The 72,089-nt window shown below is 37.5% G+C and overlaps 1 protein-coding gene across 1 annotated transcript; it reads left to right on the top strand.

The window, feature by feature from the left end:
• Positions 1-20,046: 20,046 nt before the first annotated feature.
• Positions 20,047-69,092, top strand: LOC107543077 (uncharacterized). The gene is given in 7 exon segments (XM_087823154.1): positions 20,047-20,110; positions 31,103-31,205; positions 33,850-33,964; positions 34,190-34,312; positions 67,807-68,054; positions 68,598-68,875; positions 68,878-69,092. Coding segments are annotated over 7 exon segments (1,146 nt in total).
• The last annotated feature ends 2,997 nt before the right edge of the window (positions 69,093-72,089 follow it).

Here is a 72,089-nt window from a genome sequence, read left to right as displayed (position 1 = left end):
TAAAACACACAAAACAAGGACAAGTCATTGACCCACATAAAGTAAAACTCCCTGCCACCAAGTAAATATTTCTAGGCATTATTTGGTCAGTCAAGAGCTGTTCCATCGCTTCTACATTCAAGAAATACTTATTTACCCTCTCAGTACCCACAACATTAAAACGGGACCAACTTCATGCAGGCCATTTCTTCTTCTGGAAGCAACACATCTCTCATTCAGAAATTATTCTTAAACCCATTTATTCTGATATTCTTAAATTTGCCCAGTTAGAATGTTACCACTAAAGTCTCTAGAACCTATCCAAATTACAATACAACAGAGACTCCCATTCATGCCCCTCATGAACTCGTTCCTTGTAGAGGCCGTCATTTCTGTACAAACTATGGGCATTTGATGCAAAAGCTGTTCTTGTTGGCCCTGTACTGGACATCATTACAGCATTAAGTGCTAGCTGCACACTGGGTGCTTCTGGAGACAGAGTCTACCACATGCCCTTAGCTTTTGACTTTCTGCATATTGCTGCCCATTAGGCCATAGACGGGGGTAGGTCAATACCACCTATGGGGCAACCACAAAGCAGAAATCCTAACGGGAATAGATAGGTAGATGCCACTGAGCTGGTTATTATAGAGCTGCCCCCAAATACTTCATTACAACTGCTACATTGTATATAGAAATCTACATATTGTTGTAAGACCATGGGGCTGTTAATAAGACATATTTATTTTCTATGTTTCATTGAAATCAGTTTCTCAAAGACATAGGTTGTGTTATAAGCACAAAATTAATAATCGCTTATATGAATATTTATTTAATGCCTGTAGTGCTAAGTAATGCAAAAGATAAAAGAATTAAATCATTCAATGGCATGTACTTGTCATAATTTATAAATCCAAAGGGGAAAAATGTAATAGATTTAAACATATTATTATTTTTTCAATGTGTAATTCCAAATCAAAATATTCAAATCCTGAAAATACATTATTACTAGAGAATTTGAAAATCCTAATTTAGTGTTTTTAGATTGACATTTTTATTTTCAAAATAGCTAATGAATGTCCTTTGTGAACATTATTCATGTCCTGGCTGGTGTGGTTCAGTTGGTTGAGCTTTGTCCCATGAACCAAGAGGTCCAGGTCAGGGCACATGACCATTTTGGGGCTCGATCCCCAGTAGGGGGCATGCAGGAGGCGGCTGAAACAATGTTTCTCTCTCTCTCCCTCTCCCTTCCTTTCTCTCTCTAAAATCAATAAAAACATTTTTTTTTTTTAAAAAGGAAGCTATTTTGGTATGATAAATTTTGTATAAGTTAGACAATATTAAGAAACTATATAAGTACATAAAATATAAATGGGAAAGCTGAGGAATAGAATTACAGATTTTGAAGGCTCTTATTGTTTGTTCATTTGTTGCTTTCAGTTTTTCAGGGGTGGGCAAAAGTAGATTTACAGTTGTAATACAAATAACTAATATAATAATTAATAAATAATAATACAAGAATAAACTCTGTGTTTTGTGTACTCACAACTGTAAGTCTACTTTTGCCAATCCCTGTATATCTCACATAGAAGTAAAATATGTGGTTCTTTTTCTGTCTGACTTATTTCACTTAGCAGGATATTCTCAAGTTCCAACCATGTTGTTGCAGATGTCGGTATTTCATCTTTTCTTATGGCTGAGTAGTGTTCCATTGTGTATGTCCCACATCTTTATCCAATATTCTATTGAAAGATACTTTGGTTATTTCCATGTCTTGGCCACCATGCATAATGCTGCAATGAACATAGGGGGTGCATATATCTTTGTGAATAAATGATAGACACAGACAAGAGTATGGATGTTACCAGAGGGAAGGGGTTTGGGGAATAAAGGTTAAATGGGGTCAAATATGTGGTGACAGAGATTTTATTTTGGGTGGTGGGCACACAATGCAATATACAAATAATATATTATAGAATTGTACACTTGAAACCTATATAATCTTATTAACTAATGTCACCCTAATACATTTAACAAAAAGGGGGTGGATTTTATGACACATGAAATATATTTCAAAATATATGTAAAAACATTAAACTTAATATTAAAAGCTAAAAATAAAAGAGTGCAGGCTCTGGAGTTTGACTCTGGATTTAAAAAAAAAAAAGAAATGAAATAGAAAAGGCTCTGCATTGCATCTGGTAAATGCATGAAATATGCTTTCTTTCTTTTTAATTTATCTTTATTGATTTCAGAGAGAGGAAGGGAGAGGGAGAGAGAGAGAGAAACATCAATGATGAGAGAGTCATTGATCGGCTGCCTCCTGCACACTCCCTACTGGGGATCGAGCCGGCAAACCCCAGCACGTGCCCTGACCGGGAATTGAACCGCGATCTCCTAGATCCTAGGTCAATGCTCAACCACTGAGCCACGCCTGGCCAGGCAAAATATGCTTTCGTTGAATATATTAGGGAAACAAAAAAGCTGGATATAGATTGCTAAGCACCTGGAGGGAACCCAAATACAGAATGAATACATTATAGGACATGGACATCTCCAGATTGAAAAGATCAGTAAAGATAATTCAATAAATAAATGCATATTCTATAGGTTGGAGATTGATAACCTAGAAGCAGAGATTTCTATTATTAAGAGTATTTGCAGAATTTCAGGCAAGAGAACCTGAAGGGAGGAAGGAACAATGAGTGTGAAAAGGAAAGAGTATGTAGGGGAAACTTTACAAATAAGTAAACTTTGTTTATTTGGTGTTATTGGTGCTATTGGTATATCCATAAATGATCCCATTTAATTATTAAATCATCATTATGAGTGCAAACTTATAATTAATAATATAAACAAGAACAGTGGAGAGTGTATGCTTTCAATTGCCATGTCGAGCAATTTAAAGATCTATATTAATCATCATATAAATTTTGTCAACAGAGACTTTATATTGCCCTTTCTAAACTAAAAAAGGGTAAATTCCAAAACCTGTGTTTTGCAGGTGCTGTGAGATTAGGGGGTCAAAGGTTTAATAAAGAATACAACACAATATTCAGCAGAATAAAGTCCAGAAAGAAAAATCAGTACATGTGTACCTTGAGACTATAAAAAGCAAATATGAAAGCATAAATCATATTGTTCTCTACTGCCAAAACCCAGGTAGAAAGAAGTACAGTCTGATAGATATATAGACAGAAAGATTTTTAAATTTATTTGGTCTTTTGATATTTAAATGCTTTATATTTTTTTAATTGGAAGGTCACATAAAATAGTATAATATTTAAGCTGCAATATGTTATGCATTGAATCCTATACATCCTTATATTAATCATTTTATAAGGCCCATATTCATGTGTGCATACAAACACATTTTATTCTGTGTTTCAAATTATTTGATGTTCAATATTACACATTCAAACCCATGCTATTATCAAATAAAAATGCATGTAAATGCTTATCAGAGTGCCAAGCACATAATAAGCACTAAATGAAAAGTAACTTTGTATCATTCCTCTGTACCAATAGACTATTAACTCTATGGGAGCAAGACCCTACACCTCCTTTACACTCACCATGGCACCCCTGGTACTTGGCAGGAGACCTAAATCATAACGGACGCACTATGTTTGCTAAATGAACACCAAAACATAAATAGCCGAATTAATTACAGACATACATATTTAGTAGTTTCTCATAGTGTAATTATTAAAAAGTATATTAAAATATTAAAATTTAGCATTTCTTTTTACTGTCTCTTTTCAGTTAGGCATATCCCTTCACATTTCATTTCAAATCCATTTCCCCCAATACCTGGTGCTCTCAAATTTAGAATTATGTAGTTAATAATGTCCAAGGAAATTGGGAACATCATTTTAACAAATGTGTCTAGTCCTTTCAGGAAATGAAAATATCTTGTCTAGAGAGATATTGGGATAATTCTGTGAAGAATAAAATATACTGGGATGAAATCAGACATCTTTGCTGCAAATCAGTTTTTCTCACATGGTAGTTGAATGCAAACAATTCGCTTGGCTTCCATTTCTATATTTGAAAAACAATGTGATTCAGTAGCCTGTCTCTAAATGACACACTTTGTATTCCAGTTTAACACCATGTTATCGAATACAAGTCAATCTATACCATTTTGATTAAACCCATACCACAAATCAAGTACTGCCAGCTGACGATAGGAAGGGTAAATAAGACATGATGCCAACGAACATGGTCCTACTTTTCATTCATTAATGCGTGGTCTAAGAATGCTTTTGTGCTACAGTAGAGTTGAGTAATTACAACAGAGACCATGTGTCCCGCACAGACTAAAATATTTCCTATCAGCCTTTCATAGAAAAAGTTTTCTGATCCTTACTGTAGACCATAACAACAGGCCCCACATCTCAATCCAGCCTCATTAGATGTCCACCATATACCAGGAGATTTAGATTAGCACGCCTGGGGCTGGGGCAAATGGATTTTAAAGGATAGGCACGAAGCTGATTGTGGTATTTATTTTCCCTCTTTCCCTTTCCCTGCGCTGCTCCATGATTCCAGCCGAGGGCCTCTGAGCTAACAGCACAGTGGCTACATGCCAACATGCCATGCCAAATGAAGACGCAGTGCTGGAATTTCACTGTAGAGACTATTTTGACATGGCCATGTATCTCTAAGGGCTCACATGTGCCTAGACCACAACTGATGAAGAAAAACACAAAAAGCTTCTAATGATTATAGCACAATTCTCAGCATTTAAGAAAATAAAGCAAACAAAGACAAACTTTTAAAAACATTTGCTGTGTCTCATAGATAAGGGCAATAGTACAGTCTTTACCAGAGGGAAGGGAAGTGGGGGGATAGTATCAGGTAAAGGGGGTGACGTACATGGTGATGGAAGAAGATTTGACTTTGGGCGGTGGCACACGACGCAATACACAGATGATGCGTCATTAGAAATCTACACTGGAAACCTATATACGCTTATTAACCAATGTCACCCCAATAAATGTAATAAATAAATAGAAAATAAAAATAGCTATGACTTTAAATATTCATCAACAAATGTCAACTTATCTAAAAATTGTTACAAAAACAGTGTCTGAAAATACAAAATTAGCCCCTCACATGAATAAAATTCATTTGTAATACCTTAGAAGCACAAGATTTAGAGAATTCCAGAATATATGTATTGCACATAAATACCCCTAAAAGCCAGGCTTTACCACATATTGCAAATTATAAATATAAGAGTAGATTATATTATTTTACTATTCATCTTCTGATCTTTGGAAAAATTTTAGGAACACTTAAATATAATGCAGTGGGTATTGAAATTGAGAGCCATACTTTTAATTATAAATACTCATCCAATATTCTAATTTTTAAATTTTTATTACTATTTGCCGCTCATCTGCCTGTGAAAGGAATGTACATATCTATAATGGAATACTACTCAGCCATAAGATGAAAAAAACTCCTTCCTACCTTGTATTAATAATGCATTGATAGTATAACATTTTTACTGCTCAAATTCCATATCATGCAAATTACTGTAATATACTCCTATCTGAAAATTAAAGTATCACATCCAAACTGATGCGTGTGTGTGTGTGTGTTGTGTGCCTGCGTCTGTGCGTTGGTGATGGTGTTTGCTTCATTATTGGGCTCTATTACATTTTCAATAATCCCTTTTTCTCATTAAATTGAAAATTTTAATAGGATCATTAAAAAGGAGGAAACGGCATGCTGAGTAAGAAATAATATTTCTAGGAAAGCTGACACTTTCCCGAAGGCAGGAAATAAGCAGAATAGATGTTATTTTGTTAACGTTTCTCAGGATAGTGTGAACCTTTCATGGAGACGGCAAAAGTCAGAGCAGTTTTCTTCCTCACAAGGGAGCTAGCTCAGAATTCCTCACAACAGAGAGCCCAGAGCCACGCTATTATCAAACACTTAAGACGCGTTTCCTTTCCTCCAAGGATTAGGTGGGGGTGGGGGAAGGCAATGATTAAAATCTCTTTCCCATTCTTTTTTTCCTGACCTCAGGCTTTAATCTCACTTAGTCTTCTTTATCTTGATTTTCTTTACTATCTGCTATTAACAAGCCCTTGAACCCAAAGGTAGGTTTATTAAAAATGGGCACACGGACATAAGGAGAAAACAGGAGAACTGCTTTGAAAAGTAGAAGATGAATGACATGCTTTAAACTAGATATATACAGTTATAGACCTGCGTGCGTTCACATCTCTAGATGCATGCTTTTATTTATGTTTACTTCTATGGTCCTTATTATAATATGAACTTCAGGAAGATTAAAGTAAAACTCTGATGAGACAAGACCAAGAAATAATTTACCCATAACGAAGAAAGTAGGACAAAAGTAGTAACAGTAAAGGAGGAGAGGAAAACTTTAGTTTTTGGCACAGGCTGAAATTTTTGAGGAGCACACGCTGAGGGTGAAATGTAATAATTCCGTCGCTCCCAAGTTTCGGTGGGAAAACAACACCAAAGCCTTTGGTCACCAGAAGGTAGCAGCTGTTTTTCTCTTTCCTGACACGCGTCTCTCCAGTCTCCCTGCTCTCTCTATAAAAGCCCCGAGGGCAACAGTGTTCGCTGTCACAAGGCCCCTTCCAGGGCTCCAAGATGCTGCTTCCAGGGCTGGCGCTCGGGCAGGGCCGAGAGGCAGAGCTCACCCCAGCTCTCCGCTAAGCTCCGAGGGAGGGCGGCAAGTATGGTCCAGGTTTTAACATTCAGGTGATTTGCCGTAACACTGGAATAAAGTTTTAAGTTTCTTCTTTATGTGTTGAATCATGGTTCTAAGTGTTCAGACGTGCAGAGTATTTTGGCTGCTTCAGATTAGACAGTTTTAGGGTAAAATGGATCTAATTATGTAACCCAACCCATGTGTGGGCTCAGATGCCATACACCCCCAGGAATCTTGCTTGAAACCTCTCCCCAATGTGTAGGGTTTGAACCCCTCCTTCCAGCACAGCACACGGTGCCACAGTGTATGTTTAAAGAGTTTTGAACAGGCCTGTAGCATAATGGCTGCAAAAAAATGTTATCCAAATCTCATTCCCACACTGTTTAATAAAGATATTGAAATTTGAATTTTTAAATATATTAATTTGAATGCTGAAAATACATGACTTCTATGAAAATAGAATTCAGATGTTCTAAATGATCAGAAGTAAACAAAACCTTTAAGGTTTCTCAGGTTTTCCTTAAAAAATATATTGAAGATTTTTTTAGTTGAGAAATAATTGACAAGTAACATTATATTAGTTTCAGGTGTCCCCCAATGATTCAGCGTTTGTATACATTGCAAAACGTTGACTACTGTAATTCATCACCAAAAACATTATTAAAGCTGCCTGTCTCCCTGGTGTTCACAAGCAAGAATGTGTCATTTTCAACTACGAATTATACCAGGTTACCCAGGCAAAATGTACCCATATTTGTAGTCTAAGCTCTTTCAAAGTTGGCATTAGTCATTGTCTCTCCACCTACGTCTCATACGTAATATTCCCTTAAGTAATATTTTATGACATTTGGTCAGTTTTCCTATACTGTCATTTTAACTACTTAAAAACAAAACAGGAAAACTAGGACTATTTCTAGGAAATTAAAATGAAGAGAAAATATGTAATCAATCAAGTACCTTTTATCCTATTACTGTTCATATTAACCCTCCTCGGTTACAACAGAATCAAGCCTCGTTGGAAAACAGAGGTAATTTAGTGAGACTATTAATATTCTTACAAAAAACTTTAAAAATACAGCAACCATACTCAGGCCTTATTGTTTCTTGTTCTTATAGATACTTGCAAAATTTGCCTATGTAGGTTTTTTTAAAATGTATTTTTATTTATTTTTTGAGAGAGGGAAGGAAAGAGGTGGGGGGGAGAGGGAGGGAAGGAGAGAAGGCAGGGGGAACATCAACCAGTTGCCTTCCACACGCACCCTGACCTGGGATTAAACGTGCAACCTGGGTATGTGCCCTGACTGGGAATCGAACATGCCAGTTTTGTGTACAGGATGACACTCCAACCAACTGAGCAACACCTGCCAGGGCACGCCTATGTAGGTTTAATCAACAGTTAGCCATAGATAGTGGAAAACAGATAATTATAATTTTGTTACATTTTAGGTGAGCATCTTTTTTTTAAATTGATGTATATTTGGCATACAATATCCTATTAGCTTCCAGTGTACCTCATAGTGATTCAATAGTTTTACACATTACAAAATGATCCTCACAGTAAGTCTATTTACTATGTCATCATACAAAGCTATTACAATATTATAGACTATCTTCTCTAGGGTGTACATTACATCCCCATGAGTCATTTATTTTAAAATTGGAAGTTTATACCTCTTAATCCCCTTTTATCTATTTTGCATGCCTCCCAACCCCTCTCCCCACTGGTAATCCCACACTGTTTCCCATATCTATGAGCCTGTCAAAATGAAAAGGCAACCCACTGAATGGAAGAAGATATTTGCATATCATATATCTGGTAAGGGGCTAAAATCCAAAATATATAAAGAACTTACACAACCTAATATCAAAAAAACAAGCAACTCAATTAAAGAATAGGGAGAGAACTTGAATAGACAGTTTTCCAAAGAAGACATTCAGATGGCCAACAAGAACAGGAAAAGATACACAACATCGCTAATCATCTGGGCAGCAGAAACCAGAACCACAATGAGATACCACCTCACACCGGTTAGAATGGCCTTTACCAAAAAGACAAAAAGTAACAAGTGTTGGAGAGGATGCGGAGAAAAGTAACACTCGCACACTGTTAGCAGGGATGTCGAATGGTACGGACACTATAGAAAACAGTATGGATATTCCTCAAAAAAATTAAATATAGAACTATCACACAACTCAGCAATTCCATTTCTGGGTATTTATCTAAAGAAAATGAAGATACTAATTTCAAGACATATATGCACCCCTATGTTCGTTGTAGATTTATTTCCAATAGTCAAAATATGGAAGCAACTTAAGTATCCATCAATGGGTGGAGAAGGAAGGTGCTGTGCATACATACAATGGAATATTAACCACATCAAGAATGAAATCTTACCATTTATGATAACAAGGATGGACCTAGAGGGTATTATGCCAAGTGAAATAAGTCACAAAAAGAAATAACATATGATTTCACTTATATGTGGAATTTCAAAAACAAAACAAACAAAACAAAACAGGTAAGCATTTTCTTCTGACCTCTGTAATGGCGCAAAGGTAATGTTTCCCCACCCACCAACCCCTCATTACAGACATGGACTCCACTTCAAAGATAATAGGGCCTGATTAATAACAGATGTCCCTGCTTTAAATACAAATGTAACTAAAGTTTTATTTCCTAGAAATAGAGCAGAGCCACCAAGGGTTCATTCACTTTGTGGCTACATCATTCTCAAGAGCCTTGTTGTTTTCTATACCCAGCCATCCAAGAAGGAAAAAATACTAAAGCCCAAGCACAGGAAACTTCAATGTGACAAGCCTGGGGCATATCTCTCTTCCACTCTCATTTCATTACTCAAAATTCAGGCAGATGGCCATACCCAAGAGCAAAGGAGGCTGAGAAATACTGTCTAGCTCAGTGCCCCATAAAAATGAAGTATGGTTTTTGTGGACAGCTAGCAGCATCCTCCAAAGGTCCTGAATTAAATCCTACAGTAAGTATAAAAAATAAAGAATCCTTATTGCCTCTTATTTTAACTTCACTTAATGTTACAAAGCACTTTTTTTGCATCTTCTTAATCATAACTTAGCCAATCCCTGCATAATACAGGTAAGGCAGGTAGCATCATGTCTATTGTTAAACTAGAAATAGAATACAAATTTTGTCACTCTAGGTCAGCGATGGTCAATCTTTTCCATCTCACAGCACACATAAACTAATTACTAAAGGATAGGTTTAAGTTTGGTTCATTCACCCTGGATGACTGTTGTTGTGTTGGCTGCGGTCATTTTCTATCCGACAAACTAAGGGGAAAGGCGTCAGTGGCCCTGACTAAATTGTCAGGTGTTGCATGTTTTAAAAATTCCTGTGGCCCATTGGTTGAAAATCGCTGCTCTAGACATACAAGTGCCATTTCGGGGTTGCATAGTTCACTGTTCCCTAGAAAATGTAGAATAGTTGGGCTTGTCTTAGCTCTGCAGAAACACTAAGGGCACTCACAGTGGGTCTAGAGATGTGATGATTCAGTGTTCAAGGGAAAAAGAAATAGGGTCAGGAAATACTGCAAGACCAATAGGTATTTCTTTTAAAAGGAGTTTAAGATACAAAATTCAAATTCTTTGGGAGAATAGTGAATGCTTTCAGTAAAACATTACTGAGGTTTTTATAAAACAACAACAGAAACCAATTGATGTTTTGTTCTCACACTGTTTCTCTCCCTCTCTATTTATCTTTCTCTAAAAGTCAGTTTTAAAAAATATTTTTTAAAATTTGCATTGATCTACCTTACAGTCCATTTCCAGTTTTATTATGTCTTAAATAACCTTATAAAATGTATCTCTGTGTTACTTCTTTTGTTAAAAATATACATTTTTAAAAGTCCATGTCAATAAAATCCCAATATTTTCTCTTCAATAATTCTATCATTTCATTTTAAATGTACTAACATCACAACCATTTCTTATATAACATCACAACCATTTCTTATAAGACATATTCAAATTCTTGACATTATATCACTATTTCTTGTCACAGTGTAGGGTCAAGAAATTATAAATTAGGATAGCTTTTCTGAATCTTTGATGGACAGTGAAAGACCAGAAGAGAATGAATCATTCAACAAAGCATAATCAACAGTTATTTTTTGTCTGTGAATGCAAATGGTGAAATAGAAGGATTTTAAAATATTCTTGACTCCTAGGTATGCACTAATGAAAAAATGTTAATGACTAAAGAAATCCTGTATATAAAGAACAATTTTATTTTTACAGTCTAGGTTGAAGTTCCACAGATAAACTACCAGACACTGGTTAAATCTGAATTTCAGATAAACAACAAACATTTTTTTTACTATAAATATGCTCCAAATATTGCATGGGACATACTTATGCTAAAAAAATCTGTTATTTATTTGAAATGAAAATTTAATTGTAAGCTCTGTATTTTCATTTGATAAATGTGAAAATACTAGGGTTATAGATACTTCTGATTTTTCTAATTTTCTACAGGGATACACCACCATTATATTCAACAATGTACAAATAAGCAAAAAAATCTAGAGACATATAGTCCTTTTCACCATTTGGAATATTTTGTATTTTGGAAAGAAATATAGTCCATATATTATATAACATCCCACAGTGGTCTCAGGAGAAGCAACACAAAATCCATCACTTAAGTATTTCTGTAGCAAAACATATGAGCATGGACACTAAATGGATTAATTACATGTACAAATAAAGTAAGGTTCATTCAGATTTGCCACCAAATGAGATTTAGGTATTAAAGTTATAAAAAACTTAACATTTTGAGGATTTTCGGAGATTGTGAGTTGCAGATAAATGATTGAAATCATGAAGGCAATTATATATAATATTTAAATTTTGGGGGTGACATTGGTTAATAAGATTACATAGGTTTCAAGTGTACATTTCTGATACATGATCTGTATACGGCATTGCGTGCCCACCAATTTTAATGATGATGCCGTTTCCATCTTTCCATTTTTCAAGCATCGCTTCTCAGAAATACGTTAGTTTCTTAGTGTCTCTGTTTCTTATGTTCTTCCTTGGCTGAAGAGGCTGTTTTCTTCCCCATGGACGGGATGTACAGTTGCTGCTTTGATCATACAACAGGGCATGTTTTCCTCTCACCTACGTGACTCTCACGGTTCTCTTGCCACCCCAAGGAAAATCTCTGATCTGACCCAACCCTCTCCTGTTCAGCTGGTGGGCAGGGAGGAGGGAGAGCCTGACTAGGCAGTTATTTATGAGAAAAATTCAATTTGCTGTTTGGATTGCAGGTAAGGTCAGTTACTAAGCAACCGGCTACAGCTGACTGTGACTGTGAATACTAAAATTTGTCCTGCTTACTGTCTTGTCCTATGACCTCTGAAAATTACTTAACTCTTATTAATCGGCCATTCTAGAACTCAGGTAAATAGTGTGTAGTAGCTGCTAACAGGCCAGCAGAGTCTCCTGTACTCAGCCAGTAGGAGACCTACACCTTCTTTGTCACTTGGGAAAGTCGTGCATAATTACCATCCCCCAATAGACACATTATTAGATGTAAAATTTCTACAAGTTGGAAAGAATTAACTTCTATCTGCAATAAGGTAGATGAAAGTATAAGCTTTTATTAATGTTAAGAAATACATTCTTCCTTTAATGTCCAGGAAACTATCACCATGTTCCTCCTGCTTTCTCTATCCATCCGTATCCTCTATCCTTAATTACTATTTCTAAACAACTTTTTAATTTTGATGCACTCCGGGGTTCTACTCTCGATTCATTTATCTTTTGCTCCAGACTTTTGTATATGACCCAACCTACCCTGAGAAACAGGCCAGCATTTTCACCTGTATTCCGATAGCATTATTGTAAATATCCCCATTGTGCCTCAGAACAGTTCATTTTCTGTGGAGTCTCTTCTGACTTTTATCTTCCTGATTTCCTTACCACCAGACATCCAAGAAAAGACACATAAAGAGTCGTCCTACACCATATATCAGGACCCCTCCACCCCCTTCCCGCTGGCAACCACCACACTGCTGTGTCCACGAGTTTCAGTTTTATATCCCACATATGAGTAAAATCATATATGGTTGTTAGCTTTTTCTGACTGACTTATTTCACTTAGCATAATATTCTCAGGTCTATCCATGTCGCAAATGGCAATATTTTGTCTTTTCTTATGGCTTAGTATTCCACTGTGTAATGTCCCCCATCTTCTTTACCCAGTCCTCTATCACAGGACACTTGGGTTGTTTCCATGTCTTGGCCACTGTGAATGACACTGCAAAGAACATAGGGCTGCATATATCTTTTTGAATATGTTTAAAAATTTTTTAGGTAGATACCCAGGAAAGGGGTTGCTGGGTTGTATGGTAACTCTATTCTTAATTTTTTGAGGACCCTCCAGACTGTTTTCCATAGTGGCTGTACCAGCCTACATCCCCACCAGCAGTGAAGGAGGGTTCCCTTGTCTCCACAGCCTCTCCAACACTTGTTATCACCTGTCTTGTTGATAACAGCCACTCTAACAGGTGTGAGGTGGTATCTCATTGCAGTCTTGATTTGCATTTCCCTAAAAGATAGTGCAGTTGAGCATCTTTTCATATACCTGTTGATCATTTCTATGTTTTCTTGGGAGAAGTGTCTGTTCAAGTTCCCTGCCCATTTTATTTTTTTTTAATCTTTAATGATTTCAGAGAGAGAGGAAGGGAGAGAGACAGAGAGAGAGATAGAAACATCAATGATGAGAGAGTCATTGATTGGCTGTTTCCTACACATCCCTGACTGGGGATCAAACCCACAACCCAGGCATGTACCCTGACTAGGAAACTGCGATCTCCTGGATCCTAGGTTGATGCTCAACTGCTGAGCCACGCCTGGCCAGGTTCCTTGCCCATTTTTAAATTGGATTATTTCTTTGTTTGGTGTTGAGTTGTAGGGGTTCTTTATATATTTAGGATATTAACCCTTTGTTAGAGCTGTTTGCATATATCATCTCCCAGTCCATTAACTGGAACATGGTTTGACTTTGCGTGGTGGACACGCAGTGCAATGCACAGGTCTTGTATCATAGAAATGTACACTTGAAACCTGTATGATCCTATTAACCAATGTCACCCCCAGTAAATTTAATTTTAAAATAAAGAAAAAAAACCTCAAAATTTTACCAGAATGTTAATGGTGAATATTTTGGGGTGGTGGGACTACAGATTATAGTTCAAATAAAATGTTTAACATAAAAAAAAGGCATCCTATGTAATGAATTCAATTGAGTTGCTAATTTCAGAAAGAACAAATTAAAAGAAGAGAACTATGAGGTAAGCACTTTACTAAAATATTAAACTGAACTTTTTCTCTTCTGATTATGTATTTGTTGTTTGTTTGGTTTTATTGTTTTTAATAAAAGTTATAATAGAGTCTGCTGAAGAGAGAGATGTGGCCCACTAAATAAATGGAAGCAATGGGTATCCAATAACCTATCAAAAGCAAATAATGAGGGAAATAATGCTGTTGATAACTATCAAAACTAGTCCCGAAGTCCCAAATTGCAATACTTATATTCACTCTAGGGACATGGCCAAAAGTAGAACTTATCTCTGTTTGGTAAACACTTTCAAATAATTTCAGCATCTCTCACATCAAAGCATCTAGAGGAGTGATTTTCAATCTTTTTCATCGATGCACATAAACTAATGACTAAAATTCTTCACCATGCTAAAAAATACTTTATATTTTTTGCCAAATAGGTATGATTTTGATTCATTCACACAGGATGGCTACTGTCGTGTTGACTGCTGTCATATTTTTATTTGACAATCTAAAGGAAAAGAGGCCAGTGCCCCTGATTAAATAGTTAGGTTTTGTATGTTTTAAAAATTCTTAGGGCTCACCGTTTGCCATAGCACACCGTGGGTTGAAAACTGATGATCTAGATGTGTGCAAAATATGCGTCTCCTTCAAAAAATTTAGTCATTAAATATATCTCCAAGAGATTCTGCTTATGGAAAGTTACAAGAGAATGTTCCTTCCAATCTAACAGTAAGATCAAAGTAACTAACCTACAAAATTATATTTTTGAGCCTATTAGAGAGCTAAGTTTACACAGCAACTCAGTGAACTAAAATCCAAAGGATAGCATTGCTCTCCTTAGAGAATATAGGCTGTTAAAGTATAAAGAATAATAATGAAAAATGTCTATAGCATTTCTAGGAAAAAATATATAATAATAAAACAAAGTGCAGAAGGGCACTCCATATATTGAAGTCCATAAATTGGAACTTCATTATTATAAAGTCTTCAGAATTTTTGTGACTTAAAATAGTAGATTTGGATGTATGATAATTTAAAATTTTATTTTGTAATGCCCAGAGAAAGCAATAAAAATAAGACTAGGAAGAGTAGTTCAAAATTCATTAGAAAAGATGGAAGGAATTCTATAACATAAATGATTCACCAAAAAGCAAAACAGGAAATTAGGAATAGAGGAAACAAGAGAGTATGAAAAGTATATAAATTAAACATCAAGACTTAAAATTCAAGCATATCAATAACAAAATGAATCAAAGGCCCAAATTCAAATACAGAGCATCACAATACATAAAAACAAAATGAAATGTGTGTTTATAAGATGCAAACATAAACATTAACATATCAGTAATTTGAATGGGAAAGGAAGGGTAAAACTACCATACGAACATTAAGCAGCAGGAAGGCAGCGTAACTTACTAATATCAGACAACATGAGGCTCGAGATAAAGAAATAAAATGGTCATTTTCCAATGAAGGGTCGGTTAGTTACTCAAGAAAACATAATCCTAACTGCTTATGCATCCTTAAGCAAGGCTCCCGCATACAGGGGAAAAGTTTAACAAGACTGAAGGGAAGTAGACACAGATCTCCCAATTATAATTGAGGATCTCAGGATACCTTTTAGTAATAAGTAGAACAAGTAGGAAAATATCCATAAAGATGTGAAAGATTTAAACTCCACTTTATCAGTACAAACTCAACTTCATGAGTCATCACAGAAAGATAAATTTAGCCACGAGAGAACACTAGATATCTAGGAAAATGGCAAAATTAAAACAATTGACATTACCATATTTAGGAGATATGGAGGCTTGGAACTCTCATAAAAGGTGGCTTGGAACATGAAATGTTACACATATATTGGAGCTAATTTCTAGTTTCTTAAAAAGCTAAACAATTTCATTCCTATATATGTATCCAGGAGATTGAAAACCTTTGTCTACCAAAAGCCTTCTGTATAATAATGCTCATTATAGGTTTATTCATAAGAGGCAAAACTAAAACAATTCATATTTCTACAACAAGTAAATAAACATCATATGGTGTTATTAGTATAGGAATACTACTCAGAACTAGAAGGGATGGACTTCTGACAACATATAACAATATCAATAATCTCACAATATTATAATTAGTCAATGAAGCAGGGAGTAAAAGACAGTACATACTGTGTGATTCCATTTATATGAAATTATAGAAGAGGCAAAACTAAACTATAGTGATAGGAATTAGAGCCAGGGTTTCTTTTTGGTACAGCCCTTGTCTGACTTGCCTGGAAAGGGGCACATGGGAATCTGTAGGGTGATAAAGATGTTCTGTCTTAGTTTTGGTCATCAAGGTTGATTAAATGGTATAATTAAGATTTGAGCCCGGCCAGGCGTGGCTCAGTGGTTGAGCATCGACCTAGGATACAGGCGATCAGGGTTCGATTCCCAGTCAGGGCACATGCCCGGTTGTGGGCTAGGCAGCCGATCAATGACTCTCTCATCATTGATGTTTCTATCTCTCCCTCTCCCTCTCCTTTCCTCTCTCTGAAATCAATAAAGATATATTAAAAAAAAAAAAAAAAAGATTTGAGCATTTCACAGTATATTAACTATGTTATAATAAAAATATTACTTTTGAAAGCCATGTGAAATGTGTTGCTTTTTAAAAAATATTAATTAAATCGTGTAAGTAAAGCTGGGAGGAATGTGGAAGCCTGACTTTACATATAGCCTTCAAACAGTGCAAATAAGAACATCTTCTAGTGTTAAATACACAACTGTGAGTAAGACACAGCCTTCTGGGCAAGGTGGCAGTGCAGGTAAGCATGGTACCCACCTTCTCCCAGACCACATCAAAATTACAACTAAACTACCACCATCACTCAGAAACACCCGAACTCTGGCTGAATGGAAGTTCTATAAACTAGGGAATTAAAGAAGCAGCTATACTGAGGCTGGTAAGAGGGGCAGAGACACAGAACTGGCTGGTCCCACACCCACGTGTGGCAATAAAACCCCTAAGGGCTATGGCCTGCAGACGTCTTCCCTGGAAAGGGAGGGCCCCCAGCCCAGGAAGAGAAGTTCCCACACTTCTGGCTGTGAAACCCAGCAGAGATTGTAGCTGAGTGAGGTGGGGGCTGTTGGAGTCCCGAGCGTTCCTCTTAAAGGGCCCACACATGGACTTCACTTGGACTCACTCCCTCTGAGCTCGGTGCTGGGGCAGCTGCTTGAAAGGAAGCAGGGACATTCGGGGAGGAACGGCCTCGCCTGGCAACAGGGCGAGAGCTGGAGGTGGGGGTGGCAGCTTACTCCCAGAGAGAAGCGCTCGCTGAGATTGTTGACCTTTGAGGAGCCAGCAGGTGGGCGCCATACCTGAGACTCTAGCACCCTGGCTCACACTGTTTGCCCTGTGCAGGTGAGGCCCTGCTGCACCCAAATTCCAGGCCCACGCAAGCTGTTTCCAGTGGCTTTTCCATAATAATGGCCCATCTTGGTTCACGCTTCAGATTTTCCTAAAATCTCTCAAACAAGCAGCATGTGACCTGAGCATGCCCGTACCTCTCCCTAAGTAGCCCCATCCCTGGCACTAGCAGCAGCCAGCCTTGATTCACAGCTTGACCTCACCTGGGTACCTCCAAGCCCAGACAAGTGGCAGCTATCTGCAGATTGCTTTGTAGCTCATGCCGGGTGGCTCCTGGAGAACGCACACCATGGCTGACCTTGGCCTGCACCTCCTGGGAGGCCCCAGAGTCAGCACATCCAGTAGACAGCTTTAGACCACATCAAATTATCACCACCACAAGTGACACACTCATGGAGTGGACTCAGCGGGAACAGGAGCCTTGCTGAAGTAGCTCCTGCTCTGGGGATGGGCCCCTGGTCCTCCACTATGGTCAGAGGTTGGTGATCAGTGATCACAGTCAGTCCTTGAAGCTGATCACCTATGAGTGAATTCTTCCCATTGATGTGCCAACAGCAACCAAGGCTCAACTACAAGAAGAGGGTATACACAGCCCATAAAAGGGGCACGCCTCAAGTGCCCAGCTTGGGTGATCAGGGAGACAGTGACACTGGACCCTACAGAACAACCATTACACTAGGCCACTCTACCAGACCTGAGAGAGGTAGCAGCTCTACCTAATACACAGAAACGAACACCAGGGCGCTGCCAAAATGAGGAGACAAACAAACATCCCAAATGAAAGAACAGAACAAAACTCCAGCAAAAGAACCAAACAAAATGGAGATAAGCAATCTACCAGAGGCAGAGTTCAAAACACTGGCCATAAGGATGCTCAATGAACCTGGTGAGAGCTGCAACAGCATAAAAATTTTTTATCTCCTTTTAAAATAGAGGATTGATGATGCAATATGTAAATACTTAAAATACCACAGGTAATCACTTAATAAATTCAAGATAAAAATTAGATTCAGACCTGGTTTTGCCTTATCACAAAACAATGCGTTTAACCATAGCTACATATAACCTTCAAACAGTAGTCACTGTAGGCTTGAAGAGTGAAATTAACAATCACATTTTCTGCATTTTTGTATCTGTAGCATAAAGCATATTCCCGGCAAAGAGAAAACCATAAATAAACAGTTCCTAAATTGATCTGTACAAACATAACAAAAGAAATAAAAGACACATTTTGGCCTCAGACAGGCAATACCTTTTCCACAAAATATGGGGGGAAAGGGGGCTTCTTTGCTTTTACTTTTTTCCCTTTAATCTTTTGAGCTGAAGTTCAGGTCCTTAGAAGGTGCTTATAAAGACTTCAAAGGATTGTACTTGAAGGAGACACTGGAAAGAGCACCTGTTTCTTTGAGATTTGAATGAGGGCTGCTCATTGTCTTACCTGGTGATGAGACTCAGAAAGAACAAATCTCAGAGGTTTGAAGCTGAAATATAGCGAAAGCCTGTATTCATCAACTTCCTTTAGCATACAGATCTACAAAAGAAACAGTACAAAGTGTACTTAAGGAAAGCTTAGAGCACTCTCACTCTTGTGGTATGAATATTTAAAATATTTTAAATTTGTACAACTTTTGCAATCTAATTAAGTCATACTTATGGAACTGACATTTTTTACAATACAAGATATTATAATAAAATGTAAAAGACAACTATTAAATTCATTCACATTATTGCTTAATCTTGAAAAAAATGTTTTAGGATCAAATTTTGGCATATTTAAATACTATTAATCATTTTAGGACAAAAAATGTATTGGAAAATACAAATTTCCAAATATTGCTAGGATGGTGAAACTCAGATTATTTTTTTCAAAGCATAAAATTTATTGCAGGCATTATAAAAATTCTTTCTCAGAACAATAAAACCAAAATTTAAAATAAATAAAATTTACAAGGAGTTCCTTTATCTCTAGTGATCATGAGGTCCAGCAATATGCATAAATACAATATACAGATGATGTATTATAGAATTGTATACCTGAAACCTGTATAATTTTATTAACCTGTCACCCCAATAAATTTGATTAAATAAATAAAAAGAAGTGTGTGCTTTTAATACCTTATTATTCATATATGAGGCATTTCATCTGAAGATTAAACTTCCAAAATTTATGTGATGGATATTTATTTTTGAAGAGCTTGATGCAGATCTTCCCAGCAGAGTTTTTTTATGCTTTTCTGGCCATGTAATCAAGCCAGGCCAATAAATCAGTTAAACCAGGTGAAAGTAACTATCAGACAAATTGATCCTGTATGTCAATAGGAAAGTTTTGCACTTTACCCAACACATTATAGGTTATTAGTTAGTTGGTTCATTAGTCCACAGACGGAGGCAAGCCAGAGCTTTGTGACCCCCCTAATGGTGCCGTCTTGATTTCTTTAGATTGAAGGGTACCCATTATTTTCTCTTGTTGAACTATCCCTCCATCATTTAACCAGACTTACTGTTTCCAGACTTACTGTCTCAGGGCCTCACCTTGTAGATGAGTTGGCCACAAACCCCGATGTTGTGTCCCACTGAGTCTCACTGTGAACAATCTGAAGTCTCTCACTCACACCTCAAACAAATTCAAAGACCTGAAAATGGGAAATACGCTGAGCTCCATCCGAGAGAAGCTTACCAGGGATCCTGGAGAGCGACCAAAGAGTAAGTGAACCAAAGGGGCTCTGTAGGTACTTGCACCTACCTCTAGGAGCCGTCCCCGAATCTTTAACAGCTGCTTTCGGGTTTCATCTTGTTGCCAAAATTGTCAAATGACAAAACTAAAACAATTTCATAAGTTGGATGTTCCTCATTCCAGGGAAAACAATCCGTGGGTTGGGGGAGTACAGTCTCTAGCAAGCAGAGCAGGCCTCTTCCTGAGCGATTTGGGCAAGAGTGAGTTTTACAGAGCATTAGACGAGTTAACAAGAGAGCAGAGGGGCTTGATTGGCTAGGAGGTTGGGGGTTTCCTTGTAAGGCGAATAGGTCCTATTTTCTAGACCACCGTAAACTAGCTAAAGCTGAGCTGGAGAGGTGTGATTGGTACGTCAGGTTTCCTTCACAGGAGTTTCCAATAACCTGCAGGCTGACAGGTTTAGATTTTTGAGGTGGGCGGTGGTCTTCATTTTGTGGATCACAATACACAAATTAACTTCATCGCTGAACAATTCCACTCCTAGGTACATGCCCAACATAAATACATGTGTACGTGTATCAGACTTTATGGTTACGAATTCCCATAGCAGTTTTATTTTTATCCAACTAGAAACAATACACTTGTCCATGAACAGTAAAGTAAATCAATTAATCATGGTATAGCTATACATTTAAATACTATGTAAAACAATGAAGATAAACTATTGCTCCCCACATTAACATGACTCTCACAAACCTTATGTTGAACAACAGAAGTGAGACTTAAATGAGTACATAACGTATCTTTTATTTTTAAAATTTTGTGAACAGATGAAATTAATCTATTGTGATAGACTTTGAGTAATTGTTAATTTGAGGTAGTTAGTCACTGCAGGGGACAAAAGGTGCTCCCTGGATAATCACAGTGAAAAATTTGTGACCTGGTTAGTTGTTTCAGGTGAAAATGTATAGACTCAAGATTTGTGCAGGTTTTTGCTGGTGTATAAGATTCCAGTGAATGCCCAGCTGGGCGTGGCTCAGCGGTTGAGCATCGACCTAGGATCCAGGCGGTCAGGGCACAGGCCCGGGTTTCAGGCTCCATCCCCAGCAGGGGGCGAGCAGGAGGCAGCTGATCAATCATGACTCTCTCATCGTTGATGTTTCTCTCTCTCTCCCCCTCTCCCTTCCTCTCTCTGAAATCTATAAAGATATATTAAAAGAAAAAAAAAGATTTCACTGAACAATGGGCTTAATAAATAAGTAAAATATGAATATAGAGGAGATAGATTGGTAGTTTGGAGTAGAGTAGCAATATAGTGAGAAGTGGTTGAATCTATTTTGAAATTAGAGGCAATACTATATTCCAAAGTTGAATGTGTAATATGAGAGAAATAAATTATAGATGTCCGCAGAGAAACTAGAAAGTTAAACTTGTCATTAAAAAGAAGAAACCAGCAGGGTTTCAGAGGAATGATCACTTGGTTTGTAACATCTTAAGTTACATGTGCTTTTAGATAGTTAAGTGGAGCTCTAGTAGGGAACTTCCTAAACCATCTGTAGTTCAGAAGGGAAATCTTGAAAAATATTAAGCATAAAAGAAACATAATAAGATGAATATATATCAAATATTAAAACAAAAGAAATTTGTAATATCTATAATAATATTAATAACTACATTTCCTAGTTAAGAGAATTTTCAGTGATAGGCAAAATACATACTTATAAAAAATAAAGTTAAAATTGACAAAATATTTACATACTACTCTCAAAAATAAAGATTAAGGAGACAAAAGTCAAACAAGCAATAGTTTCGGTGTAGAATCTTTGCAAAGTACAAATAGCACACTTGATCTAATTGGCATTTGTAGAACACTGACTATAGCACAGAATATATACATTCTTTTCAAGCATTGTGAAACATTTATTTTATTTGAACACATAAAGACATGAAACAAATCTCAAAAAATATAAAAGAATTATATTCATCAGGTTCTCTAAAGACATTAAATCTGTTTAACCTAACAGTGAGTTTAGATGCTGGTGCAACTGAGAAAGTATATTTTTATATCTAATATCCCATATCCATAGAGAGATATATAATAGTATACATTCAAAAGTGTTTTTATCCCCAGGGGGGGCATGCAGGAGGCAGCCGATCAATGACTCTCTCATCACTGATGTTTCTATTTTTCTCTCCCTCTCCCTCTCTCTCTGAAATCAATAAAACATTTTTTAAAAAAAAGAGTTTTGGTTTAGATGATAAATTATATGATAACAATAGTTAAAAATCAATAATAACATAAATATTTAAAATATGTTTGAAAAAAACCTAAGGAATTTACAATATACTCAGAACTGATCAATAAATTGCTATCAATCATCTAAATTGATATCTTAAAGCAGCATTTCTCAAACGTGTTGTTCACATCACTCCTCTACAATTTCAGATGTTATTGAAAATCCTAAGAGCTTTTGTGCATATGAGTTTTATCTTTCAATGTTATCAATATTCAAAATTAAAGCTGAAACAATTTTAAAGCACATAGCAACACAGGCACAAATTTATGAACATAATGATAGCAGCGTGAATGAATCTGAATTTCTAATACCAAAGCTTATTCTTGCGAGGACCCGTGATCTCATTTGTCTCCCAAACTGGTTACATCTGTTTTTGCTGCATATTTAAAGTCTCCCTCCTTCTCATCTCATATTGCCAGGAACACAGCTATAGGGGTGCAAGGCACTGCTGGTCCCAGCCATTTCACTTTTAAAGCGTGAGTAGGCCAGGAACCCCTCAGCCTGGTTGGCCTTAGACAAGCTTGCGAAAGATTAATCAGTTCCACAATTTTTCTTTTACAGTTGCTTGCGTAGGGCTTCAACCTCTAGACCCCCAGGGTCTTTGTAAAATAAGCAAGTCAAAAACAAAAGATATTTTATCCTATTCTTCATCCACTTGTTTCCATAGGCAGTGAGGTAAAAAATGTAAAGTGTAGGTAAGTGGGAAAGAGGAAATCTTTTTAGTAAAACTGTGGCTCTCTTCCTATTACAAATGCATTCACATTCTGGCTGTATATTATACTCCAGGGACCCAATTCTTTAGACTAGATATTCTCAGAGGGAAACGTGAGAAGTCATCAGCTGTGAAGCCACTTCAATATCTGTGGATTTCATGCAGGAATATAACTCAATATCCTCTGCTTCCTTCTCAGGAAAAGCTGAAGAAAACTGCTTTACTTACTGCCATAGTATGCCCACCACTGACGATCTCTGTTTCAGGCAATTTACAATTTTACTTTTTTAATTGAATTTATTGGGGTGGCACTGGTTAATCAAATTATATAGGTTTCAGGGGTACAATTCTATAATACACATCTGTGTATTGTATTGTGTGTTTTCCACCCCCAGTCAAGCCTCCTTCCATCACTATTTATTTTCCCTTATTTATCTCTCCTCTAACTCTCCTTCCACATATTTCTCTTTTTGCTAGTTTACTATCCCTACTAATTTCTAGAAAGGCCACATAAGACTGGCTCTTTTGGCTCCCGTTACAGGTTTCCTTTCTCATTCAGGATACCGAGAGAGGACCTGCTTAAAGTTGCACAGATATATTCCACAGATTAATGGAGAAGCCTCAGAAACATTGAACTAGGCTATTTCAGAGCTCAAAAACCATTAAGCTTTGAATGATGACCAGGACTCTTACTAAACCCTCTTATCTTTGGGGACATTGCTGATGACATCACAATATTTTCTTACACTGTTTAAACTCAAATACAGTAACCACAGAGAGGCAGACAGATTTTGACATAGCTCCCATGTTCCCTATCTACTGGTGTTCACATATTGTGTGATCCAATTCTCTTGAGTGTGGATGGAACTTGGGATTTATTTCCAATGAATGGAATGCAGCCAAGGTGATGGCATGACCTTAATTATATATATATATATATATATATATGTGATTACATAAGACTGTAGCACCCATCTTGCTAGAATCTCCCTCCCTGCCCTCTCTGTCTGTGTGATGGCTTTGAAGCCAGCCATCTGGCATCCTACAACTGCAAGAAAATTAATTCTGCCAACAACCTGAGAGAATTTAGAAGCAGATCCTTCCCCAGTCAAGTCAGTGATGAGAATCCAGCCCTGGATGACGCCCTGCATACAGCTTTGTGAGATCCTAGGCAGAGGGCCCAGCTAAGGCATGCCCAGATTCCTGAAACACAGAAACTATGAGAAAAGGTACATACGTGTGTTGCTTTAAGCCACTACGTTTGTTGAAATTTAATTTGTAGCAAAGAAAGCTAATATACACATCTTTACTTTCAATCAAAAAAGGAGGAATTTTTCTGTTTTATTTTGTCCAAAGTAAACATGTTCACTAATCAATTTTAATAAAGTCTCTGACATTAGAGATTATATGGATTCTTTGGTTCAGTAGTGGAGCTTTTACTTTTATGCATTCAGGAGAGTACAAGTTACTCAAAAGGTAAATAAGTAACCCTTAAATGCTTTTTCAATCAAATATTAAGTTGTTCATTGAAGAACCATCAAAATTTCCTGACATTTTCCTGTAGCAAATTATTACCTACATTGCTTTAAAATGTACTTATTCTATTTCTATTATAATTAAACATATATTCTGTATAGCTATATTCCAAATAAGAGTATTATGATAGTTGATGGCCTGATGCCAAATATTTAAAAATATCACTGAGTTCCCCCCAACATGACTCTGTTGATTGGGTATCATCCTGTGCAATCAAAGGTTGCCAGTTGGATTTGTTCAGGGCACATGCCCAGGTTGAAGGCAGGATCCCCACTGGGGGATGTGCAGAAGGGAGCTCAACAATGTTCTAATCTAACATCGATGTTTCTCTCTCTCCCTCTCTCTTCTTCTCTATCTAAAAAAAAAAAAAAATCAATAAAAATATTTTTTAAATATCACTGATTTAAGAATATTAAATTATATAGATACAGTAATATTGATACTTCAATACGGTCTCAAAAATAAGGAAATTAATGGAACAAACTTTTCATGTAATTGCATAAATAAAATCCAAAAAGTCAATCCTAAATAGTAATTTTGTAATTTAGTGACCTATGTAATAGACAAAACAGTATTTTGCTAAACAGTATCTTTACAAGTAATCATAAAGAACATATTTTATATAAATATAGCTTTCTGATTACCTACTTTGAGCATGTGTTTTTATTGAACCCATAAATAAATAAAAATAAAAATGATCTATTTAGTTCTGAAGATAGTCACAAAGCTGGCCAAAATGTGGAAATTAAAATATATATAAATGTAGCCCAGCCAGGCGTGGCTCAGCGGTTGAGCATCAACCTAGGATCCAGGGGATCATGGTTCGATTCCCAGTCAGGGTCTATGCAGGGTTTCGGGCTCGATCCCCAGTCAGGGAGTGCAGGAGGCAGCCGATCAATGACTCTCTCATCATTGATGATTCCATCTCTCTCTCTCCCTCTCCTTCTCCCTTCCTCTCTCTGAAATCAATAAAGATATATTTAAATATATATATATATTTATTTATTTATTTAAAGGTTAAAAAACAGTAATTGCACATATTTCACACTTACGTCCAAGAAGTGATATGACAATTAAGATTCCAAGAATAAAGACTGGTGGGAAAGAGAAATTAGGGCAGATACACTCAGAACTGACGACATAAAGCATCCGTGAAACAGTGCTCAATCAAGTAATTTCTGTGCGCTCAGTTGTAGTGCAAGCATTCTTTGAGCTTACAGGTTAGCAATGGTTTCTATCTAGAAAAAGAGTTGGAGAAAATATCCTTTAAAAAATATAGTGTAGCATAAAGTGTAAAATTATAATGATCCTCAATGCAATTAAAGGACTAGGCTGGAAGACATGACTTACCTATTTAATTATCCCAATTATTCCTAAAATGAAAAGACCCGTGGTAACAATAGTAACTAACAGAATAGGGTTGAGATAATAGAAATAAAATATAATGCTTATTCGTAGCCGAGTCTTTCCCAGAGAGTGGGATTTTCTAATGACTTTTTGTTATTTGTATTTTTTCCCCCATTTAATCCTTTTGAAAATACAAGTCCTGCTAGCTGATATCAATTTTTTTCTGGGCAGAATTTTTTCTTTATAAAAATAAAAAATTAAATATCAGATTACACATAGATATATAAATTTGAAAAGCTACTAGGTTTTGGTTTTCACATGATATATAATATAATATGAAACTACAATAACCGATGGATTTTTGTTTGACCAGCTCAGGTAAACTATGTAACAATATATTATCAGATGTGGAAAGATGTTTCCAGTAACATTAATGATAATCTGGTTCATAATATGAACTGTTACTTAAAAATATTTTATGCATTCTTAAAGATATTTATCATTTACCTTTTATATTTAAACATTTTATTACTTAGGTATATTTTACATGCAGTGAAATGCACATACCTTAGATGTTCAGTTCCACATAATTTGTGAACTTATACACTATTGTATACACCCCAAAACAGGATATAGACCAAGGTCATCACTGTACAAAGTGTCTTGCTGAGGCTTTCCAGTCACTTCTGCCCGCCTACCAAAGCCTACCACTTTCTGATTTTGTCACCTCACCTTAGGCTAGTATTATAGATCACCAATGGAATCATACAGTATTTATTGTTTTTCTAATTCTCACCTGAGGGCGTGTTTTTATTGATTTTTAGAGAGAAAGGAAAGGAGGGAGGAAGAGAGAGAGAAATCGATGTGAGAGAAACTGCCATCTGTTGCCTGGGGATCAAACCCGCAAACTAGGTATGTGCCCTGACCCAGAGCCACCCACCACCTTTGGGTGCAAACAACTGAGCTGCGCAGCCAGGGCAAGTATTTATTATTCTGTGTTTGAGTTCCTTTGATCCACACATTTATTTTGCAATTAATTGAAGTTGTTTTTAATTCAGTATTCTCCTTTTTATTAATAGTTTGTATTCAAATGTAGTTTATCTGCATTTGTTCATCTAAATTCGAGGCTTTTCTCGAACAAGTTTCTCTCTGTGTGTGCACATGTGTGTACATATATTTTTATTTATCTTGAATAAATGGCAGCATATTGAATTGCTGGTCAATAAGATCAGTGTGTATTTAACTTCCTAAGAAACTGTCAAATAATTCTCCAAGGTGCTTGTAACATTTTTACAACCCACCACCAGTGAATGAAGGTTTTATGTTTCCCATACGCACAAACATTTGACATTATCAGCCTTTTTCTATTCAGCCTTTCTAGTGTGTATGTGAAAAGATATATGATTTTGGTTTTAATTGCAGTTGCTAATGATAAATTTATCAACTTTTCTTGTGCTTATGGACCATTAACACATTTTTAAAAATCTGCATTCCAGTATTTTTAATCTACTGGATTGACTTGTACTATGTACAAATATCGATAAATAGCATAAACATAATTATATTTCTGAACAATCTATTCTGATCCACTGATCTATTTTCTATGTTTAAAACCTTATCACACTCTCAGTATTGTAGTTTTTATAAGTCTTGAAATAATATAGTATAAGTATTTTGATTTTATTCTACTTTTTCTGCAAGAATACTTTTCCTAGTCAATCCTTTCATTTTTATACAAAATAATTTTTGCATTTCTTTCAGTGATGGAGTTCAGGAGAAAAGTTTATTTCTTTTGAGTGCATATGCTTTTACTTTGTTTTCATATTTAAGTAACTACATATTTTTCAATATTTTGAAGCTGTTGATAACCAGGAGTCAAACTTCTCCCAGAACACACTTAAAGTCCATGTTTACTGCAGCCAGGAAGGCTGAATGCTGCGAGGAAGCGTGGGGGTCCCCCTGTAAGAGGCAGAAGGAAGAGAGACATCTATTGTGACTTCCCGAAGAAGAAAAGCTTGACATTATTGTTTTTATGTCTGATGACATTTCATTTGGTATATGCTGTTAATAACTCAAGAGAGAAACTCAGAAGTTTCCACTCTTGTAGATGCTTTCATCTGAGAATTACTGATGTTTGAAGACGATGTATATTTTTCATTTCAATGGAAGGATCTACTTGACATTTTCTGAACAGTAGATTAATAAAGTGGGAATTATTCAAAGCCTTCTTCAGGGTAAAGGGGGACATGGTCACTCTCTGCTACTTGAGGCAAAATCAAGATTGAATTTCATTACTTGAAGCAATGGGAAAATTATGTAATGCCCATAAAGAACTTTGACTAATTCTAAAAGGCTTTAATTTCAGATTCTAAGTGGAATTCTATGTGATGATGAGCCCCACCCTAAGAAGCTGCTCTTAAATACCTGATGGAGAAAGTAGTGCCAACCACAGATTTTTTTTTTTTTAGTGCTTTAAATTATTCCAGAGAGATGAACCAAACTGAATTAGATGTGAGAACTGAATCTCTCTTTTTTCCTCATTACTTGAATGACATCGAGCTAAATTATTTACTTCATTACTTCTTTTTTTTTTTTTACTATATCTTTATTGATTTCAGAGAGAGGAAAGGAGAGGGAGAGAGAGAGAAACATCAATGATGAGAGAGTCATTGATCTGCTGCAGCCCGCAACCGGGGCATGTGCCCTGACCGGGAATCGAACCCTGATCGCCTGGATCCTAGGTCGACGCTCAGCTGCTGAGCCACACCCGGCTGGGCTACTTCATTACTTTTTAATCACTCAATCACCTGTTTAATAAAATCCATCATTTATCAAACACTCATTGATCTGTGAAGGGAGGTGGTGGTAGTGACTAAGGGTACAAGTTACCTTTCTAGAATTATTTTCTGTTCTAAAAGACTTGCTTTATCTTTTTCTTGTAGTGCTAATCTGTTGGTAAATTCCTTCAAAATGTGTGTCTCTGAGAATCTTTATATATTTTTAAAAATTTATCTTTATTGTTAAAAGTATTACAGATGTCCCCTTTTCCCCTCATTGACTGCCTCCAACGCCCCCCCCCAGCCTTCACCACACTACCATCTACCCATGGCTTATGCATATACGCATATATAGTTTGTTTTTATTTGTGAAAATAATTATTTTAGATATATAATTACAGGTTGTCAGGGTTTTTTTGTGTTTTTTATTTTGGTGGTTGTTTTTTGTCTCCCCCCCCGTACTTTAAAGATGCTAACCCATCGTCTTCTCACGCTTAGGTCCTGAAAAAAAAATCTACCATCATGATATTCTTTGTTTCCATGCACAAACTGTGTCTTTTCCTATCACTGTAAGGTGTTTCATCATGGGTTTTAGAGAATTTCATTATGATATGCCTTTATGTAATTTTTTTCAGTTTTCTGTGTTGGGGATATTATATATCTGTAGGTCATAGTTTTTATCCTATAGAGAAAAATATTCAGAGAGACTCTCTCTGACCCTTCTGTTAAAACTAACTCCTTTCCTGCTTTCCCAATCATAGAAATCTATTCTTTATTCCTTTCAGAGCACTTTTCAAAATCTATTTATTTATTGGCTTGTTTTTCATCTCCTCTACTAGTCCGTAAACTCCATGAAGGTAGACTCATATTATTTTATTCATTGTCTCCAATATCTAGCAAAGCACCTGGCCTGTAGTAGGTGATGCTCAATATGTTCCTGTGGGATTCATTTATATCTTATATTCACATATAACTTGTACAATTAATGTATAGCATGTTGAGGTCATCAAAAACAATGAAAACCTGAAAGACAGCACTGTCAAGAGGAGCCTAAGGAGACATGACCGTGAAATGAAACATGGTATCCACAAAGGGATTCCAGAACTAAAAAAGGACACCACGTGTACACTAAGGAAATCTGAATACACTATGGACTCAGTTAGTAATAATGTACCAATATTGGTTCATTAATTGAAGCAAATGTTCATTCTAATGCAAGATGTCAATAATAGGGAGAACAGTGTGCAAGGTGGAGGGACATATATATAATTCTCTATACCACATGCTCAATTTTTCTATAAATCTAAAACTAGTCTAAAAAATAAAGTCTATAAAAATACAAAAAAAAATTAAGCCACTTATTTTTTTATATGTATTATGCCCCTTTCCCCAATTCAATTTTCTTCTCTCTTTTGGAGACTGTAAACCTATGTATAGTCCTTTGCTCTTGTCCCTCAGTTTACTGGTGGTATTCTGTGCATTGTTTTTTCAGCCCCTTTTTTTTCTCAATGCTTCATTTTCAGATAGATTCTCTTGCTATTTTTCCTTTTTCTTTTTTAATATATCTTTATTGATTTCAGAGAGAGGAAAGGAGAGAGAGAGAGAGAGCCAAAAACATCAATGATGAGAGTCATTGATCGAGACCACGACCTGGGCATGTGCCCTGACCAGGAATCGAACCCCAATCACCTGGATCCTAGGTCAAAGCTCAACCACTGAGCCACGCCCAGCAGGGCCTCTTGCTATTTTTTCAAATTAACTATTTCATTTCTTCTGCAAAGTCTAACCTGCCCTTAATTCATCTCATTTGTAATTTTTATATCCAGAAGGTTGGTTTTGGTATTTTTAATGTCTTCGTTGTCTCTACATCTTATCAAGCTATACCTGTTTTAATATCCTTTCTTTTTCTAATGGTAACATTTGTGTTAGTTTCAGTTATGTTTTGATTAATTAACTTTTCTCCTAATTGTAGACTGTATTTTCTTACTTCTTCCATGCCTATTGGTTTTGTAATAAGATGCTTTACAGCCCGGCTGGGCGTGGCTCAGCGGCTGAGCATCGATCTAGGATCCAGGCGATCAGGGTTCAATTCCCGGTCAGGGCACATGCCCGGGTTGCGGGCTCGATCAATGACTCTCTCATCATTGATGTTTCTCTCTCTCTCTCTCCTTCTCCCTTCCTCTCTCTGAAATCAATAAAGATATATTTTTTTAAAAAATGCCTTACACTGTGAGTTTTGCAGTATTAGGTACTGAATATTTTTACATACTGTGAATATCCTTGAGCTTTATTCATGGATAGAATCAAGCTACTTGGAAACAGTCTAATCATTCGGGCTTTGTTTTGTGACAGGTTGGCCACGCCAGAGCAGCGACCAGGGCAAGCTTTCTCAGCCTCACGCCGTAACAGTTTGGGTGCATCACCCGTCGCGGGAAAGGCTCACTCCCCTTGCATTGTGGGTGTGTATACTCCACGCTGCCCTCTACCCACTAAACACCAGTAGCACCCCGTCCCCAGGTATATAACCAAAAATGTCTCCAGTCATTGCGAACTGCCCCCTAAGGTGCATAACTGGGGCCCCTCCTACCAGGACCATTTGAGAGCCTCTGGGCTCGGGGTAGCTTGGCCCCGCTTCTCTATCCCATGCTGGTGCACATGAGTGTTTCTAGTCCGGCCGGTAGCAGGAGGCATAGCTCTCAGTGCTAAGTGAGCACGGAGTAGTCTTCCTTCCAGCCCTTCAGGGAAAAATAATTCCTTCTCAGACCTTGTGTAGTGTTCTCACGGGTTAGTAGTGTTCAAAAGGCCACTGAATTTTCAAGCAGGGCCATCCGCAGGTTTCCAATGCTTTTTCTCCGTGCAGTGTCCTCCTTTCTGTTACTCTGTCCCCTGAACCCTAGCCACCTTAATCCTTTTAATCATTCTGGATGTAGCTCTACCTCCTCAACTCATGAAGACTACTAGGGTACCCACTCCTGGTGCATGGCTTAGAAACTCCCTCAAGGCTTTAATTTGGAAAAGGTATAGGATTAAAATTTTTTGGGGTGTTTTTTTTTCCCATTTCTCTCTAAGTTCACCCTCTTTCATGTTCACTGTCTTGAAAATGATTGTTCCACACATTGTTTTATTTTGGTTGTTTCAGGCAGGAGAACAAATACATTCTGCATTACTTTATCTAGTCTAGAAGCAGAAGTTATCTCCTACAAGGACCTCTCAAGCAAAGGAATCCACCAGAGTCAATGCCTTAGATTAGAATATGTTTGACATTATAGCTCATAGCAATGTAAATAATCATCTCCAAAATTTGCAGTCCGAAACTCAAAAACATTTTGAACTTGCAACAAATGTGGAAAGAGCAGTTATCCAAATGTCAATTACTTCCTCACTGAAAACTAATGGGTCTCACAAGCATTTCCTTCTGGGCTAGGATCAGGCTTACGTTACCGGCCCTGGAAGCAGCTGACAATGAGAGTGGCCGTTAGCAAGCCAGTCGGTGGCCTTCCCCAGCAAAGCATCCTTGGTCCTTCCAACTCCTTGTTTCAACAACTCATCCCGAAGAGTTTCTAAGAAGTGATAAAATGGAGAAATTGTGATTTATCCACAGTTCTGTTATACACAGCCACTAGGAGACATATACTTTTCCAGGAAAATGGTTATTAATAGCATCGGTAAAGAATTCCATCTGAGCAACAAAGGTGGATGTGACACAAAGCGGTGGCCACAGAAGAACAGAAGCCTTCCAACGTCCCTAAAAGGTCTGGCTGCCGTTCCTGTGCCAAGAAGTTTCACATTGTCTCTTTTTATTCTCAGAAACCTTCTAAAACACAGCGTACCTATGCTTTCTACTACTTACAGATCAAAGAAAAGAAAAAAACCCCATCAACCCACCAACCTGACAAAAGCATTTCTGAGCACCGAAATCCAGGCTGTCTGAGGACAAATCTGGAGAGACGTTGGAAATGCTAAATTTAAAGTATTAGGATAGACTCTCTCTACCACGATGCTCTCCAAGTCTGCCCTTCATATGCCCTAAAATCAGATGATGTTGTTGAGAAAATGTGACAAAATGTGTAAGCTGTGACTGTTACTGCTTCTAAATGACTGTTTTCCTTTCCTGACTCCGGCTCTTATACACTTGAAAATACATAGGTTTTTGAAAGCCCACTCTATTCCCAGCAGTGGGGAGTGTTTCTCACTGGGCTGAAAGGAATATTTGTAACATTTCTTCAGTTTCCTCATGTGTTACATAATGTTAACAATTCAGATAACCAGATCCCATTTAAAGAAATATCTATGTATCATAATTTCAATCATGCTCCTAAATGCACCCCTTTTTAAATTTTATCTTGCCAGATGTATTGTTCTTTGAAATTCATCAGGCTTATCCTGAAAATAATTTATCATGGCACACTGTCTTCATCCCCTTTATTAAAGGAACTTTTGTCCTTTCAATAATATGAATATAAATATTTTTTTAAATGTGATTGAATGTTATTAAACAGATTAAGATGATATCTTTTTTTCTGATTTTTCTAGCACTAGAACTATGTTACTAACATCTAATTTTTCTAAAATATGTACTTATTAAATGCATTTGAGAGCTCAGAAAGCCCATTCTCTCTCCATTCTATCCATATTTGTAATGTGAGAGAGTTTGATCACTTTTAATCTTTCCTAGTCCCTAGACCTAGGCCTATGTTAGTTATAAAATTTGCGCAATACGTGAATGTAGCTGCTAATTTCTGAATTAATTTTACCCCTTCTAATCTCAGATGCTACATGGTTCTGGCTGGTCATAATTTGGGGGAGAATTGTAAGAGTTAGATAGATGTCCCAGTTGATTTTGATGCTATCTTTCCCCTCTGTCATCCCTTCTAGATTTCTCTCACATGCCCTATTACTACAGCTGCCTAGATTAGTTTTTGCTGGGGTGACCCAAATCTTTATTCCTGAGTTGTCTAAGCCTTTTATTGTCATGACCTTACTAGGCCATGGTTGATTCACTTGCCAATATACAGTTAAATCTGGGAATGAGAGAACAAAACTACGTCTCATTGAATGAAATAAGGCTGAACATATTCTCTCCTGTCCTCGTCATGTAGGGGCAGCCAGGCCTCCCACGATGACCCTGGTCAAGCAGCCCTGAAGGGACAGTGGCCGCTTTCTGTGTTTGCTGCTGGTAGCCCGCGTAGAGTGGATCTCACACTGCGCCCTCAAGTAAAAGCTTCTTTCCCCCCAGGGACCTCTAGACACACAGGGGGAGGGGGCTGTCTGTAGATACAGGGGTGGGAGGGGAAGTTCTCTAAGTAGATCACTTAGATTGTTGGCAAGCAGGGCTACTCTTACTTTCATTCTTGATTCCAACCCCTTGGTCTCAAGACTCCTGTATCATACCAGTTGGGAACAGAGTCATGTTATGGTCCCTGCTTTGCAACAAAATAGTGTTCTAAAGGACAGTACTCTCCTTTGAAGCATTTCACCTGCAAGCCGGAGAACCAGCAGCAGCACCAAGTTTGCATCCTTCCACCTGCCAGGCGGGGTGCCTTGGATCTGATGCAGTCTGCGGTAAGGTCAGAGGACCCAAGAGACGAGCGCCTACTGTGAGTCCACATTTGATGTAAAGTAGGTTATGTGTAAGTAGGTAGATGTTACGTGAGAGATTCCATGTCAGTAGACTAAATACGAAATTGTTCATTGTGGACAGAGAGAAAAAGTCATACTTCTCGGAAATACAATGGTGAAGTGAGCCAGGAATTCAGAGGTAGACTGATTAAAAAATGTAAGGTGTCAATAAATGTAACTTTGTGAAAATATTCCAGCAGGGTTGGGGAATATGGGAGAAAAAGGTGAAAGGAATGCAAGATACAGCATACAGAATATAGCCAATAATATTGTAGAAATAATGTATGGTGCCAGGTGGATAATAGATATAGCTGGGTGATCAATTCAAAGGTATATAAATGTCTAATCACTATTTTGTACACCAGAAACTAATATAATATTGTGTGTCATCTGTAATTGAAAATAAAAATTAAGAAAAGAAAATGTCCCAGGAGCAGCTTGGTGGTGAGACAATTCATCTCATTTTCTCAAAAGCTTAATTATGTGTTCAAGTGAAAAACTGAGCCTGAACACAAAGGAATAGACACCTGTCATTTCCCTAACATACTTTTTCTAAAATATGAGCAATTAATATTTATGTTGCTTCATCTTGTTGACATGAAATGTACGACAAATTTTACTTGATCAATAGAACCTCATGATCTGTGTAAGCAGGCTTGGAGAGGGCACATTAAATTCGGCTGCTGCTGTTTAGAAGGTCTCCTCTGTCCTTTACCAGTGGCCAGTCCAGATGTCAATGACAGAAACAAAATGAGTCAAAACGGAAAACACTTAATATCAGCTTTGAAGTTTAACTGAGGCAGAAGTCCTGCCTACCTTTTATCATTGCTCGAAGGGCTAGATTTCTGGAGAAAATAATTTGAAAACCTCAAGGCTATGAAATTAATTAAATCATAAAAGACACATTGACTTTTTTCCTCCTGTATTTTAGTAGCTGTGAGAAAAAATGACATGGAGTCATTATTGAAATGATGAAAATGAAAATTCCATTTAATCACTTCCCAGTATACATAGGTCCTTTCTGCACTGGGAAGAAAAGTTGTGTCTGCTTACCGTGAAGGCAGAATATTATTGTGAGATATCCAAACATTAAAATTATCAATAAAGCACCTTTAAAAATGAGCATATATGGTGGTCTAAAAATTGATCAAAATAATTATCACCTGTCCAAATATTTGCTTTCATTTCTAGAGACTGGAAATAATCCTGGTGTTTTGCTAAGCTTGAGAATTTAATTTATTTCATTATGTGGGCAGAGGGACTGAAGATGTCAGCAGACTGAGTGGAAGCTACACTGACACTCTCCCAGGACCAAACTGGAATTACAACTAAAATATAGAAAAACCATCCTGAGTAATCAACTGCAACTGAAAAGGAGCTGGAGAGCACCCTCATAACCAAGGAGGAAAAGGGGAGACCACACAGAGACTGGTAGGGAGTGCGGACGCAAGAGGGCTGGCTGGGCTCCCACAGGCAGCAGCTGAAGGTCCAAAAAAGATCTCAGCTGTGGAGGGTTCCCCACTGAGGACTCTGGGGCCTAACCCCCAAGCTGTGCTTCCCAGCCCAGAGCACCAGAACTGAGAAAGGTGCCCACATAACACTTGACTATGAAAAGCAGTCATTTCTGTCTGCCAGGGAGAGGCAGCTGGAACTGCAGGCACCCTCTTAAAGTGCCAACGCACAATGTTTCGTGTGCAGCCACTCACCTCTGGCTCCAGAAGAGGGAAGGCATAGTACTGGAGCTGTGTGAGGAGAAACTAGGGTTGTGGGCTCTGGAGATTGAGATCAGAAGGCACCTGTCTCTATTCCTGTGCTGAATCATTGCCCCAAACTGCAGAGAACATCTTTCTCAGGAAGACAATTTGCCGCTTTTGCCTGGGGGGGTGAAGGAATTGTCCCACACTTCTGGAAAACTTCTAGCCCTGTCCAGAGGAGTTTCTACAGCCTGAGGCTCATTAAAAGAATCAGATTAATGGCAGAGGCAGACCTCAGGGTGCTTTGAGTCTTTGCCTGGCCTATTTCTCAACCTGGGCCTTGGAAAAGCAGACTTTGGTGTGTATCTTGGTCCTGTCCAAATGCACCCAGCTCCAGCAGAGGAGACCTCCAGACTAGGGTTGTTGATAGCTTCAAACAGGGTACTGAAGGCCAGTAACAGTGTCTGACATTGGCCTCCACGTGAGACCCTCCAAAAAGATGGAGAGTCCTAGCAGATCTACCTAATACATAGAAACAACCCAAATTGGCAGCCAAAATGTGGAGACAAAAAACAAGCCCCAAGTGAAAGAACAAGAGAAGTCTCCAGAAAAAGAGCTAAATGAAAAGGAGATAAGCAATATATCAGATATAGAGTTCAGAATACTGATTGTAAGTATGCTCAACAGCATGAAAACGATATGGAAACTACGAAAAGTGAAACAACGAAACATCAGAAATGAAGAATGACATAGCAGAAATAAAGAATACATTGGGAGGAATAAATAGATTAGGGGGAGCTGAGGATCAGATCAGTGAATCAGAGGAAAAAGTAGAAAAAAAAAATCACTCAATCAGAGAGCCAAAGAGAAAAAAATGATTAAAAAACAAGGGGACAGTTTAAGCTGGCTGTGGGACAACATGAAACATAACAATATTTGCATTATAAGAGTGCCAGAAGAGGTTGAAAGTAAGCAAAGTTTAGAGAACCTGTTTGAAGAAATAATGGCAGAAAACTTCCCTAACCTGGGGAAGGAAAAAGTCACACAAGTTCAGGAGGTACCGAGAGTCCCAAGCAAGAAGAACCCAAATATGTCCACGCCCAGACACATCATAATTTAAATTCCAAGAATACTAGGCAAAGAGAATATTAAAGGCAGCTAGAGAAAAGCAATCTGTTACCTACAAAGGAGCTCCCATAAGGCTGTCAGCTGACTTTTCATCAGAAACTCTACAGGCCAGAAGGGACTGGCATGAAGCATTCAAGGTAATGCAAAACAAGGATCTGAAACCAAGACTACTCTATCCAGCAAGACTATCATTCAAGATAGATGGTGAATGAAAGAGATTCCCAGACAAAAAAGGCTAAAAGAGTTTATCACCACCAAACCAGCATTGCAAGAAATGTTAAAGGGACTGCTGTAATTACAAGTAGAAATAGAGAGTGAGAGAAACATAGGCATGAAGAATTAAAACTGCAATAGATAAGTATCTATCAATAATAACCTTAAATGTAAATTAAATGCTCCAATAAAAAGACATAGGGTGGCTGAATGGATAAGAAAACATGACCCAAGTATATGCTGTCTACAAGAGACCCGCCTCAGAACAAAAGACTCTCACAGGATGAGAGTGAAAGGATGAAAAATTTTTTTCCATGCAAATGGAAATGAGAAAAAAAAAAGCTGGGGTAGCAACACTCATATTGCACAAAATAGGCTTCAAAGTGAAGGCCATAATGAGAGACAAGATAATACTAAAGGGATCAATCCAACAAGAGGATATAACCCTGATAAACATATATGCACCCAACACAGGAGCACCTAAATTTATAAAAGACTTCTAGAAGACTTTAAGGGAGAGATAGACAGCAATACAGTCATAGTAGGGGACTTTAACACCCCACTGACCTCACTGGATAGGTCTTCCAGACAAAAAATCAACAAGAAAACAGTGACCCTAAGTGACACCCTAGATCAGATGGATTTAATTGACATTTATAGAATATTCCACCCCAAAGCTTCAGAATATACATTCTTCTCAATGCACATCAGTAGGTGAGTGGATAAAAAGCTATGGCACATTTACACCATGGAATACTATGCAGCTATAAAAAAGAAGGATCTCTTATCCTTTGGGAGAGCATGGGAGGAACTGGAGAGTATTGCACTAAGTGAAATAAGCCAGGCAGAGAAAGACAAGTACCACATGATCTCACTCATATGTGGAATGTAATAAACAAAATAAACTGATGAACAGAATAGACCCAGAGACATAGAAGCATGGAACAGACTGACTCTCAGAGGGAAGGTGGAGGTGGGGGAGTGAGTGGGGAGAGATTAATCAAAGAACTTATATGTTTATAAGCATAACCCATGGGCACAGACATTTTTATGGGGAAGGCCTGGGGGTGGGGTGGTTGCGGGGTAGAGGGGATCAGTGGGGGAATAAGGGGCCATCTGTAATACTTTCAACAGTAAAGATACATTTTAAAAAATTAAAAAACATGAAAACAACCTGGACATCCTCAAATTTTATGTTATTGTGTGTGTTTTTTAAAGTTTTTAAAGATGGGAACAATTTAGTTCCAGTCATGTTATTTTGGAGATCACTTGAGTGTAGGAAGAGGATTAGTCACTATGCTACATTAAAACTTATTTCCCCAGGGTGGAGGGGAAGGGGAAACTTTTGAAAATGTGTTTAAAGTGAGATTGATAGGTAGATTAATAACAAAATAATAAAGCTAATAAAGAAAATAGCTTGGAACATGATGAGAAATTTTGTCAGATGACACCTTTTTATTTTTCTGTGTTTCCCAGCCACTCAATATCTCAGATTGTGCCTCTAGCCATGGCTTGCTCCCTGGGCCTTCATTTAATATCTCTTTGATATTAAAAATCTGACTAATTATCTGCCCTCGTATCTCTACTTATCACTTATCCATTTAATAAGTGATGATGCCATTTCAGCAGTTTTAATGTTGAGCTTTAGCAAGTTGGGGAGAAAGATTCCAAACACAATGATGAGAGAAATTCATCTGAGTTAAAAATTGTAGTGATGGAAAGAAAACTTTAAATCCAGAAAAATAGCTGGCAGATATAAGCCAGACAAGCTTAGACACCACTACCCCATTTCTGCAAAGTCCTAGAACTCATAAAATTCACTTAGGTGGTTAGGTGTGGTGAAAATATTTATTGTTTGTTTAGTGAACATTTTGTGCCATTCCAACAGACATTCATTCTTCTGGTGAGCTAAATGTGTTCATTGCTACTACACCTCATTCCTTTCTTACTTATGAAGTATTTAATGTATAGATGTATATCGATACAAGTGTAGTAGTATTTATTGCTGCTACATCCATTTGCCAAATGCAGCTAAACGTATAATCTAACAGCATTTGTGACTGAAGAGTTTAGACTGAAGTTGGCTCAATCCCACAGCAGCAAAAGTGGGCAAGTAAACCTTTCCTGTTCAATCACAGACATTCAGAGATTTATAAGGCTCTGTTCAACTTTATTGGTTAATGGAGAATTGGTTAAACCAAGTCAAATGAAATAGACTTAATAAAAAAAAAATGGGTGGCATCAAAGAGACAGAAAATCTTTATTTCCTTTGGAACAGTTAACTACAAGTAATACGTACATGGAGTCACTGAGGGATATTGAGTAGAGAGGCTTACAGGACAGTGGGTCCACTCTGAGGAATTCTGAAGCAGAAAACTTGGAGAGACTCAATTTGTCTTCTTACTTGACTCTCTGCTTTAACCCCAATGAAAATGCCAAACTGAACATGAAGCTTTAAGTTTTCAAAGACTATAATATCTCATTATTGCTTAAACCAGTTTGAGTTGATTTTTTATCGTAAGGAAGAAAAGAATCATGAATAATGAAATGATTAAATAATTATTGATGAAATGATTAATGAAATGATTAAATAATTGTTGATGAATTCATTATTTAATAATGAAATAATGTTGAGCAAGACTCCATTGCAGTAAGATTAACCCTATTAATTTGCTTGGTAATAAAAACCCTTTTAAAATATTTATAAAGCACCAGGAAAGAAAGTGTTGGTATGTAGTGGAAAATATTCCTGTACAGCAAATACATGAAAATTAAAACAAAACAAAACAAAAACACCTAATATCAGTAATTTGTTTAAAGGAAAATTATTTTATCAACAATTTTCACTTTGAAAAATTCTAAATATTCTAGTTTTATACATTGGTACCCATCAAAAATAAAAATTTATAACCATTATTTAGATTACAGTAACTTGGGTAGCTCATTTTCTTACTGATACAAAATAACATTGGCTTATATTTTGACAATCCAAATAAGAAACACTGGACGGGGAAAATGGAGCCAAACATATTAATTCTGCTTCATTTGTAAACTTGTTGCTACGGAATTAAAACTTTAAGTAGTAGCACCCCATTGTTTCTATGCGCCACATCGTCTTTGTCCACCTGCCTGTGGATGGACATTCTGGCTGCTTACATATCCTGGCTATTGTAAATAATGCTGCACTGAGCATAGGAGTGCATACATCTTTTTGGATAACTTTGGATAAATACTCAGAAGTAAAATCGCTGTATGTTATGGTAATTACAGTTTTATTTATTTTAGGAGCTTCCATACTGTTTTCGCATAGGGTCTGCACCATGTATAATCCCCGCGTGCCACTTGCAGTAACATGGATAGACTTAGGGGATATTATGCTACATGAAATTAGTCAGTCAGAGAAAGACTAACAACAGGATTTCACTTTGATGTGGGATCTAAAAAACACCAAAATAAGTGAACAAAAAGAACAAAAACAAACTTATTAATACAGAGAACAAACTGATGGTTGCCAGACAGGAGAGGGGCTGAGTGGATGGTCAAGAAGGAGAAATGGATTAAGAAGTACAAATTTCCAGCTGTAAATATAGTAACAGGAATGTAAAGTGCAGCACAGGGAGTATTGTCAATAATGTTTTTATAACTCTGTGTGGTGTCAACCGGATTATTGGGGTGATCCCTTCATAAGGTGTATCATGCCTAATCATTATGCTGTGCACCTGAAACGAATAGAATATTGTACGTCAACTACAATTGCAAAATAAATTAGAAATAAAATAAAATGCTAAAAATAAAAGTGCAAAGTAAGTTCTCAGACTACATAGGAATAACCATTTTAATTAAGAAAAATCTAGTTTAATGCTATGGTAAATTTAACAACTATTCACTTCATAAAGCCTAGAAAAACTTGTATTAACATATTTTAGGTTAGTCTTACTGTATTCTGAACACACACTTTGAATCCAATCAAATTGTAGTTTAAAAACGAAATTCACTTGTAATTTAAGCTCAGAATCAGGTCCAATATGTCCTAGGTTTCTGTCAACCAATCAGCAAGAAGATCATGACCTAAACTTTGCTTAAGGTATACATGTTTTTTCAGTATCTGAACATAATTTAGTTACTTCCTAAAAATACCTGACATCATTTTCTGTTGGCAAAGGCAGGGCTCCTAGTCTAATCAACATCTGGTAATTCAGGTTGGATGAATGCCAATGTATACCAAACTGAGATCAATCATTTTCCAATTAACATTGTTTTAATTACTTGCTTAAAATAAGTTCATTAGAGCCAATAAGATTTCATTGTTCCTACTTTTCTTTTGTGATTTTTGTAAAATAAATGGTTATTCTGTTATTTGACTGGAGGGTGGCAGACTTGGGGCTCCGCTTCTTTGTCTGAGTTGCTTAATGCAGGGCTCTCAGGTCTCTGCACCTCCCATTCTCCAGCAGAGTGTCGACAAGTGTAAGAGTTCAGTACACATATCGAACGAAGGGATGGAACCTGCTCAATCACATACTTTCATGCTTCTTTATTCTACGTTATTTCTGTGTGTTTGTTAGAAATTATTAAGGACCTTATAACAAAAATGTCATCAGCCAGACAAGCTGGTATTTGATGAATGACTAACAGATCGGTATTCCTTTGTGTGAGTGGTGTTATTTACATTTACTTCATTGAAAGCTGTTTTCCATTTATATGAAAGTACAATATATCTATAGGGGGAGGAGTGCTCTAAGATCACAACAATGCTGAAGGCTAGATCACCTGACGGAGAAAGAGATCGATGGGAATTAAACAAAGGCCATGCGCCAAGAAAAGCAGGGTGAAGCAAAAACTGTAAAAGAGGCCCAGAGTTGTATTTTTAAGAGCAGACTAAAATAACTGAGAAGCTTGGTTTTCATTTAGTTTCATAGTGCTAAGATAAAGATAAAATCTGTAGTCATATTGAAATTTTCTGTCTTTATTTGATTATCTAGGTTATTGGAATGAAAAGGGTACTAGACTGCTGAACTGGACTGGCCTTTAGAATCACCAGGGACCCTTCTGGGCTTTGTGCGTTAAGAGATGCATAAACTCGGGAAATACTAAATCTCAGAAAGACTAATTTTCTCTCTTGCAAATTTAGAATTAACATTGGGAACAACAGAAGTGGAGTGGCAATAATATTATCTGATTTGCCAAGCTTACATGTGAATTGTCTGATTGTCACAGATGTGTTGTAAGGAATTCTATCAGACGTTTTCACACTTAGGACATTTAATCAAAATGACCACCCTGTAAGATCGCAATAATTATCTTCACTGTACAAATGAGCTTGTTTTGTAACACACTTTACCTACTGTAAGGCCCAAGGAATTATTCATAGTCCATGTCCAGATTCACCACATATTCTTTGTTGAATGGATTGCAGGTGACACCATTATGTGTTTCCAGTCATCAGTTGTAACGTTGGTCCCCCAAGCTGACTTATTCATTAAGCAGTTTTAGTTTCATCTCCCAAGAGACATCATAAGCTCGGTAAAGAAGGTACCATATCTGAGTTATTAACAGAGTCCCATACATAATACTAATATAGAAAGTGTTTACTAGTTTACATGAATGTCCAGTTGAATTTTGGTTTGGTTTGATTTTATTTTTTATGTTCCTGGCTTGTTAATATAATTAGTTGCATAGTATGCATATTAGAGTGACTTTTTAATTCACGCTGTCATTAACACCATATATTACATATAAAATATATATATATGTATTTACATAATATTTCCTTTATTTCAAATACAATGCAACATTTATCAGATGGAATATTAATTTATTTAATTGATTGGTTACTAGAAAGGTTTCCGAATGAGAACCATGTTTGTTAACTTAAAATATAATACATTTTACATTGATGAGGCAATTTTTTCTCATTAATTCTTCCTTTTTGGAATGTTTCTGGCTATTTTCACTTTTTAAAATTCTTCCAGGTGATACTATAATTATTTATAAACTTTAGAATTACATTTAAATTTTTGCAATTTTGTAGATACATTTGGATTGAACTTACATTTAATAATGAAATTTCCCATATAAGAACATCGTAAATTTTAATTTGTTTAGTACTTATTTTGAATCTGTATTTAAAGTTTCATTATAATCATCATATATGTTCAACACTTTAATTTTTTGTGTTTTAATTTTGTTCTGTTGTACTTAATGAGATTTTCCCATCATCTCTTATTCCATTATTCTAGGTTTCCCAAAACCATAAATTTTTATTTTCTAACTATTGATAATCTGACTTTTCTTTTTAATTATTTCTATTTTTTCCATAAGTCTTTTTAAAAAGCATTAACTGATAACTCAGATAGCAGATCTGATGCATATTTTTGAATAATTTATTTATAATAGTTTCTGTTTCTAAGAGACCAGAAATTTCAAGAGAAAGTGTGTCTCTCCTAAAGTCTGAGACAATTCAATATGTCATTTTGCACATTTCTCAAACACAAAATAAAACACATAAAAGCCTGTGCCTTTAACAGAGTAGGAAGTCTGAGATGTAAGGTCTGAGTTAAGCCCGAATCACTCCAGGCGTTGGCTACAGAGTCAGATGCCCAGAGAACCAGGTTCTGTCTCCAGCGGGAGAAAACTCCTCGCACAGTTGCAGTCACTGAGATTTCCCTTCTTGTAAACACAACATAGTTCAGACAGAATGGGAAGCTGTAAAGAGGCTCAGAGGCCCAGTCAGAGGGAGAGGTACTCCAGGAACCAAAACCTGCGCTTTGTAGCAAGTTTTATGATCCTTGTCTCTTCTGTTTTGTTGTTTTCCTTCTGTGATAACATTTTTCAGGAAAAGTCAGTCCAAGAAATGGGCTAAAATGAAGCAATGGAATAGAAAGTGTCCTTGTTACTTACAGCTTTATTTGGATTAAAGAAGAGCTCTGCCCTTGGGTGGGGGAAGGTTGGAGAGCATTGGTACAGCGAACAGAGTGTAAAAGTCTACAGGGCAATGGTTTTCAACATTTGTTGATCCTCAAATTAACTTATAGATTTACATAAATTGAAATTCCTCAAAGTCTTTGTTAAGTGTCTAATTCCTCTTTTTCCCCCCTCTGAATATATATTATTAAGTTCCCCAGATATTATCTGTATTCAGAATGTGGATAAGGTAATGCCATGGGAAAGGAGAAACAAAGCCAAAATAGGCAATTCTGCTTTGTCCCACTCCTCATCCCCCAATAAGAAGATAATTTTCCAGGGCAAGGTCTCAGAGGACCTGGGTCTTTCTTATTATATATATATTTTTTTAATTAATCTTAATTGTTGAAAGTATTACAGATGTCCCTTTTCCCCCTCATTGATTCCCTCCACCCTGCAACTGCTCCATTCCCAGGCCTTCTTTTTAGTAATTTTTTTAGCTCAGCCCTTCAATACTGAACTTTTAAACCGAAAATAGACGTAATGGAAACCCTGGGGGCCATGGTGCCTATTCTTAAAGAAATCTTATTTTTACAGTAGCAAATGGCTGTTGTAAATACCACTATGAAGAGTGGCCTTTCCGAAGTCAACTTCAATTTACTTTGAATAATTTATTTAAACATACAGAAGGTAATCTTGTATAATTACACATGCATTATTTTTTAATTCTTTTCTATTATTAAGGAAACTGTATTTGTACTTAGGAATGTTGCTAGAAATCTTGAATCTATAACTATCTGGTTACTTTTACAGGAATTGAAAACTGACTCTTGTAGCTTCAGATATTAGAGGCATCGTGCTGGGCGTCTGGGAATATGTACAATGGTTGCCCCATATCCAAGGTTTTGCTTCCTGCAGTTTTAGTTACCTGCGGTCAACTGTAGTCTGAAAATATTAAATGGAAAATTCCAGAAATAATTTATGTTTTAAATTACACTGCACCCTGAGTATGGTGATGAAATCTCATGCCGACCTGCTCCATCCCACCCTGGACGTGAATCATCTCTGTCCAAGGTATTCCGGTTGTATAGGTTCCCCGACCCTTAGTCATGTAGAAACACTTGGCTTATTAGATCGGCTGTCATGGTCTCGTAGTGCTTGTGTTCAAGCAACCTTTGTTTTACTTAATAATGACCCCAAAGCACAAGACCAGTGATGCTGGCAATCTGGCTGAGCCACAGAGGAATGTGGAATGCTTCCTTTAGAGAAAAGGTACGTATATAAAGGAAAAAACACTGTTTATATGGGGTTCAGTATTATCCGCACTTTCAGGCATCTACTGGAGGTCATGGAATGCATTCCCTTATCCATGGGGAAGCTACTGTATTTCCACATTTCTGTGTGAACTTTGAGTTGAGAGAATTGTCTATTCTTTACATCAAGCCAAACAAACACAAACACACTCCATACTTAGCTAACAAATGCTACTGAAGGTTCATATTATGATTACTTTTTGTTTCTGACTGGTTGTAGCACCTTAAGACCATAGCGTCAGTTAACAAGTTTCCAGACATTTCCTGGCAATGGCTTAGATCCTCACCATATATTTTCACTTCATTTTAATCATCTGTTTTACAGAAAAATGTGGACTGATTGCCACAAAATGCAAAACTCTACATCAGTGACCAAAACAATAGAAATAAATTTCATACTTTCCAGATGCCAATGTGAGACAGCAGGGGCTCTTCTTTGGGGAATCATTCAGCATCCAGACTCCCTCCATCATTTCACCTTGGTGTCTAAGTTTAAGGATTCCACATTTACTGTAGCAAGAAAAGAGAATGAATGATAGAGGAGGTGCTAATTGCTTTTAAGTGTCTCAGAACGGAACTGATATATGTTATTTCTGCTCTCTACTCAGTGACACACCTGGTCACACAACCCCATTTCAAATGGAAGAAAGACTGGAACACGGGGACAGAAGATGAAATATTTGTGGTCATTAATTGCCAGCCACTCCATAGGACCGATAGACTCATGATCTCCATTTCTTAGAAAGCATTTATTTTATCTGACAATATTTGGTTAGTGAACAGGCATAAGACTCTTAACCAGACTTAATTAATCTTCATTTTTTAGGTCCTGCTGGCACAGATGTACACTAAAAATCTTATCAACAAATGTTGACTCGATTGCAATGTTCCGTAATCTCATCAGTTATTTACCTCAGGTTTCATTTACACATCTGTTGTGTCATTACCTGAGTGCTTTATAACATTAGCTTTCAGGTTTAATAGCCATTACATAAGTGATAAAGAGACTAATGAGCGAGGCTGATGGTTGCAGCTTTATTCGTCTTCAGATAATATTGGTAGGCTTTTATCTTTTGAAGTAAACTTAACAAATAACCTTAATAGAATGAAGTAAATGTGTCAACAAAATCATAAAATTGCTTTTCATCTTTAAAATTAACTTCCCTGCGTAGCGACTATAATACAGAGTTAAAAATATTTGGGATATACGTTTAATGCAAATTTGGTTGGTGGATACACCTTTGCCATAATTTTGGAGAATTGAAACTTTATGAAGCACAGATATAATCAGGTTGGTCAAAATTATTCTTCATATCAGTAATATAGCTTTTTTAACTAGTATAAGTATTACTAGTTAACGAAGTACCAAGTCCAATTTAGAAATTCTCAATTTTAATAGAAAATTTTAGTATGTTTTGTGAGATTCATCAAAAAGCAGCAATTGATTTTTGTGACATTTGCTAAATTTATAAGTTGGTAGAGTAAAAGTATGATATTTTAATGTTTGATTTTACATTTGGAAATTTTACAGCAAACCATGAACAGTTCATTTTAGTACATTGCAAATACCTTTTCAACCTTACCTTTAAGTGTACAGTCCCAGAGCCGCCACCACACATGTGTGTCGCATCCTTCAAAGCTGGTAAATCAAGATGTGTGGAAAGACTTTTAGATTTCAACCCGAAAAAGGAAAGATGTCAATAAAATAGGATTTGTGAGAAAAGTATGTAATTCTTGCGAATTCAAATTATACCTAGAAAGCCCTGCCTGATTTGGCTCAGTGGTTAGAGCATCGGCCTGTGGACTGAAAGGTCCTGGGTTCGATTCCAGCCAAGGGCATGTACCTAGGTTGCAGCTCCATCCCCGGCTGTGGTTGGTAGGCAAGCAGGAGGCAACCAACCGATGTGTCTCTTATATTGATCTCTCTCTCTCTCTCTTTCTCTGTCTCTCCCCCTACCCACCTCTGCTCTCTCTGAAAAGCAATGGAAAAAATATCCTCAGGTGAGAATAAAAAAAAAAGAAAAATTATACCAGAAAATGCTAAAAAGGTTATTTTAATGCTGTTTTGTAAAAGAAGATGCACGCTATTATAAACATTACATGCTAAACAATTCACTAGTAATGTAACATATTATTTTTATTTCATCATATAAGATTATGAGGTGAATAATGTTATTTCCATTTTAATGAAAATATAGTGCAATTTATTTAAGATCATATAGTTACAAAAGATATAGGCAGACTCCGTACTCATTTCTGCTCAAGGCCCATGCTGCGAGCACACACACACACACACACACACACACACACACACACACACATATATGTCATGTATGAGATGATCCAACTAAGACATTTGAAAAGAGAGTTTAACATAAATTGCTAGTGAAACCCAACTTTATGACAGAGTAAAAGGAGAGGAGCTAAAAGCACAGAGATGGGCTAAGGAAGGGTACACACATGGGACACGAAGACATTTCACTGCCCCATCCTTGGGAAGTGAGTGGTGTATTAGCAAGAGTACTTAAAGGAGAGGGTCAAAAGAGTATATAACCGTGGCATATATATAAAAATAAGGTTATATATCAGCTTCAAGAGAATAATCTTGTCAATGATATTAAATTCGGGAAAATTCTGGAAAAAGAGTCAGCCTAGGAAGTCAATTTTATGTCACAATTAGATGACTGGTAACTTTGTCAGAATTTGATCACAAAAACAAAGATCATTTTAAGTCGAAAATGATTTAAGATATAAGATTAGAGTTTCACAACCTGTGGAAGTTTAAAAGAGAAAAGTGCAGTAGGATGCTTTCAGGAAATGCCCAAGGGCGGCTGCCGGGAGCTCCTGCAGCCAGTGGCCCCAGCTGCCTGCAGCTGGAAGGAGCGGGTCCTGAAGGCCCCAGGGCTGGGGAGAGGCCTCTGCGGAGGCTCAACCGGCCCGCTCACAGCAAACGTCATTTCAACAGCCTCCTGCGCCAGGTGCTTCTCGGTAGGGGTCCAAAGTCAAGGGAAGCCGCTACTGCTGTTCCAAACTGTCTGAATTTGCCATCACAGGATATTGGCTGTTATTTCTCTCCACTTTCCAATATCTGATGAAATGCCTCCCGGTGGCTGAACCTAAGGGAGGACATTCTGGGAAACGTCTCTTCAGGCCTCTCCCCGGAATCCAAAGGAGAATGCTGAAGGGGCAATCAGTTGACAGAGCCACTCAGCACCGGGACTCAGAAAGTGTTGGGAGTGCAGCCAGGTGGCCGGGAACAAATACACCAATTTGAGAGAAGAGCAGAAGTGCATGCACCTACTGGAGGTTACTCTTCAGGGAGGTCTGGCAAGCAAGTAACCTGGGGAGTCAAGGGACATTTTTCCTTGCCCCTTTTCAGCGATGTTAGGGTGGGGACACTTATACACAGAGTTTTAAGACCTGGGTGACGGGAAAGCATAAGGGGGTGAAATATAATGAGGGCAAGCGAAAGATGGATGTTTGATGGAAAGGGTGAATGGGGCAGATATGAAAAGCACAGCGAGACATCAAAATTTCAATGGAAAACTTTGAACTAAGAACTCATGTTTGTTTGGTTTTTTGCTGTTGTTTTCTGTAAAATTAATGGAAACTGGCTTACTTAAGACAATCTTCTGAGATTGTTAATTTAGACTGATGCTAATATAGAGCGATAACTTTTCCCCAGACTCTTCTGTACTCGTAAAATCTCACAGCAAATGTGACCTGTAACAGCAAGGATGCTAACATCTGATGACTTTCTAATGTCTTGTAAGTGCCAGACAATGTAAAGTCTGTATATATATAGTTTCTTAAAAATAAACAAAAATATAATCTTAAATCACAGAAATAAAAATACTAAAATGAAGTTTTCTATTGATTAGGTCCATTGATTTTGGTGACCTGAACTTTCAAATTTTTAAATTACTAAGTAGCATGCACAAGAGACACCCATCTTTACTGGGACACTAGCACTCACTAAGGGAAAGTGAAAATGAAAAAAAAAAAATGAAGTTGTGACTTAGAAAGGATGTGTGGCAAATATTATTTAGTAATCTGATGTGTTCTGCATTTTAATGTGTATTTGGACAAGACACTATGGGATTATGAGCAGGAAAAAGTTTATAGATACACTCATTCTGTGAAAAGTTGGGACTTGAAATCTCTCATGGTCTCTACTGTAGTGGGGTGTTTTAATTCACTAAAAAGGCACTGCTCACTACCATCTCAAACAATGATTAAAATTTGTGTCCTTTAGGTTGGTGTAAAGCCCTCACTACAGATTCACGAAATAAAATGTTACAAAAAGACACATCATGTGACACTAAATAATGTGAAAGTGGTCAAAAGACGTCAAATGGATGATTTCAGTTCAAAATAAATATAATCTTTAGAAAACCAGAGTCTTTTATGTTTGAAAAAAATATTAATACACAGGATGCATAATTATCAAAACAGTATTTTTAAAAATGTGTTTGAATATTTAGTTTAGCCCATTGTTTATTGAATATAGTTCCATGAAAGGCTATATATATAATATATATATATATATAAATATATATGAATATATATATAGCTATATATATATGTATATGAATATAAATATTACATACACACATATGTATTACATATATATGTTTATGACCATATTGTATATTATATATGACTATTTTATATATAATATGAATGTATATACATTTATAAACACACAAAAATAAACTGCCATAATCACCTTAAAGGTGAAGGTAGAAGGTCTTACTTAAATATCAGTCCTTATTATATGAAATGATGCATTTGTGAAATCCTACACTGTACATGCCTATCTTAGCAATTTATAAATTACATTAGATTATTAAAGGCCCTGAAAAAACTTGCATTTATGGAACATATTTAATTATGTTTGCCTCTGTGTTTCCTAAAGGTATTTGACTTGACAACTTACATAACCTGAAAAAATTTTCTAAAAATGTGTGTCCTATGGAACACTCTTTGGGAATTACTAATTTAGAGTGGTGATCGCATCAGAGTGTGTGTAATGCTGCCTTCAGTTTGATGAACCTATGTTTTGTAATAAGCAGAAAGCAGATAGACATCACCTGAAAGATGGTCCAGGTGTAAAGGCGGCTGACACTGCACATACCAACACAATTTGAGAGAGTCTGTTACTCACAGGAGGGACCTTTGGATAGACCTAGGCAGGAGCTAGCAGGTCTGGACTGGCTTGAGTAAAGCGGAGTTTATTCACTGGGCCTTTATAGTGGTGAGGAGATGAGACTGGGGAAAAGTTCTCAAGTGTGGGAAGTTTGAATTCCCGATCCGTACCAGCAAAAGAAGTGCTTGTGTTTGTGCTTTATTATCAGCCTGCCCAGATATAAGGCCTAAGGTTAAAAGAGAATGAGACATGAAAAGGAGTCAGTGGTCATATATCAGTAATAGAGTTGCCTCTTTACTATACGTCACCCCCTGATGTTTGATGGATGACTAACATGTGCGGGTCTCATTTAACTGAAGCTAACTGTAAGTATATATTTGAGAACCGCATGCCTGTGCAACCATCTATATTGAAAATAAGAAAGCCTTGGAAGAGCTTGTGCATTCAGTCCCCCTAGATAGTTGAGGAGAGCCAGGAGAAGATGTCTGTGAATGTTCAAGTTATTTGGTCAGATATCTGAATGCTATTATTATTGACTTGAATCTGTTGTGTCATTTGTTAGCTCACCTGAGCAACTTTGCCGGTGTTGTTTATCCACCTGCAATAAGAAGTTTAGTGCACCAAAATTCCATGTATCCAATCAACAAGAAACTTAATTTTAGTATTTTTATTTGCAAGGTTTAGCTGGCCAGTAGCTAGTCTAGTGTTGGGGGTCATTACCAGCAACCATAGCTGTCAGAAAGCGTTGGCCTTCAGTTAGAGCTCTGAGAGTAATACTGGTTTGAATCATACACTGGATATTATTTTAGAATAGTTCATGAGTTGCATCAAATTTATTTTATTAAGTTGTATAATATTGTGGATTCAAAGGCAGTACCAGTGCCCCACAATTTGGTTATCAGAGAGAGTAATTGACAAGAAAATAGTATATTGGGAACAAGATTGATGTGGCTTGCTCAGGGGCAGGAGCTCAAGAGAATGTATTTAGCCCCAAATGCAGGTAGTACAAGTCAAAATATGGGGGGAAATCTGAGGCAAAGTAATAAATGAGTTCAGAAGGACAATAAAACCTTCGGGGGATAAAATCTCGAACCAAGAATTTAATGTTGCAGTATTAGCTTTTGCAGTAAATTGAGCCTTGATGTTGGCAGAGACAGATGTGATCTTGATTTGAATGTTTGCTCCCTGAGAGTCACAGAATTCTCAAAGTTTTTTACCCCCAAAGAGTTGAATTTGAATGAGGAATTGTTTTGTTGCCATTGGACAGACATTGGCCCAGGGTTCCGTGAAAATGTGTAACTGGGTCCATTATTGGCCAGGGCATCCAGGGATGCCAATATGAGTGCCTGAGGTTTCGCCCATTGTGCTGAATCTTGGGTTGCAGCCTTTTCCAAGGATGTTCCTGTTCATAGATGAAAAGCAGCAGCTCTCCAGTGAGCTCTGTTGTGTGTAAACCTGGTGCTTCTGCCCTTAAAGTATATAAACCCATGTATGGCTCCCTCAGTTGATCCCAAGGGATTTCCCAGGTGGCCAGGGATTCTAGGAGGTGACCTCCTCTAGCACTGTGGGAACTGGCAAGGGACTGAGGGCAGGGGACACCATCTCCCCCTGTAGGTGGAATATGCAAGAGAGCACAGATTTGGCTCTGCCATGTAGGTGAAATCTCCATTTCAGCAAGGAGGCCTCAGTGGCTGTGCTGAGCTTGTGGGCTGCTGTTATCACAACCAACATTTTAGTGAGCAGTTGGCTGAAGAGTGTCACAGGTTCAAGTCCTGTGAGATCCTCCGTTTCTAAGAGGGGCTGTTTTGCAGCTAGCAGCTATTGTTCCAATATCATGTAATACAGGATGAAAGCAAGGAGCCTTTTGCAGGAGAAGCAACTTGCAGCCATCAGGAGTTGTCCAGAGACTCCAAGAGACATAGGAGGTAGCCAATCACAACACTGAACGCCATAGAAGATTCTCCAGGAGATACTTGCACTATGGCCCTCTGTACTGACTCTTGGGCCTTGTGTTATAAAGGGTCCCTGTTCAATGAGATGATTTTGGGGCAACCATATTAATAGGCCTTAATAATATATGTAAAAGGGGAACATATTGCTTCCGGAAGCCAAAGAGACCTAATAGATGTTATGCCTACTTGACAGCGGTTGGTGCTGATAATTCAGGAGTTATCTCCTAACTACATCAGGAATGGAGCAGCCCTCAGTGGACCATATGAATTTTACTGAGATTGCAGGCCCTGAACCACATATAGGGAAAAATCCCACCCCCACTCAGTGCAATGGGGAGTGTATGTTCTGTGTGAGAAGGTCTAGTGAATTATTTGCAGGAGCATGTCATCAATGTAGCATCATACCTGGGTGCCTGGAAAGCACTGGTTCTCTCTCTTTTTCTCTCTCTCTTTCTCATCTATCTCTGCTTTTTCATGACTAACCTTCCGGATGGGCTCATATATTACACAAGGTATAAAAGTGTCAGCCTTGATCAGTATACACACACAGCCAATCAAATCTAGAATAGAGAGTATTTTCCATGAGCCTTACATCAGTCAAAGACACACATTTCAACAGATGTCACACAGATAGGTCTTAGTCCAGAGGTATGACCAAAGGATACTTTAAGGAGACCCTGATCCTGTGCTTATGTCCTTGAATACTGAACATTAAAACTTCTGGTTTATGTCAGCACAATTTTAAAGAGGGTTCAATAGGACTCCACAAAGGTGGAACAGTGCAGCACAATTCAAAATGCAAACTTGCCCACAAGCCGCTGTGTCCGTCACATACTATATGCAGATTAAGCCAGGAGCCAGAGAATACTTATCTCAAAGGAGTGGTGGCCACAGCTTAAAGCACTCTCTTGAGTATGCCAATCATCTTTTTGGTCACCCCATGGAAGCACAATGGAGTGACACCAGAAATTTTGTTCAAATGTCAAGGCAGATGGCATTCCACACACCAAGAGAACCTGAAAGTGTATTACTCACACAAGAGCTGCCTGGGAAGAGCTGGTCAGGGACAAGCAGATGGGGCTGCTTGGGCAAACCAGAGGGAATGAGTTCGGCCTTTACAGCAACAAGGAGGTTGGAATGGGGACAGGTTCCCAGGCATGGGAGGTTTCAATTTCCCATCAATGTCAGATAAGGGGACACACATTCAGGACTTTCTTATCAGCTCGCCTAAATGTGGTACCACAGGGAAAAGGCAGGAAATAGTTTAAAAGGAGTCAGTAGTCAAACATCAAAGAGGAAGTCAGACTCTATTACACATTCCAAATCTAAGAAAATGTAACTAGGAGTATACTACTATTACTACTACTTATAGTAATTATTATTATTATATTAGCAATAGTAGTAATATCTATTGTGTGATGTCTCATGTCTTCTATGTGCCAGGCAATATGCTGAACATTAAATATATACCATTCTTCAATTGTCACATCTTAACAAAAAACTAATAACATTGTTTCCATATTTGATGAAGATAAGGATCACAAAAGTTATTTAAGACAAAAAATTTTACTCAAGAGTCTTAAGGGTCAACAATTACTAACAGTCATATATTTTATTTTGTAATATCTCTTTTTCTCAACTGAGATACATGGAAATTTTAGGAGATAATATTTCAATCATTTCATACTTTTCTAGCTTGACATTTCATAGAAAAGTTGAAATCTCAAAAATTCTTACATTATTCATTGAACATTTCTCATAATTTATAACTCTGCTGGTATAAGAGTTTTTAAAGCACATGTGGGAGAAATTAGCTTAGAAAATATGTATGTACTAGATATAAATATATATACACATACATTATACATGTATGCATATAGAGTAATGTGTTAATTAAAATTTATTTCATTTATTCAGATAGCCCAAATAAAAAATGAGATGAATATCAGGGTAGAGTCAACACTAATGTACTTAAAATTCATATTATAATTTTTGTCTTCATCATTACTAACTAGAAGTCCCTTCAGGAGGCATGAGTAGTGAGGTCTTGTTAGACTAAACAAGAATGATTATGCATTCACATTTGCTCAGGACATTTTACTGCCTATTTATGGTTATAAGCTATACCTTATTTGCACAAATAACTAACTTATTTCTCAAGATAAAATCCAGGCTGTTTATCTGCATAATATCCAGCTGAGAATGGTTAAAACCTGGCATATTTCTCATCATCTTTTTTTTGCATTAGTGAATGTGAGAATGCTAATAAGGACATAATGGCGTTTATTTGCAACTGACTTTTGCATTCACTTTTTCTAGGTGCCAAGAATTCAGAAGCTAATGAATATTAATTTAAAATAAATATGCTGTAAGAAAGCTATGAACTGTTTTTTATTATATAACATGCTGAGGCCTTTGCCATTGATCAGAGAGAATTGGCCTATTATTCCATTTATACATAGATCACAGTAATGACCCAGGAGTCACAGAAAAATAAAAATTTGCAGAGCTTGCTTTATATCAGTCTTATCCCTATTGCTAAAAAGTGGTAAACTAGAGGTTTAGTGATTTTAGGCCAATAGAATACATTCAGACCCTTGCATTGGCTCTGCAGGGTCTCCACAAATAGTGCATTGTCTTAAGTACTGAAAAATATAAATGGGACAAGTTGGATACAATGACACATGAAACGTTTAAAACTGATAAGAATTGTTCTTTCCTGCATTTCAAATTGCAGGGTAATTTTTAACCCCATAAATTCTAGTTGTCAAAACCAGCAGGAATTGTGACTGAGGGAGATGGAAGTTGGCCAGAGTCCAAGGCATTTCCGATTAAAAGGCCCACATGTACTAACTGGAACTCAGTTGCTCTGAGCTCCAGTGCTAGGGCAGCAGATTGAAAGGAGCCTTGGACATGCAGAGAGGAATTGAATTGTCTAGCTTCAGGGTAAAGACTGGAGGGGTAGATTTCTCCCAGACAGTAGTCTTAGCAGAGGTCATTGTTCCTTTGCTGAGCCCTTCCCAACAGAAACCTCAGGTGCATGTTGTATACCAGTCTCCATCAACTAACACGGTATCCCTGCCCTGAGGCCCTGCCCCACCGAACTTTCTGGCCCACCCAAGTTGTTTCTAGTGACTTTAACATACAGCCTCTCTCAGCTTATGCATCAGATTTTCTTGAAACCTCTCAAACAAGCAGCATCTGGCACCTGCATACCCCATACCTCTAGCTAAGTGGCTCTTGCCTCCTTATACTAGCAGAAGCCAGCCTTGGCCTCTCCTGGGTATTTTTAAGCCTAAAACAAGTAGCAGCTATCTGCTGGTCACTCTGTAGCTAGTGTCAGGTGGCCCCAGGCAGGGCATAAGCAATGGCTGACCATAGACCTCCAAGGAGAAGAGCCAGTGCATCTGTTGGGCAGCTTCAGGCCATGCTGGATTACAACCCTATCACTTCCACAAGTAACACACTCAAGGGGTGGATTCAGTGGGCAATAAACCACCATTGAAGCAAGTCCTGCTCCATAGGGTTGGCCCCTGCACAGCAGCTTCTCCTCTGTAGTCACAGCAGGTCCTCACAGCCTGTCAGCCTATGAGTGAGTTATTCCCATTGGCATGCCAACAACAATCAAGGCTCAACTACAAAAGGACAGTGCACACAGCCAACACAGAGTCACACATGGAGTGCCCAGTTCAGGTGACTGGGAAAACTGTGCTACTGGGCCCTACAGGACACCTACTACATAAAGTCACTCTACCAAATCCAGGAGACATAGCAGCTCCACCTAATACATAGAAACAAACACAGGGAAGCAGCCAAAATGAGAAGACAAAGAAACAGATTTTAAATGAAAGAACAGGAGAAATCTCCAGAAAAAGAACTAAATGAAATAGAGGCAAGCAAACCACTGGACACAGGATTCAAAACAATGGCTATGAGGATGCTCAAGGAACCTAGTGATAACTTCAACAGCATAAAAAAAGAACTTGGAAACCATAAAAAAGAACCAGTTAGAAATGAAGGATACATTAACTGAAATGAATAATGGATAGGGAATCAACAGTAGAGAAGATGAAGCAGAAGATTAAATCAGCAATTCGGAAGACAAGGAAGAAGAAAACACTCAATCAGAACAGCAAACAGAAAACAGAATCCCAAAAAGTGAAGATAATGTAAGGAGCCTTTGTGACAACTTAACATTCACATCATGGGAGTCGAGGAAGGAGAAGAGACAGAACAAGAAATTGAAAACCTATTTGAAAAAAATAGTGATGGAAACCTTTCCTAACTTGGTGAAGGAAATAAAAATGCAAGTCCAGAAAGTGCAGAGTCCTAAACAAGATGAACCCAAAAAGGCCCATACCAAGACACATCGTAATTAAAATGCCAAAGTTGAAAGACAAAGAGAGTCTTAAAAGCAGCAAGAGAAAATCAATTAGTTACCTACAAGGGAGCTCCCATAAGACTGTCAGATGATTTCTCAACAGAAACTTTGGAGGCCAGAAGGGATTGGAACAAAATGTTCAAAGTGATAACAAGCAAGGACCTATAACCAAGATGACTCTACCCAGCAAAGCTATCATTTAGAATCAAAAGACAGATAAAGAGCCTCCAAAACAAAAAAATGCTAAAGGAGTTAATTGCCACCAAACCAGTATTATAAGGAATGGTAAAGAGCCTTCTTTAAGAGGAAGAAGAAAATAGATAAAAGATAAAAAATATGAATAATAAACATCCATAAAAAAGAATGAAACCTTGCCATTTGTGACAGCATGGATGGACCTAAAATACGTTAAGCTAAGTGAAATAAATAAGAGAAAGATGAATACCATGTGACTTCACTTATATGTGGAATCTATAAAAAAATATAAATGAGCAAACAAAATAGAAACAGATTCATAGATACAGAGAATAGACTGATGATTGCCAGAGGGGAGGGGGTTTGAGAGACTGCATGAAAAAGGTGAAGGGATTGAGAAGTACAGATTGGTAGTTAGAAAATAGTTATGGGAATGTAAAGTACAGCTTAGGAAATACAATCAATAATATTGTAGTAACTGCATGGTACCAGCTGGATATTGGAAATATCTGGGGGAATACTTTGTAAGGTATATGGTTGTTTAGCCTCCATTTTGTGTACCTGAAAATAATACAAAATCATACAGAATGCAAACTGTAATTGAAAAAAATTTAAATTTAAAACAAAAAGAATGAAATATATGATCACTAGTCTTTGCAAGCAAAACATTTTTCTCCTTTCCTCTTCCTTGCATACAATTGAGTGTACGGTTTACACATGACTTATATGTATTGAGAAAAATCAATTTATCTTTGTACTTGAAACTATTGACACAAATTCAGATTCAACATTACTTGGAATAAATATAATTCCTGATATATTATTTTTGCGACTAAAAATGTTTGCTTATTCATGAATATGAATTCTATTACTCAGAACACACAATTTATCTTGCATGTGCTTAATATTCAGGTTTCTTTTACAAATATTAGTAATACTATATTACCTTCCTTGTCACTAAGGTAGAGTTTGGGTTAAGCAAAATATTTACAAATCGATATGTTATAAAATAAGGAAGAAAATGTGGCCCTTTCATATATTTTGAAACAGTGGAAAACAGCTTAAAACAATAAATAAGAGCAATCAGTAAATGTATTACAACACTCAGCAAAAGATTTCTTTTGATACTGCTATCTATTTTTTGCACATTTTTTCTATTAATTGCCATTTTTTCTTCAACATTCATTATTCCCCAGAGAACAGACAAACAGATGTTGGCACAGCTGGGTTAGATGCAAATTTTTGTCTCTGTAGAATAGGATTCTCTAGTACATTAAGGGCAGAGCCCTTTCCATTCTTTTGAGACTAAATAAATCACTTTGTTGTATAATCTTTAGTTCACTAGCTCAAGGCTAATTGATTTTAAAATCACTCAATAATTGTTATTTTTGAAATCTAAGGTTACTCATTCATATTTGGCCAGAGCTGGAATACTTCGTTTTGATTTTTTATAAAGTGCATTATTCAAAAAAATATTTTCATTATTAAGTTTTTAAAATAAACATTGCAATACATAGATCTCTTACACAAAGTATGCTGTGAGATGTTAATATGTATAAACATTAACATATAAAGGCATAAATGATTCGTGTATGATTGGAATATTAAACAATATAAACAACACAGAAATACAACAATTCCTATTCATGGTTATCAGGGAAGAACAAATTGCATGCATTTTCATGAAACAACTATTTAAAAATATGATCTAACTTTATTTTTCAGAGTCTGTTTACTAAAGTGATTGAGAGCCTACTTCCTCTATATCAACAGTTCATAAAGACAGATTTCTTTAAATTTGGCTAATGTGTATACTATCTTAGCCCATAATATACTCATTTAGATATACAATGGTAACTCAGAGTGGTCCTCATGTATATTTGACTAGGGCATATTGCATAGATTTCTTTCCCAGCAGGCAAAGCAATTAAAGCTAAATTCAATATAAGAAAAACATTACCTTAGTAGTGATTAATTAACTGCTTCCCACACCTCATATTGTGTATTCTGCTTTTAAACATTTATTTTATAATATGATTTTGAATATTCTTTTCTTTCTCAGAAAATGAAATCCCTTTCTTTCTTTAAAGCACAAGTGCATTCTCAGATTCTTTGGAAGCCTGCCCTCCTTGCTCTTGATCAATATAACTGTTTTTCAGCATTAGATTTTTTCTCTTTCTTTGGTATCTATAAAAATTGTTTCCACTCTTAAGACATCACGTTACATTTAAACTTAATAACTGTGTTATTTTTACCTGACTCTAAACTGCAAAAATATAAAAATATATAAATAATTTTTAAATCAAGGAAATTATCTGAAATCCCACAAACTAGAAATTGGCACAACTGATTTTAATGTATTTTTCAAATGCTATACATACATTTCATTTTAACTGTCAGCCATTTCCATTTTTAGTTTTTCTGATAACTATCATCATAACATTTTATATTTGTGACTCCCGTCCTCAACGTATAAAACGTATGCATTCTATTAGCCCAGTATTAAAGATAGCTGTTCAGGGAGTTAACATCATCTGCTAAATCTGCTCCTGCATTTCCCCTTTTGCATTATTTTACTTTTTGGTCCTAATGGTTTCCCTTAAATATATATTTAAACATTGCCATGCTGAATCATTATCTTTAAACACACATATTAACTCCACGCTACTATGAAGGATGAAATAATTATCATCCCTACACAAGACTATATCTCCCTATTTACCATTTACCACTCAGACTTAAGGCAGATATATCATATCAGTTTCATGATGCTTTATTTTAGAAAACATAGTTGGAAACAGATGGACTATCACATCTGTAAGCACGTTTGGTGCTTGTATAAATACTGATTATATAAATTAAAGACAGTATAAACAGCATCCCCAATAGTATAATTTAAATATGTATTTCTACTGAGCATATCAATGTGATTGCATCAATAGAAAGTACTATAGAGTATATTTTCATATAACTATCCCTGTGAAACCAGAAGGAGACTTGTACAAGCATGAAGAGTGAATGCGGGGGCTTTTCTCATACACTCACGGTAGCTCAAAATTGTGTTTGACTTTGCTCTATATTTTCAACATCTTGTACATAGTTTATCTTTCATAGATTTTTTTTTTCCTTTTCACTTTTACTGACAAAATTTACATGCATTTTCTTTATAAAATTAAGATTTTCCAGTCTCTGTATCAAGTCTGTTGGAGTTCTAGTTTTTCTCCCATGAATCTCAACCCGCTGATTTGTAGGTTCACTGCTCTCCTCTCATTGTTGGCTTTTATTTTGTGTTCTGTTTGGAACTTGTTATTTCCTGAATAACAATGATAATTATTCTAATATTTCAGTTTCATTTTGATAATGTAAATATTTGATTAAACTCATTTCAAAAGGCTTTGTGAGAGAAAAACTTACCTAGATCCAAGAAACTTAAACATATATTTACTCTGCATTCATATATGATTATTCACTGCAAAGCATAGAAACCTAGGTATAGATTGGTGTTTCTAAAAACTTTCATTGTTGAAGAGAAATCTGGAACCACAATTATTCTTATTTTTTATACAAAACTTTCCTATATCAAGACATTTTTTTTGTTACTTTGCTTAGCTTTTTTTTTTAAATCTAAAGACTCAAGTTATTATTTATGTTCTAGATTCTGGGATTCTCACAATGGAATATAGCAGGCTAAAGTCCTTACAATTATGGAGGTTATGGTACATTGAGGGTGAAATAAATATAACAAATGCAAAATTTAATATATTAACAGTTTAAGACAACTAAATAGCAAAGAAGATGAGTTAAGCAGAATAATGGTGGTTGGGAAGGCTAACAAGGAGTTAAAATCTCTCTTTAAATCCTGTAGTTGGGAAGGTAACATTTGTACAGGCCTGAAGGCAGCAAGGGTTTAAACATGTGACTATCAATGGAAATAGCATTCCAGGCCAACAAAAGCGTCACTACAAAAACAGGAGCCAGAGCATCCTTACCATTGTTTGGCGTATGTGTAACAGAGGGCAGGTGGCCAGTGGGGCTGCAGCAAGGAAGAGAGAGGAGACGAGATCAGAAAGATGGGGCTGGGTTGATGGGTTAGGGCCTCAGAGGTCACTCAGACAATGTGGCTTCTACTTGGAGAAAAATGGGGACTCATGGGTTTAGACACAGAAGCAACGTCTGGTTTGAAAATGATCACACTGAAGTATCACCCTGTGATGTGATGAGAGTCGACTCTAAGGTTCGATAGAAAAAGCGGGGAGACCTGCTTCTTGCAATCGCCCAGGGGAGAGTTGTGGAGATTCAGATCAGGCTGTTGCAGTGGAGTCAAGGAGAAGTGACTGGATCTTTATCACATTCTGAGACCAACAAGGTCACCGAATGGAATCAATAGGGTCACCAAGAAAAACAACCCCATCTGGATGAATACCTTTTTCAGTGTAATTCTGACTCAAAGTTTTTCTATTTTAGTTTAAATGTTAAACAACGTAATATGCTCCTTCTCTTCTTAAAACTCTTAATCTCTCCTACATAAAGGACATTTTTTTGTTCTCTTGTGTTTGTTATTTTTTTCAGTCTCGTCACGTAACTCTAAGTTCTAGTTATTACAATGTTATTCCGGGTGGATGGAAGACACTCAATATTCCAAGCTCTGACATTATGTATTTTTTAGAGCAGTTTTTGGTTTATGACAAAATTAAGAGGGAGATACAGAAATTTTCCATATGCCCCCTCCCTCCACAGGGGCATAACCTCCCCAATATCAACATCACTCACAGAATGGTACTTTTTTTTTTTTTTTTTTTTACCAAAGATAAATCTATATTCATACATCACAATGACCCAAGCCCATAGTTTATATTAGGGTTCACTTTTGGCACATTCTATGGGTTTGGGCAACTGTAAAATGCCATGTATCAATCATTATACTATCATACAGAGCATTTTCAATGCCCTAAAAAACTCTGAGCTCAACCTATATATTTCCACACCCCCACACACCAAAAATAAATTTTAAATCTTTTGTTATATACTGAGGGTGACTTTGTAATTTCATTGTCCACACTTTACTCTAGTTACATGTTCTATAATGAGCATTTGTAAAAATTATTAGGAGATCATAGATAGTATTTAAATTGACCTTAATGGTCTCTAACTGGGTAACACTGATGTGTGAAACAGTGGTATGTTAGAAATGGTGTTCATTTCACTCTGTTATTATAATAGACTTGTGGACAAAAAATACTAATGCAAACCAAGGGTTTATTCATAATTAACACAACTGTTCCCCTTTAAATAGATAAAATTAATAAAGTTAACCATTTTTAGATAAGAAATAAATTGAATCATTTCATAGTTTTATATTTTAAAATAATAAAGAATATATGCTGATATATGTGGAATATGATGTATCTGTTAATTGTATACAAAATATAAATTTTTCCATAATTTAATTTAATAATAAAGGAATTATCTTCTTAAATTTTCATTTTGTTCTTTGTTATGTGTCAGTTAACTGAAAATTGTCCTCACTAGTTCACTGTGAGCTCTCCCTAATACAACCACATTGCATAGAACAATTTTTAGACAGCTTTTATGAAAGAAAATTTAATTAAAATTTCATGGCTCTATCTACATAAGCTTTTTGGGTTTTATTAAATAAAAATTAACTCATTGTGCACACTTAATTAAAAAAAGCATTATCTCAAATTATTGAGGCAAAACAGTAGAAAGGCAGTCAAAGCTGGAAAGATTGAAAAGAAACTAATAATTTCAGTTGCATTAACTATGTTGTATCTCATATTTACTACAATTACTTTGTTAGTCCTTTTATTTATTAATTCGGTGCAAGTCTACTGCCACTACAATGCCATTGTTAAAAAGATGCTACAGCCCAACTGGCGTGACCCAGTGGACTGAGCCTTGTCCCATGAAGCAAAAGGTCACTGGTTCAACTCCTGGTCAGGGCACATGCCCGGCTGTAGGCTTGATCCCCAGTAGGGGGCGTGCAGGAGGCAGCTGATAGATGTTTCTCTCTCTCCCTCTTGCTTCCTCTCTCTCTCTAAAATCAATAAAAGCATAAGTTTTTTAAAAAGAGAGACGCTACGGTACAATTCTCAGGCACTTTCCCCAAGATGCTCATAGCCTAGTATAACACAAAAGATGAACAGAGATATGTCCTATAGAATGCATGTGCTACTAGAGAGCTAGCTGCCGAAGGGCTGGGTGAGTACACATGACTGGGAGGCCCTACTATAGACTGAGGGTCTGAGGGGTGGGGGTTTTCCTCCCAGAAGTGGGCTAAAGAATAGAAAGTGAGCATGTGGGTGGATCAGTGAGCCTTCTAGCCAAAAGAGAAGTCTGGAAAAATTGTGTCTGCTTTAGCAAGACAGCAGAGTTCACAAACTACAAGCTATGTAGACATCTCTTTAAACTCAGTGCTTCATTCTTTCTACCTTGTGTGTCTGCAGCAACCTCAAGTGTATCTTCTCTCCAGCTAGTCTGTCTTCCAAGCTATTTTCTACATAGCAGAAATAACTATTTTTTTCTAGTAAGAGATTTAAGATAAATCACGTTAATATTCCACATAAAAAATATCCCTGACTTCCCCCATCCCATAAGATAAAATCTCAAGGCCTTACATTGACACTGATAGAGCATGTCTATCACTGTAAATTCGGTCTACAGTCTGGGTCTACAGTCGGAGTCCCTGACTAAGTCCCACCTTTCCTTGTCCAACGCAATTCACCGTGTCGACAGCCTTTCATTTCCAGCGTTGCCCACACTCTATATGAGTGTGCAAATGCTTGTTTCCCGAGTGTAGAAACCCTTTCTCTCACTTTTCCCTTTATCTTCTACTTGGAAATTCCCATTTGCTCTTCAAGGTTCATTTGAAAAATCGTCTCCTCAACGAAGCATTTACCATTCCCCTAGATTTTAAGACTGAATTAAACACACACTTTTCTGTCTATGAAGCATTTTGTGCTTAGTCTTACTTTGTGATACTTTCTCATTTGTGCAGGACCTCACCCTTGAGAATTATACCAAGCAAGTGTTAAACTCCCTACCTTCATGGAGATCACGTTTGAGGCAGAAGGACGGACATGTCAAATGATAACTAAAATACATGGTGATAAAAAAACATTATAAGAATATGTATGGAGTATTCTGAACACAGATGAAAGAGCATTTAATGTAAACTTGGGTGGGGGATGGAGAAAGGGTTGGTCAGACATAACTATGAAAGGACAGTGACATTCAAGTTGACTTTCCATATTTAATAATGCCTAGAGATAAAGGCAGAGACTGGACACGCACCCTCGGATGACAATGACTGGCTGAAGCTGAGAGCAGCTGGCCAAATGAAACAGGGCATGTGGTCCACTAGGTTCCTTTTGTTAATTTACTCCCTGGTTCCTGTGGGCATGTGAGATATCTGACCCCTGCTAAAGAAGCCAGCTGTTGCCAGGGCATGGAAGAAAAGATGCTATGTGACAGGAAGTGAGGCGTTTCATCATGGGAGCAATGAGGTCATTCAAAGTTTTGAAAGAGACTGACTGACATAATCAAGTGTCTCTTTAGAAATACTGCTGAAGGCAGTGGGGAGAATTCATTGCAAAACTTGAAGAAAATACTGCTCCCTAGGATAGGGGTCAGGAGTTTATTGTAGGAGTTCAGAAGTTCAGCCAAGAGAAATAGAGCTTAACCGAGGGTTGTGACAGCTAGAATGAGCAAAGGGAATAGAGCTTGAGAGTTATTTGGGAGATAAGATTCACCAAACTCTCTGGCCAGTAATAGGTGAGTGATAAGGACCTGCAAAGGACACTGGGTGTCTGCCTTGGACTCCTGGTTTATGCCCCTGCAATTAAACTAAGTAGAGGAAAACAACTGGATAATCATATTGGATAGAAGGGGCCAGAAGAGTATGTTTTGTCTTGCTCTTTCGATTTCATAATGCATGTTATAGATAGAACTTTATAAAAAGCCAATTTGTTGTTTTCAACAGCTGGATATACCCAGATTAATTATCTTTCCATTGGCATGTAGGTAAAAAGATTTTTCCTATTATAAAAGAAAATACATTTTTGTGGACAAGTGCAAGAATAACTTACAGTACAAATGCCTGAAATTTCTGAATCAAAAGGAATATACATTTTTTGATAGACAAAGATCAGTTTTTAGGGCATAAGTTTGGAGAAGTGAAAAAATAAGAGTTTAGAAAAAAATCTATAATTTTGCCATTTTACAAGTAAGCATCCATGCGTGATGATAGGTTGTTTGGCTCCTGATAATAAGTGGCCAAGAACAGAAGATGGTAGCCAAGAGGCTTTGACATAGGGTATTGGATGAGATGGCCTTTTAGCTGCTACTTTCAGCTAAGAACATGACAATGATTATAGTGATAAAGATTACCATACAGCTGAAATGATCCAATCCCTAAAATATACTTAATAAAATATATAGAATAACTTATATACAAATGGAAGGCTGAACTTTATAAGGTAGCTAATGACCTTTTTATGTGTCCTATTTTTAAATGATGTGTACTTTGTGTAGCTTAAGAAGGTAAGTCTCACATTCTTGTAGTAGAGGAAAAACACTGAATTCAGAACTATACAATAGCAGTTAAGTACCAAAGTTGTCCTTGGTTAACTATATGATTTTAGGCAACCACTTAAAATCTCTAAAAATCCCATTTTCTCATTTTATGCATTGCACAGTGTACAATTTCACTACACAGTAAGCATGAATATTAAATATTATTGAATATTGCAGGATTCAGTAAACATGTTTTGTAAAGGGCCAGACAGTAAATATTTTAGACTGCAGGACACCCAGCGTCCGTTGCAGCTACTCACCTCTGCCACTGTAGCGTGAAAGCGGTAAGCAAATCAATCGGCATGGCTATGTTCCCGTAAGGCTTTACTGAGAAGGTGGCAGCCAGATTTGGCCTTCAGGTCGTGAAATTTGCTAACCACTGAAACAGACGAGTGAAAGAAAATCTTATGGTATAACCTTTTACATGTTCTCCAGCCCTGAGAAACCATGACCCTAAATAGTGTGTCTTTCAGCAATGAACAATTTTATCTAAGTATATTTTCTGAAGGAGTGACTATGCACAATAATAAAAAGGTGTAAAAGAATAAAATATTTCCAAATCTCCACTAAAAATATTCTGAAACTCCTCAGTAACTTTATATGATTCTACCTTTCAGACCTATATGAAACCCAGATCGCAACAAACCATATACTCAGCCTCCTTCACACAGAAATGTAAAAGGCTGGCTGCCATCCTCCCACAACTATGTTTCAAAGGCCTCATGTTAAAATGCAGGAACGGAAGAGAGACCAGCTTGAACGGAATTGTTTAGTTTGAAATGGGTGTAACTCTCTTGTGTTGCCATGGTTTCACTTTGGAATGGTTACATTTTCATTTTAATTAAAAAAAAAATGTACCTGGAGAGAAAGATGCAAGGTTTTAAACATGACCAAATGATCAAAACAATAAAATAATCTAATGGTAATGTGAATGAATAGACGAGTGACTTTTAATTTATTTACAAATAATAGTTATGTTATTTTCTTACAAGGAAAGCTACATTTTTCTAAATCCTGTATAAGGTAAAATATTGTGCTGCAAAATTAAATGTTATGATTTATGGGGTTTATTAAGTATAAAAAAAAGTATAATTAGTTTTCCAGTGCCAGAGGCATGTCTGAAATATTTGAATGGAATGCAGCTGGTTTATGTGATAAACCTGTAACTGTGAGTCAATGGGAAATAATTGCTACTTCTCTCTTCGAATATTTTGAGAATTTTAATAGTATTATTTTTGTTGATTTTACCTATAAGATGGAGCCATGAAAGCTGATCATTCATCTTTCTTGAGGTGGCATGTGAAAACATGACCTGGCTGGTACTTATGGGAACCTACAGACTATTTAATCAAGTAAATTGGTAAAAATAATAAAATTAGGGAAAGTAGCAATAACAATGAGCTTATTCTCTTATCATGCCATGTTTTCAGATTAACATATTTTAAATGATAAAATTTACTATTAGAATTTCTACTGGAGGTGAATTCTGACAACCTGCTGTCTCTCAGCCCGGGTTTCCCTTCTCGGGGAAGGGAGGCTGTTCCCATGGTAATGCCAGAGGCATACACACAAAATAAAACCAGAATCATGCAAGTGCCCTGGCAGCCTTGATTCCTAACTGGTCCATTGTCATTTTCATACACAAACCTTGGTCCCAAACAAATATCATAACTAAATCCACAATCTAGGGATCCACATGAGGAAGCAAAAACAAGAGTGTGGCTGTTGGTAAAGATGAACGATTATGGACATTTTTCAATCTATCACAACTGCAATTTAAAAACTATAGTTGCAGCATGTGTCCGGGTGCCTGCTTCCCCTCGCTGTGCTCAGACCCTGAGCTGGCTGCAGACTCCTGATTGTTGCTCCAGGTTCTCTCAGGTTTCTGTATCTGTTGTTCTCAGCACTGGGGGAGGCTAGAGGAGGGACCTGCCCAGAGTCCCCGCAGGGAAGGGAGGGACGTCTCAGCAGGGAGACACTGCAGAGTCAGTGAAGGAATCGAGAGCCAAGGCAAGGTGGAGAAAACAGCCTTGGGAGGCTGCAAAGCCAGACACGGCTCCTACTGTGGGAGGCCAGGAAAAGTTAGGAAAGGAGGGAAAGATGGGAGCTGAGGAAATACTAGAGGAGAAGGGAAACCAGGAGGAGGGAAAGCCAGCGACAGACAGAAAGTCAGAGTCAGGGAGAACCAGAGGGCCAGGGAAAGCCAACAGAGGAAGGAAGGCCAGAGAGCCAGGGAAAGCCAAAGAGGAAGGAAGGCCAGAGGGCCAGGGAAAGCCAACAGAGGAAGGAAGGCCAGAGAGCCAGGGAAAGCCAAAGAGGAAGGAAGGCCAGAGAGCCAGGGAAAGCCAAAGAGGAAGGAAGGCCAGAGGGCCAGGGAGAGCCAACAGAGGAAGGACCAGAGAGCCAGGGAGAGCCAACAGAGGAAGGACCAGAGAGCCAGGGAGAGCCAACAGAGGAAGGAAGGCCAGAGGGCCAGGGAAAGCCAAAGAGGAAGACCAGAGAGCCAGGGAAAGCCAAAGAGGAAGGAAGGCCAGAGAGCCAGGGAGAGCCAACAGAGGAAGGACCAGAGAGCCAGGGAGAGCCAACAGAGGAAGGAAGGCCAGAGAGCCAGGGAAAGCCAAAGAGGAAGGAAGGCCAGAGGGCCAGGGAGAGCCAGCAGAGGAAGGAAGGCCAGAGAGCCAGGGAAAGCCAACAGAGGAAGGACCAGAGAGCCAGGGAGAGCCAACAGAGGAAGGAAGGCCAGAGGGCCAGGGAAAGCCAACAGAGGAAGGACCAGAGAACCAGGGAGAGCCAACAGAGGAAGGAAGGCCAGAGGGCCAGGGAAAGCCAACAGAGGAAGGACCAGAGAGCCAGGGAGAGCCAACAGAGGAAGGAAGGCCAGCCATGGAACCCAGGGCTGCAGGGAGGTGCCCAACGGGGGATGCTGTACCCAGGAAAGCCCAAAGCAAAACCAAGGAGGGGCTGGCTCAGTGCCTCAAGGAATACAAGGAGCCGTGCACCACATGCATGTGAGCCCTGAGAAGATTGTAAGAGAATCTGACCAGGTGGCTGGGGCTGAGAATGAGGTGAAAACCAGACAGAAACTGGGGGGCTTTATGTGGATGCAACAAAGTTTACAGGACCCCTTCCACCCAAGGGGCCCTCGGGAACTCCGGGGTGGCTGTAGCGCCCCACAAAGGGGCTTTGAAGACTTCCTTTTAGTGTAGTGCCCATGGTAGGCATTCGCCAGGCCCAGGGCTTTAACCGCGTGCTAACACTTTGCTTTAGTTGTCACTCCCGTAATCCAGCAGCAGCCCTCTATGTTTCCATTGCAGGTTTTTGTCCGTCGCATGGAATAATGTTTACGATGCATTGAAAAATTAAAAAGAAAACAGTATGCTGAACCATAAATAAATAAAAATAAAATAAAAACTGTAATCACAACTTATTTATCGATTCTACTTAATAAGTTAAACCTAGCCCACCAGATTATTTAAAATATTTTCAGAATAGGTATTTAATCTGGTTAGATTATTATTGGTTTATTACACAAATATTGATGACATTTACAATAACTATACAGGATTAGTAGCCTGAAGACACAGCCCAGGCTATCCAGGAATTCATACCTTACTGAGAAGCACAGGTGTGTGATGGAGTGATATATATCAGCATATGGAGCAAAACACTGTTATAAACGCTACAGTGGAAAAGTATTTTGGAAATCTGGGGCAGATAATTCAGCTTTAAGAGTAGGGTGAAGTAGGATCTTGAAGGAGAAGCAGGATTTCAAAGCAGTGTGGTAAAGGGCGCTCCAGGCGGGAGGTGACAATAGCAGAGCAGGGGCCGTGAGCCTCCGGGAGACCTGGCCAAAGCACAGGGATGGAGATTAGCAGGGCCTCTTGTGGAATATCGAAGGACTCAGTGTGGCAGCCGTCATGTGCCTGGGCTCAAAACAATTTCTGGGCTAGAAATTGAAAGACAGTGAACACATACAGTGCCTTTTAGACCGGTTGTCTTAGCCCGAGGTACCCCAAAGGCGGAGCGTCAGATAAAGGTTTTGGGTTAAGTCATCTGTTTGTAAGACAAGCACAGGCAGAAGAGGGAGTGAAGACTTGAAAGGAATAAGCCGATGCAGGGGGGTAAAGGCTGGGGTACTGCTGTGGCCGGCTCTGCTCGTCTCCCCTAGGAACCCCCAGGTGTGGACATAACTCAGCATCAGCACACGCTTGTGGAATACGTGCATCAGGAAGCAAGCGGAGACAGGAAAGGCGGAACTCGGCCTGGCTTAGAACCTCGACCCTCGGGGCAGGGTCCCCTCGGAACCTCACTCTCCTTCACGGGCCCCTAGACTGGGCAACCAAACCACCTTTGTGGGGTTTGCCCTGTTTGCCATCCTCCTGTGTATAAATGCAGTTAATATTTTTTTTAATCAATTTACCACTTACTCTCCTTCTGAGCAATAATGACTATGACGTCACAGTTAGATTGTTAGCCTCATACCCTCAAATTTCCACCCATCTCCAGGTGTATTAAGTGCTTGGCACTTCCGACCTGCTAGGATGAGCTGAGTGTCCTCCCATCCTGTGAAGGAAAAGGGGCCACACGCTGACCTGACTGGCTCAGGGAGGCCGCCTGGGGCCTTGCAAACTCGGAGACCTAAAGCAGCACAAGGATGGGCTGAAGTTAAAACTTTTTTAACTAAAAGCAGTCTATTGTAAGTAGTCACGTCCTAAGGCAGCATTTTTCCCCTAACAAAGGTCGGTCTTCACCTTAACTGAGCCTGTCTATTGTCTTTTTGCATCTCCGATAAAATATCATTGGAATGTCAAAGTAGTTTTCCTTTTCCTGGACCCCTCAAAGCACAGGCACTGCCTGTGGAGAACACAAGTCCCCTCATGGTTATTGCGTTAATTGTTGACTGTTAACTACCCTGCACCCACCTAGCTTTACGTTTATCCAATCCCAGAGATTTCCCCGCTTTGCTCTCTCCCGCCTCCCTAATCTACCACCCATGGATTTCATGTAACCCACTTACCTGCATCTCCTCTTGTGGTTGGAATGCGTAAAACAAGGTGCAAAACTGCCATTCTCAGGAGCATTATCTCAATCCGTTGAGGTTTTGGCTTCCTGGCAATTGTCGACAGTTTGGCTCAAATAAGCTCACGGAAAAAATTCTTCACAGGTTTGAATGTTTCTTAACAACAGACAGAAAATACCTTCAGATAAAAAAGCAGGACGGTAAATGTCTATATTCTCTGTAAAAAGTTTAAATACATGTGCAATTCTGTATATCATATGTTCAAGCATAGTAATATGGGTAGCATCACAGACAGACCACAAAGCAGCTTACTACTCTAAGACAGCAGTTATCTCTCCTCTAGGGAGAAATGGTGGAAATAAAAGGTTGTATTCGTTTAATTGAATTTCTATTTTTTTATTGTTTTAATAATAGATTTGAAGTAAATATACAAATAAACATTTGCAAAATTGTGTCCGTGTGTACATATGTGTTTTTACAATATTTTCTGTCCCGTTTTTTGTGTTCGAAATATTCTAAAATTTTCCAAATGTGTAAAATAAAATAAAATGGAGTGTGAAAAAATTTCCCCAAATTCTCCGAATCGCCAACATTTGAGTTGCATGATCAATTTGCATTATTTACAAAGAAACAATATATTTGAAACAATATATTTGAAACTGTAGTAAAATTTAAATCTAATTAATTAATCTACAATTTAAATAGCTATAGCCTGAATTTTTAACATTTGAATATGAATATGTTTATAAATAATAAGTGTAACACAAATTTCCTTTGGCTAAGGCAATCTGTGGGCACGAAGAGCTCATAAAACCATTAGTGCTCAAATTTGTGAATAACTCCCATTTGCATTTATACAAGACCTCCTCTCTAACCAGCTAAATATGACCTCTACCCCATGACCTGTTTTTCCAGGAGGCTCTATGTTGCTGCCATAGGAGCTCTCAGGGTAAAATTTGCTTTTGTCTGCTTATTAGCCTCTGGCCTTTTTGTTGTCAGGCACCTGCAAGGTATTGGGAAAAGCATTTGCTTAGGTGGGCCAAGAATTAAAAACCCTGCACAATGCTGAGTTGTCCCTGAATTCCCTTCGTTCTTTTTCTTCTCTTGGATTCTCAAACAGCTCTGTAGGTCCCTGGAGTCCTAAGGAGCTGCTTATAGCTCTCCCTGCCTTATGGAAAGCCTT

This window comes from Miniopterus natalensis, chromosome 12 (genome assembly GCF_054644295.1).
Source record: "Miniopterus natalensis isolate mMinNat1 chromosome 12, mMinNat1.hap1, whole genome shotgun sequence".
In the NCBI taxonomy this organism is placed as follows: Eukaryota; Metazoa; Chordata; class Mammalia; order Chiroptera; family Miniopteridae; genus Miniopterus; species Miniopterus natalensis.
Note: the sequence above shows the minus strand (reverse complement) of the source record. Positions and strands in the feature narration are given on the sequence as shown.